This window comes from Medicago truncatula, chromosome 3, assembly GCF_003473485.1.
Source record: "Medicago truncatula cultivar Jemalong A17 chromosome 3, MtrunA17r5.0-ANR, whole genome shotgun sequence".
NCBI classification, from domain to species: domain Eukaryota; kingdom Viridiplantae; phylum Streptophyta; class Magnoliopsida; order Fabales; family Fabaceae; genus Medicago; species Medicago truncatula.
Genome location: NC_053044.1, coordinates 24,397,787 through 24,469,875, shown reverse-complemented (window position 1 = coordinate 24,469,875; position 72,089 = coordinate 24,397,787). Strand labels below are relative to the sequence as shown.

At 33.8% G+C, this 72,089-nt stretch overlaps 6 protein-coding genes across 12 annotated transcripts in view; 2 read left to right on the top strand and 4 right to left on the bottom strand.

Annotated features, from left to right (window-relative positions):
- Nucleotides 1-1,226, bottom strand: part of LOC25489007 (zinc finger protein ZAT8) — a 1,773-nt gene extending 547 nt beyond the window's left edge. The window contains exon 1 of the mRNA XM_013604408.2: nucleotides 1,056-1,226. Within this exon, the coding sequence (XP_013459862.2) occupies nucleotides 1,056-1,226 (171 nt within the window). The remainder of the gene's footprint in view (nucleotides 1-1,055) is intronic.
- Nucleotides 1,227-17,024: 15,798 nt separating this feature from the next.
- LOC25489002 (uncharacterized) lies at nucleotides 17,025-19,426 on the bottom strand. Its single transcript, XM_024778830.2, has 3 exons — nucleotides 19,355-19,426; nucleotides 18,757-19,038; nucleotides 17,025-18,697 (listed from the first exon to the last, which is right to left on the bottom strand). Exons 1-3 carry the CDS (start codon nucleotides 19,424-19,426, stop codon nucleotides 18,524-18,526), a joined length of 528 nt encoding a protein of 175 aa, XP_024634598.1. The 3' UTR covers nucleotides 17,025-18,523.
- Nucleotides 19,427-21,297: 1,871 nt separating this feature from the next.
- LOC25489000 (uncharacterized) lies at nucleotides 21,298-21,723 on the top strand. Its single transcript, XM_013604401.3, has one exon. The coding sequence runs from the start codon at nucleotides 21,298-21,300 to the stop codon at nucleotides 21,721-21,723; it is 426 nt and encodes a 141-aa protein (XP_013459855.1).
- Nucleotides 21,724-37,110: 15,387 nt separating this feature from the next.
- On the top strand, nucleotides 37,111-43,013 carry LOC25488998 (pentatricopeptide repeat-containing protein At5g02860). Its single transcript, XM_024779505.2, has 3 exons — nucleotides 37,111-37,347; nucleotides 38,375-41,621; nucleotides 42,652-43,013. The coding sequence occupies exons 1-2, from the start codon at nucleotides 37,150-37,152 to the stop codon at nucleotides 40,733-40,735; spliced, it is 2,559 nt and encodes an 852-aa protein (XP_024635273.1). The 5' UTR covers nucleotides 37,111-37,149; the 3' UTR covers nucleotides 40,736-41,621; nucleotides 42,652-43,013.
- A 1,782-nt stretch (nucleotides 43,014-44,795) lies between these two features.
- Nucleotides 44,796-52,535, bottom strand: LOC25488997 (zinc finger CCCH domain-containing protein 65). 7 transcript variants are annotated; one of them, XM_039831164.1, is made up of 10 exons: nucleotides 52,213-52,535; nucleotides 50,651-51,810; nucleotides 50,260-50,322; nucleotides 48,919-48,984; nucleotides 48,585-48,710; nucleotides 47,527-47,577; nucleotides 46,910-47,053; nucleotides 45,565-46,622; nucleotides 45,208-45,250; nucleotides 44,796-45,056 (listed from the first exon to the last, which is right to left on the bottom strand). In XM_039831164.1, exons 1-8 carry the CDS (start codon nucleotides 52,364-52,366, stop codon nucleotides 45,696-45,698), a joined length of 2,691 nt encoding a protein of 896 aa, XP_039687098.1. In that variant the 5' UTR covers nucleotides 52,367-52,535; the 3' UTR covers nucleotides 44,796-45,056; nucleotides 45,208-45,250; nucleotides 45,565-45,695. The 7 variants fall into 7 exon arrangements, with proteins under 7 accessions (XP_039687098.1, XP_039687100.1, XP_039687097.1 ...); XM_039831166.1 differs by having other exon boundaries at nucleotides 44,796-44,965; XM_039831163.1 differs by lacking the exon at nucleotides 45,208-45,250.
- A 2,390-nt stretch (nucleotides 52,536-54,925) lies between these two features.
- LOC25488996 (probable WRKY transcription factor 31) lies at nucleotides 54,926-58,732 on the bottom strand. Its single transcript, XM_013604397.3, has 6 exons — nucleotides 58,333-58,732; nucleotides 58,125-58,208; nucleotides 57,585-57,725; nucleotides 57,078-57,404; nucleotides 56,410-56,523; nucleotides 54,926-55,793 (listed from the first exon to the last, which is right to left on the bottom strand). Exons 1-6 carry the CDS (start codon nucleotides 58,525-58,527, stop codon nucleotides 55,248-55,250), a joined length of 1,407 nt encoding a protein of 468 aa, XP_013459851.1. The 5' UTR covers nucleotides 58,528-58,732; the 3' UTR covers nucleotides 54,926-55,247.
- Between the last annotated feature and the right edge of the window lie 13,357 nt (nucleotides 58,733-72,089).

Sequence of the window (72,089 nt, the reverse complement as noted above, 5' to 3'; positions counted from 1 at the left end):
GAAAAAGGTGAATTCTAGCCACTAGACTACCCGATAAAAAAAAAAGAGTACCTTTCTTCCTCGTGATTGACTAATCAAGTAGTAGCTTAGTGTTTATGATTGAGGGGCGTGGCTTATTAATAGGATTTCTATCTATTTGACCCAGTATTCAATTCATTAACAGGGTTTTTAATTAGAAGATAATTTTTTTAGAGTATTTATTATAAGATAATTCTCTTTGATTACAGGGTTTTTAGTTAGAAGATAATTTTTTTTAGAGGTAATTATTATAAGATGATTCTCTTTGATTAATAGACTTCTATTTCTTTGATTATACGTTCTCCTTTTTTTTTTCTTCTTCTCATAGTTACATTTCTAATTAGTTGATCTTGTTTTAAGCTTTCCATAATTAGAGTTACGGTTCCATTCATATAATCTTTTTTTATTGCTAATGGTTCCATCCATATATTCCTTAAAAAAAAATATAAAATAAACTAGCAACGAACATGTGCTAAGAACGAGCGCGTGCTCTTAACGGGCTGGGCGTCGAAATAGAGGCTATACGTCATTGCATTCCAATGTTGTATGCATTGAGAAAATAAGAACAAATTAATGATAAAACTGACTTTAATAATTTTTTTTTGGCTTAATTGATCATTTGGTCCCTTAATTTAATTCTTTATTTCGAATTGATCTCCTAACTATTAAACGTTTCAAAATGGTCCCTTATCTTTGTTTTAGTCATTATTTTGGTCCTATTTTATTAATTTTAAACCTCTTAAAAAGAAGACTGTTGGATTAAGGAGGTCCATCGGATCTAACGGTGTATCACCAACACATAATTTATATTGGTTTTTTCCTCTTCTTCCTTATCTTCCTCTTCTTCATATAAACATCATCATCAACATTCATGAACCATAAACCCATAAAAATCATGAATCAAACCAACAACTAACAAACACAATAAATCAAACCCAATCTTTTCCCTCTTTCAGATGCCAAAAGAGGAGCGAAAATGAGGAGCGTATTTCTTCAATCTCTCAAAATGGGTATGATTGAGTTTGATGCATAAGAACAGTTTTGGTCAAAAACTCAATACCAACTGTAGCTTTAGATTTCAAATGAAACTCATTTCTATCAAACCTATTCAAAAGCTGAGATTTTCTAACACCAGAGTCACCAATCATAACAACCTTGAACATACAATCAATACCCTCATGATCCAAATCACTATGAAACTGACCCATTATCTCTTTCTGTGATTTTCAATGACCCTTTTGAAAACTGAATGTGATAATGCAAAACCCACCTTGGATCTTAATTGTTTGATTCATAAAAATTGGGTTTTGTGTGCACGTCTTTTGTGTTCTATAGAAAGTGGTTTCGTAAGAGAAGAGAAAAAGTGTGGTTGATGAGGCAATTTGGGTGTGTGAATGTTATGCTTCTTTTGTGCAATGATGGAAACGATTGAGTTTGATTTTTTGTGTTTGTTAGTTGTTGGTTTGATTCATGATTTTTTTTGGGTTTATGGTTCATGAATGTTAATGATGGTTATACAAATAAGATGAAGAAGAGGAATAAAGCAGTATAAATTACGTGTTGGTGATACACCATTAGATTCGATGCATCTCCTTAATCCAACGGTCTTCTTTTTAAAGAGTTTAAAATTAATAAAATAGAACCAAAATTATGACTAAAACAAAGATAAGGGACCATTTTGAAACGTTTAATAGTTAGGGGACCAATTTGAAATAAAGAATTAAGTTAAGGGACCAAATGATCAATTAAGCATTTTTTTTTGTAAGGAAAAAAACTGACTTTAATAACAAAAGGGCAGATTACATTAATCTACCTTGAAATTTTCTAAAACACGGGCACCCCTTTAATTAATTTTTTAAACACGCTAATCTCCCATCATTTTATCTAATTTCATTTCAATTGTAAATACACAATTTAATGTCAGTCATTTTGGTTTCATATATATTGTTTATGTTTTTTCTTTTGGCGGTCAAGTTAAATGGGGATTTTTTTTTTCGAGCATTACTCACCTTCTTGTGAATAATCACATCGATAGCCTACATGTCCTCCCTAATTACCTGATCGCATTGTCTTTCTCTGTTCAAAATCGTTATTGTTGACATACCTTCAATGATCATGATCGAAAACCTTACCCAACCCTAATCCTCTTCGCCGCATAGAACCCTGAAGCTTGTCCTGTAATCACTAATAAGATTGCTTTACAACGTCTTGGTCTCACCTCAATCCCCCCCCCCCCCCCCCCCCCAAATACGGGTCTCCTGACATGAACCCCATCCCTCCCATGGTACCTCTCCTCCAACGAAAAAGATTGTCGGTGCGATTGTCCTAGGCGATCCCCAAGACCGCCACCTCTCTCTCTCATTTTTTAATCATGTATAATTATAATATTTATTAACACATAACTAGAGTGCGAAATTGACTTTTACATATGATAATAAACAACTTGAAACATTAATATATTTAATTATCTATTAACAAAAAGTATAATAAGTTGATATTTTAAACATATTGATTAAGAAAAATTGAACATCACACATATTAATATTTGTCTTTATATATTATTGTAATAAACAAATATATTCTATCATTTCAACCGTGAACATAGTCAAACTATGACACTTATTTTCATACGGTAATCTTTCTAATGATGCAACATTGAAAGAAATATTTTATCATTTCAATATTTAAAACTCAATACTTATTTTTAAAATAATTGGAAAAGATTTTTCTAAAGAAATTGATAACCATATCTAATCAATTTATTTAGGCACAACTTAACTTGTTTTTAAAATAATTGGAAATGTTTTTTCTAAAGAAATTGATAACCATATTTAATCGATTTTTTTAGGCACAACTTAAAAATGTAATCACTTAATATATGTTTAATTTTTTTTTTGTCAATATATGTTTAATTTTATTTATGAGTGAAAGTATGTTGAGCCTCACAAGACTTTGTTTAAATTCTTTCAAAAAAATAAAATAAGACTTTGTTTAAATAAATTTAATTTTGTTTTAAAATTGTACGGTATGTTTGACGTGTTACTTGTTATGGGTTTTTCTGGGTCTTTCTTTAATCAAGTGCTCCATCCGTTATAAATTATGTCTTTTTTTTTTTTTTTTTTGTGATGGTCGAGGTTTGAACCCCAGACCTTACATATATTATGCATTGTCCTTACCAACTAAGCTAAGCTCACGCAGATATAAATTATGTCTCTATAACAAAATATGTTTGTCCTAAATTATATATTATTTTATAATATTTATGAAATATTAGTTCTTCTTTTTCTTTTATATTCTTTACTATTTATTATTCTATATATTTTTGTTCAAAAAAAAAATTCTATATATTTATTATTTTATAAATTATGAAATATCCTTTACTAATTACATTTTTAATTTATATAACATTATGAAATTGACATAATTTGTTTTTCTTATAGACGAAAAGATAGGTCAGACATCAAGGTAACTCTGAAGAACAAAAACCCTCCTCTTATGTCGCAACCTCATAATATATTATTAAAAAAAGGAAAAATATATATATAAGAGGGTGCCAAATCAAAACCCTCAAAAGAGAAATACTTAGGTAGAAGCGAACCTAACACATCAAATTTATGAACATCCAATAAAAAAATGCCACGTTTTTTCATAAATAAAAATGAAATAAAATAAAAACAAATTTAGCAGTAATTTGTTCCTCTCTCTCAATCAACCGCCATGGATAAGAAGAAATGAGATGAAGGAAAAAACACAGTGCACAAAAACAAACTGCAGAAGGTTAAATTTTTTACAAAGCAAAGGATTAAAATTTGGAAAATGAAGAAATCAAAAATTAATTTTCTTAAGATTTTTATTACCTGCAATTTTCTTAAGATATCATGTTCATGCACACTAGAAACAAAAGCAAAGGCTTCAATGGTGGCGGTGCTAGGTTTCTTTTACAATTCTCTAGGTGCTTGTTGGATGGAAATGAGTTCCATGGATGCGGAGAAAATGGTTCGGTATGATGGTAGGAAGTATATTTTAATGATGATTTTTTAAATCAATATTTTAAGGATCATGAAGATGGCTTTTAAGCTTTATGTGAAACTTGAAATTTCACCATTGGTGTTGGAGTGGAATAATAGCAACATCGTGGAGGATGACGATGGTGGTTTTTCATTTTTATTTAAAATGTTTTAAAAACAATAATTACATTGTTGCACCAAAAAATGAAGTAAATGACATGTCTTATTTTTAATGGTTGTTTGCAAGGATGACGTGTTATGTACGATCCTATGCAAGAATTTCTCCCCTCAAAAATCAAAGAAAAACGAAATAAAAATAAAAACAAAAGGGAAAAATGGCCATAAAAAAGAAGGTGATGCACAATCGTCTTTGGGTTCACCCTTGAAACTAGTGTTGTAGGAATAGAGTTTACTTAGATTTTTCTTCCGCCTCTTCATCAGATAAGGTGTAAAGGGGACGTAGCATCGTGTTAGTGACATTCCCACTTTATTAGCATCTTGCTGTTAAGGAAGTGGTTTGCTTGATGGGTGAAGTAAGTCTCCGATGGTCTCTTCGGAGTTGAAGATTCTGATAGAGCCGGTGGTGGTCCTCTTCTATCCTTACTCGGCTTCTTGCCACTGCTTTCCCTAACAACGCTCTTTAGTGGTGTTATGGACAATGCTCTTTATCCTGTTTTGTTTCTTGATTACTTGAAACATTCTTTTACCTCTGCTCTTTTAGGGATCACATTTTCGCTTACTTACTTGAATTATATACGTCTTCATATTGTTGGTTTCTCTGCTGTTCTTTTAGCCACTTTTTCCCTTTCACCGTTTCTTGTTATCGCGATTCTTCTTTCCGAAAATCAGACCAAGACGATGGTTTGTTGTGGATTTTAAGAAGGTGAATTGGCGTGGTTACTTTAATAATATGTTTTGGAATTTGAATTATTTGGATAAGGCCAGTACTCTTGCTGGAGAGGTTGAGCATCCGAATAAAACATTCCCCGAAAGAACTTCTTGGAGGCAGGAACAGGTGCTTTGAGTTCCCCTCCAAGTGAATGGGCCGAGCTAATGATTATTTTGCTAAAGTCGGGATGTTGGCTTAAACTACGAATTCAAGCTGCGTCTGCCATGTCTAACCCCGGCTTGTTTGAAGCAGAAATGAGCAGTGATGCTTTTCAACTTCTAGGAATGTGCAAGATGGAATTGCTTCCTGCTGATTCTCATCAAGGTCGGTAATGTTTTATGTCATGCATCAATACCCTCTTTCTCTATCCTAAGCAGAAATAAAACTAAATTCTAGTATGATCAAACTGATGATACCCTCTTGTATAGTATCTTTCTTTTAATTAGATTGTATATAAGCAACAAGGTTATCTGTTTTGGAAAATAGATGAAGCTTTGAAAATTCTCCTTAAAGGAATTTGTAGTTTCTGTAGTACCTACAATTAGTCTTAATTGAGTGGTAGAAGAATACAATTTAGCCAAATAACATTATCTGGTACATAGTCACAGAATTCGTGTAATTGCCAGGGAACCGCGAACCAGTTCACGGTACTTACACGAACCGGTTCGTGAAAATTCGCATGGGAATTCTCATATAAGTACGAACCAGCGACACATATAAGGGAAACTCGAAAAATTAAAAAAAAACTTTAACTAATATAGAGAATGCCTAGGGAAGTGATCCGGCTCTTGATGAGCTGAACTATCCCTGCTCCCACCTGTGTAAAGGCATGGGATTCTCTTTGATAATCAATATGCTTTGCAGTAGAAAGCTTCTTTATTTATAACATAGCCTTGCACTCAATGTTTGCTAACTAGCCGAAGTGGGACAAACTTAACTAGTAATCATGCTTTTTTTTCGACAGAAACTAGTACTCATGCTTTAAAACCTCTATATCTCTAAATTTTTGTAATACTGATTATTATATTTAAACAAACAACGAACCCAAGCGTACTGACTCTGTATACCCCCTAGCGTACCGAATTCTTTGAAGATGACAAACCGTGTACCCGAATTCGTACCACGAGCCGAAGCGAACTACGAACCGTGTGACTATGATCTAGTATGCCAGGAATCAATCTAGATTCAAGAACAAGTGCATTACTTGGATAACTACAGTTAGCAATATTATCTCTAGTACTTCTTTATCTGGCAATTTAACTACAAAAGCTTCAAACAACTCAATCAGAGATTTCATAATCCTCAAGAAATTCAAGGTAACTATACATCATCCAAAGCCTCCTCAGATCAAAGGAGTGATATGGCATCCTCCTGTCCACTCTTGGTTGAAATGTAACATTGATGGAGCTTCAAAAGGTAATCCTGGTGTTTCAGGTTGTGGGGGAGTTTTCAGGAATGAGGAGGCTAAGGCAGTTATATGCTTTGCAGAGCCTCTTGGTATCAGAACATCCTATCAGGCAGAGCTATGTGGTTTCATGAGGGCAATTGAAATAGAAACCAGATGAATTGGAGCAATATTTGGTTTGAAACTGATTCAGCTTTAGTGGTTCTTGCTACTAAAAAACCAGATAAGGTTCCTTGGGAGGTAAGAAACAGATGGAGCAATGCTATGGCAATGGTTAGAAACATGAATTGCATTGTTACACATATATATAGGGAAGGGAACCAAGTAGCAGATATTCTTGTTAATCAAGCCGTCTCATTAGACTCTTACACTGTTTGGTATGATTCTCATGTGTTTATTAGAGAGCATTTTGTTAAGAACAAATTTGGATGGCCAAATTATAGATTTTGTTAGTTTTGGAGTTTGGTTTTTCCCCCTCCAGTTTGTTTTGCATCTTTATCATTATTAATAGATTTTCGGGTTGGTTAGAGCTTTCCTACCACCCTTTTTTTTAGAAAGAAAAAAAGAATACCATTTGTCAACTGTAACCTTGAGCAATTTATAACCTGTATCATTTTAATTTTCTCATACCAGTTGTTTGTAATGCGCTGGCCTAACAAAAATTGCACACATAAAATCTCCTCCTTGATTTAATTTGTTCAATTTGATACCTCACTTAGCTTTAGCCTTCAGGTTTCATCTTATCTTGGTAGCAAAGTACATTTTTATTAGATATTAGATGGGGTTGATGTTGGGGGTGAAAGCACTGCATATATGAAATAGTAATAGAAAACATAGGTTTGGGGGTGAAAGCACGGTGTTATTACTATTTAAACCTGAACTTCGTTCTAACTACAACACGCCTCCAAAAGTCCACCCAACACCCCAAAGACCTGCTCTGTTAAATCCCAAGGCATTCATTGGCCTGTACCATCCAATTAAATCCCTTCAATTAGCTCCTTAGCCATCTCCATGACAGGATTTGAACATCCTCTATCACTGATTCAGCAGCAACACTTAAAAAATATAATGATCTCTTGTGTTCCACAGCCTCCACATGCATGCAAATTCAACCACCTTTGCTTTGTCAATTAACTCTATTCCTCCACCCAATAGACCCGGGAACTGAGTGAAACTTTCCCATCCCTTGTCATGAAATGCAGTGGATACATATACCCACCCACTTCAAAATACTATTCCATACTTCAACACTTAAACAAGGTTAAAGAATAAGTGTGATGCATCTTCTTCCACCCCAACTCCGAAGACATGTTCAATCGATCATGTTGCAAAACACCTCTTTTTACTAAATTAACTTGTCTTGTGATAGTATCTAGTTTGGAATAATCTCCAAGCAGAGTAATTCCTATTCACCTCTTGCCTTGGTTTAGCTTTAAGAACTTAATATGCCTCTCTAATTGTGTCCAATTGTTATGCTTTTGTTTTACAAATTCCTTTCAGTTACAAAATTCTTGCCAGTATTTGGTTATTATGAATGTAAAGAAGTTGAGCCACATGGTCATTGATCACTATCAATAAGCACTTAGGAATTTGTGAATCTCTATAAACATCAGCACAAAGGAATGAAAAAGATGGCAGAACAATAAATTCGAATTTTGTTCAGTTAAGTTTTCTCTTTCCCTATGAGTGTTTCACCTTCCAAATACTATCAATTTTTTAAGACTATGTTTGGCAATGCCAATGTTCGAGCTTATAGCAGATAGTTTATACACTCATAAGACCAAAATAGACATGTTTGGTGACGTTCCACTATAAATTATCTATTATATTTATAAGCAACCCACTATCAGTATCAGCCGTAAACTTATCCGCTATTTTTTACCAAGCAAGACCTAAAGCTAAAGGTGACAAAACAAATATAAAATGTTGCAACAACAAGAAGAAGAGAAGTTATTATGAGCTGAACATACTTGTAAAATGTTGAACAACAAACTTTTTATTACCGAAAGTGACACTAATGATCATTTTACAACCGGGCAATCGAACTCAGCATCTCAAGTATAAAAAACAAAAGGTTACAAAGAAAGTAGAGAATTGCATCTGAGGCTATAGAATCAACACTAGTTACAAAATTGTTATAAATTTGAACTCATATACGCTACATAGGTAACAAATTGAAAGCAATACAATAAATGACATAGTGAATGAAGCTACTCTAGACGGCGCAGCGAATTCATCGAGGTTCAAGAATGAGGAGGAGGTGGTGGATTACCGCTACGGAGTTCTTCGATTAGATGAGAGAGTTCTTTGCGAGAGGATTCTCTGCCAAACATGAATCCATACCTAAAAGCGCGATTAGGTTTGTCAGAAATTATTATGAATTGAAATTGGATGAATAAGAGAGTGAGAAATAAGTTACTTACCAGAAAGAAATGGCGGAGAAGACGCTGGCGGTGGCAACGGTCTGAACAAGGGTGATCTTCTTCTCCATTGGTGGTAGTGAAAGTCCAAATTATTAACGGCTGTGTCAGAACAGAACAAGACAGTGGCGATTAAAAAAACTTGCGGAAAAAATACAAAGAGGTGCCGCCTAAATACGTAACACCAATTCACCGAGAAAACCCAAAACCAACAATGGCATCAAACAATGACGCCGAAGTATATACTAGCATAGAGCAAGCATCATTGAAAAGCAACCACCAAAGACAGAAAAACAGCTGCAAGCAGCGCTGATCTGCTACACCAGCAGCACCAAAAAACCAGTAAAAAACTGAAAACAGCAGAAAATAAACTGGCAGTAAGGCACAGACAGCTCCGAATACTAAACCATGATCTCTCCTATGGCTCTTGCTCTAGCTAGTTGTCAAACTCAAAGTTCTTTTCAAAGGTTTCATTTTATCATAAATAACTCTTCTTCTCTTCTCCAACATTAAGCTACAACCGCATAGCTATCTTCTTGCTCCAATTTATCTAACATTACATAAAAATATTCACAATTTCAAACAACCATCAAAAAAAAATTTGTAAAGAGAGTAAAGGTTATGCAATTATAAATTTATCAATTAACAAAGGACAGTAAATATGGTTACGACCAAAGGGGCAGCAGGTTTAACAATTAGAGTTGACAATCAACTAAAGAACATGTAATCATCAAATCATAATCAGAATTGAAGGAAATTACATTCAATTTCACATTACCTTACAAGTTACAACAATTAGGGTTTGTGGAGAGAGACGGAGATAGCTTTCTAAACTGAAGAAGAAGGAGAGTGATCGCGGCTCACCGGCGGTGGTGGATCGATTTGCTTTGGTTGGGAGAAGAAAAGGATCGCGTTTCTCACTTGTTCTCAGATGAAAGAGAAAAATAGGAGATTAATACATTTGGTCTGAAAATTGAAATACATAAATTTCATGATTTATTTACGAAATTATTACCGAATAATAAAACAAACTAATTTTAAAATCTGCTCCTGTGCTATAATTTTTTTCCAATAAACATGGTCAAAAAGTGAAAAGGAGGAGTAATAATTAATATCGAGAAATGATATTTGTACAACTATTTTATGATAATTTTTGAATAATTTTTTCTTTTATATTTATATGATGTTGTTATCATCGCTTTTCATTTTCTTTCTCTATTATTTTTTATCAATAAGAAGAGAGAAAAATGAGATTTTTATCAAATAGTTGTATAAATATCATTACTCTCTTCTCGTTTTAAATATAAGCAACCAAAAGTTATGTTCGATGCTCTATGATATAAGAAAATATCGACTACTTCTATCATATTTAATGTTGTTGTTCTTAAATTTACACTTCAATTAATTTATATTTCATTTTTTTATAACATAATATCCATTTTTTTCGATAGCATTTTTATCCTCGTGTAACAAGTTTGCATGAGTCACGATTTAGGAAATACATTTACTTTTTTTCACTCTGTTGGTTAAGGGTGTTTAAGATTGAACCAATTCAAATCAAAAATCTCATTTGATTTAGATGTATTCAAATCATTTTTTGACTCAATCGTGATTCAGTTTGGTTTGCGGTTTTTATTTTTGCAATTGAACCAAACCGTAAGATAAAAGAGACACTAATTATCTGTCAATCAACCTAATACTAAAAGAAATTCAATTAAAATTTTTATAGAATAACATGTTTTTTCTTTCTCTTTGTTTTTATTGACTAAGATATGCTTTTGCTTTTATTAAGTTTCTTCTATGCTTTTGATTTTAAAAATGTATTTATGTGTTTTGATTTAATTCTATTTGCATTTTTGCATATATGTTTATGTTAGATATATCTTGAATCATAGAAATCCTATAAGAACTTTTAGAGAATGATAAAATTTTAGTCATTTGCATTTCTTACCAAAGAGAATTGTTTTTTGATCCATGTTTTTAATTTGGTATATGTTGATGGAAACATTGATGGATGAAACTAAAATTGTAATGTTAGATCAAATTTGAGACGTTGAAAATAAGTTGTTTTTAGCTTTTAACTTGATCTTAATGTTAGAAACAAAAAATTATATTGTCTCACAAAAAACCGCAACAATCGAACCACTCTAAACCGCATTGATTTGATTTGGTTTTCATTTTAAAAGTCAAATAAACCAAACCAAACCGATTTTTTTTTATCTTGCGGTTTGGATGACTTTAATAAAATTCATGAATTTTTTGAAGGCCGTAAAATACTTTTGTTTAGAAAGAGTAATAATTAGTATTATATATAATTGAGTTGCTTACATTGTGTTAGTCTTTTTATACTGCATACTCCAATGAACCAATGTATAAAATATATTTGTACATTCTTTATTTTAAAGTAACATCTCATAATAAAACCTAATAATCATGCACAAATAGTATACTTAAATTGTACACATAATCATAGTTTATCATAAATGGAAGGACCCTTCATAAGATTAGCTAACTCAAATTCATTTTTCTTTTCTCCTGCATTAAATGTCAACTTACCATGTTTGACATCAATTATGGCCCATGCAGTATCAAGGAAATGCCTTCCTAAAAGAACCGGTACTTGAAGGTCTTCCTTCATTTCCATCACAACAAAAATAGCTGGGATAAAAATCCCTCCTACTTTAATAGGAATATCCTCAAGAATTTTGGCTGGGTGTTTAACGGAACGGTCAGCTAATTGCAAGGTTATTTTGGTAGGTTTCAACTCTCCTATTCCTAACCTCTCACATAAGGACAATGGCATCAAGCTCACACTAGCTCCTAAGTCACACATGACTCTTTCTATAGTCTTAGATCCAATTACACAAGTGATGGAAAAATTTCAAGGATCTTTTCTTTGATAAAATTTCTTTCAATTTTTTTGCATAGGATAGCATTTGAGACAGGGCATTTGTGAACGGAATGTTAATGTAGAGTTTTTTCAACAATATTTCAACAAACTTCCTATATTGCTAATCTAGTTTTGACTTGGAAAATCTTTGTGGAAATGCTATTTTTGGCTTGTATGGTGGTGGTGTACTAGGTTTTTCACTTTCTCCCCCAGCCTTCTCACTGTGTGGTTCCTCAGTCCTTTTCCCACGATCTCATTGGTCTCACTATTCCCCTTGGATTTCTCTATTTGTTTATCATTCCTAAGGATGGCAATGTTCATTTAGGATTTTGCATTTGGTTCAGGTTCTCCCGGAAATACTCCGAAGGATCTAGAGGAAGAAACTACTTGGAAAATTTGAGTTTTTGGCATTTTGTTAAGAGTAGAGATGGAGTCCACTTTTGAAGTCAAGTTAATAAGAGTATTACTCAAAAATTCAGTTTGGTTTTAAAATTCTTGATTTTATTTTGTTTGAGTCATCACAAAATTTTCTAGCAAAATTCCTGAAGTGGCGGGAAAAATGCGCGAGCAAAAAGAGCTCGCTAAACAGTAGAGTCGCCATCGAAGTTTTATTTTTGAAAAGGGGAACATCGATAAAGCCCTTCAAGAACGAGAACAAGGTCATTGCGATCAAATTTCAGGTTTGGGAATCGGTTATGCAAGGGAAAGGTATTAGCACCCCTCACATAACTGATTCTCGAACCCGAAATTTGGTCACAATGACCTTGTTATTGTTCTCGAAGAGGTTTATCGATGTTCCCCTTTTCAAAAATAAAACTTTGGTGACGACTTTATTGTTTAGCGAGCGCTTTCAGCCCGCGCATTTTTCCCGCCACTTCAGATGGCGACTATGCTGGGGATATTTAGAGAATCAAGCCTAATTAGTTAGTTTAGCTTTTAGTGTTAGTTCCTTTTCCTTCCATGTTTGTTTATCGTTGATCTTATTTGCTTTATTTTATTTCTGCTTTATTTATTTTTCGCCTTTATATTATTGTGCTATTGTATTAGGGTTGTGCTGTTCAAAACACTTTTGAGTGGAGCTCTTCACCCGAGCTTGAAAAACCTAGGTTTAGGATGGTGGTTTGCATAATATTGATTTTCGAGAAAGACATCTCATTTAGTCAATTTGAAGACCCCACCTAGAGATGGTCCTCTTCGTTGAAAGGTCGTCCATATAAATGGTTATCCCGTTATTATGACGAAATTTCAAATTGGACCCCTAACTCTAAGGACCTTCTTCTTGGAACCTCTTCAAATTTTGGTGTTTGTATTGGATTTCGAGGTAGATGTCTCATTTTGGTTGGTACAAACTCCGCCTAAAAAATATGTAATTGTGAAAGGTTATCGTATAATGGTTAACCTGTTATTATGAAAAAATTCCAAGATGCCTCCATGACTCTAGGTGCTCCTAACAAAAAACCACCTTAGAACTATCCTTGGTGAGAACCTTGATATAAAAAGCACGTAGAACTAAGCCCTCATAGGGAGCCTTCCCTTTAAGTTTTTTCTCTCAATTATTTGTACCCACACAAAGCATACATGCATTGAATCCACATGCATAAAATTATTTTCTTAATATACAAGTTTGTTTCAGGGAATTGCAAAGGCGAAAAATGTGTTGCAAGTGTCTAACAAATTGAACACGGGCTCCGAGAAAAGAATAACTCTGTCATTGAAAGTCGAGCTCCTAGATTTGGAAAGTCTTAGAGATTTGAGCACCGAGTTAACAACAATTCAGAAGGGTGCATTTGAGCACCGAGTTAACAACAATTCAGAAGGGTGCTTTTGTCTTGAAGTATGGTGACATCCTTGACCTCTTGTTCACCAATGTCCAGGATAACGATGTCACAACATTAGCACAATTCTACGACCCCCCTGATGAGATGTTTTCTATTCCAAGAATTCCAACTAGCATCCTCTAAAAGGCAAGGGTTCATATGTGAAAATTGGTCATCCTCTAAAAGTTGAAAAATTGGTTGAAGCTCTAAACATTGAAGTCTCCAGATTTGCTGGCAATGTGAAAACTTGAGGGAACGCTCCCGGCTTCCTCCAAAGTTTTTTAGAGAAAAAAGCTCGTGAGTTTTCCACGTCCCGAGATATGATGTCCTTCAATAACGTGTTATCCCTTCTTGTTTATGGTTTGGTATTGTACCCATCAACCGAAAACTTTGTTGATTTTGCCGCAATTAGTGTCTTTTGGGCTGTCCTTAAGAAAGACAAAGATCTAGTTCCCGCACTCTTGGCCAATGTGTACTACACTCCTCACATACATCACGAGAAGCGAGGTGGCAATATTATATGTTGTTTCCCTTTACTCTATCGTTGGTTCATATCTCACATGTGCAAGGACCAATCACATATGAACAAGATGGATAAGGATACTGAAAGCGTGATCCGTTGGTATCCAAGGCAGCTCGACCTCAAAGAAATCGTCAATAGTTGTGGGGAATTCCCGAACGTGCCACTCATAGGATCCAAAGCACGCATAAACTACAATCCAATTTTGGCTCTAAGACAGTTAGGACGTCCTTTGTGGGAGAAGCCCGAAATGAAATCCTTGGAATGTCTAGTGTTACATGACATAGGTGCCAATGAACCTATGATTTTACAAAAGATTATTTGATATTGGGGAAAAGTTAACAAGAAGGGAAATGATTGGAAACGCAAGGTTGGCTCCAGCAAAGAGACTTATTAACAGTGGGTCAAAGAAAGAGTCGAACAGGTGAAACTACCATTCATTGTCAAAGCCCCTATTCCACCCAGGTCCCCCGAGCCTATCCCTATATCAATAGAGGAAGCAGATGAGCTTAAAGCAACCATTGCACAACTCAACAAAGAAAAAGAAGAGTTGCAAGCTATTCTACTCAAATCTACTAAAGAAAACTGAGATCAACAATGGAAAGGAGTCTGAAAGGACAAAATCATTGAGAGTAGCAACAAACGAATAAGGCTTGAGGAGGATGAAAGACGCAACATTCAAGTATGTTTGGGAGGAGAAAATTCTTAGCTCAAGCATAAAAACCAAGAGCGAGATGAACTATTAGATAAAACCCACGAGTTGAAAGAGTTATGGAAAAGATCTCAGGTTGAGGGAAATAAGCTTAAAATAAGAGCTCGAAGATGCAAAACAAAAGCTCAATAGCATGGCGAATAAGTATGAGGGATATATGTTTTCTGAGAGGCTACAAAATGAAGTAGTGGGAAGAGCACTTGTGAGGAGTCAACTTGAGTTTAAAAAGGAACAAGAGAATTTGGAAGAATTCAAGAAATTCAATGACCGTCAAGGAGAAGCTTGTGAAGACCTCAAAAGAGAAAATGAAGGGAGGGAGTATCACTATATGAACTTGGTTAACTTGGTTGAAAGCATAACTCTTTTCTGAGTACTCTGTGACGAGGGTGTGCATTGGAAGAATATGTTTTCAAGACTAGCAAAGTTGGCCAATGATGCGATTGAAACCATCCCTACGAAGTTGCAAGCAGCTGACGCAGCAAGGCATCCCTTGAATACTCCTTCCGAAGTCATTGCTTTTGTTGAATTCTGTAAGACTATGATAAGAGACTTTAAGGAGAAGATTGAGGCAATCTAAAAAGTTTGTAACCTGCATGTTTGTATAACTCTTTGATTATTAATGAAAAATCCTTATTGCTTTTCGGTTACTTATGTTTCTCTTTATTTCAATACCTTTACAATTGGTAGATACTTGCGGTAGCATCAAAAGTCTTGTAGTTCCCTAAAACTAATCTTAAAAATAAAGGAAAAAAAAAACTTTTCATGCATTTGTTTTAACGTCATCTATAACATGCATACATTCGTTTTCATACCCAAAACTCATTCCCCTTCTTATTACTAGGAATTCCTACAACATAAACTGATTTATTGGTATTCGCATTGACACACTGAATGGGAAGTTGGATCGACTGATGGATACTCTCCAAAAACGTGCAAAGAGAGAGCAGAACTCACAGCCTCGAGCGATGGAGAATGTTACCCCCAAGCCACCTCCAACCTCTCCAACAGTTGTGTTGGAACAAAATGTGTTTAACATTACCCTTTAAGAGTTTTGATGATAACATGTTGTTGGAACAATTTTATGAGATTTTACGTTGAGGCCTGTGTGTCAAAGTTGTTAAATGTTGTATAATTTTCGCTGCGATGTAATAAATGATATGTTGTTGAAGTTGATTAATAAATAGTAATTTTTATTCTATTTACGAATTTATGAAAAGCAGTGTGACATTCTGTATATGTTGAAATACGCTGATTTTATGTATGATTTACATTGTTAGGAATACGGGGTGTTACAGTTTGAAATTACAAATTCTACAATTGATATGTTAGGTTATATACATAAATTTCAATACAAATATGGTGGTTCTTTGCATAACGTTGGTTCTTTCCTGAATCCAAACTTTTTCACTATAAAAAAAAGGGGTTAATAGGCTTTTACCCCCCTGTAATATGAGACCGAATCCAAGAAAAAATATATGAGAATTCTCTTTGGTTTAAAAAGAAAAATCTGCCTCTCATGAGTCATAATTGGCAAAAAAATAAATAAGAATTCTCTTTGGTTTAAATAGAAGATTTGGATTCTCTCTATTTACAATAGGGCAGCAATGGATGTTTTGGAAATGAGGAATGCTAGCAACACCCTCTTTTGAGCACTTTCTTTAGCACTCATTTTTTTATTGGGTGAAATCAATGTATGTTCCACCACTTTATGTGGGTTCCATTTATTTTGAATTTCGAAACGAATCTGCAGCTATATATAAATTCAATCTAGTTTTAATATCATAACTACAACTCAATCGGACAATCACTTAGCTCCCCTAAAAAAAAAAATCTATCACTCAACTTTAAATCCACCAAGATCTAAAACCATGAATAGTACACTTAAGCCTGATAATTACAAGATAATGCATATAATGCTTACCGCTATTGCCAATGATCGACAGCGAAACCCGCTTTTGTTAGACCATTTACAATGGTTTCAACACTCAACACATTTTTTCTTTTCCCAATACTCCATGTCATTTTCTCTCTTCCACCTAATAATTGATCACTCATTCAACTTTTATATGCTCTCCAATGATTTTTTTTTAAAACATTCAATACTCTACCCCATCACTTTATATTTCATATTCTTATTTAATTTTATATTTTTTTTTATGATTACATAAAATTAAAATTATCGATTATAATTAAATTAAAAAAACAAACACTTAACAATTTATCTTTTAGATTTTTGTAAAAACGAAATTTATTTAAATAATTTATTTTTATTTTCTTATCATATTTATTAATAAAAAGGTTCATTTTTCAATTAAATAAACTCTAGAAATATCAATAGTCATTATCAAAACAAACATTACCAATAACTTTAAATGGAATACAATAAACTAAGAACGCGGCACACAAATACCTTAAAATGTAAGACAACAAACTAAGCACACAACACACAAGTAACTTAATTAGTACGATACAAATCATCTTCAATCACGAAACATTCCAAATTGTGTCCATATATTCTTCACTAGATCTGCTTGCAATTCATGATGAACAGTTGGATAACGCAACTCAGATCTAGCACACACATGATTTGCAAAAGCGGCTAACACCTCATTTATCGGGTTCCCTTTGAGGAAGTCTAATTGATCTGACGAATGTTGGATTAGAAGGGTACATACCATCAGCTAGATAATATGCCATATTATAGGGACGTTGATTCACAAAGAAATTCACACTTAGAGCCTTTCCCTGTTCCCCATCATCAAACACCGGTGACCGATCTAGAACGTTTATATTGTTCAACATTCACGATCATCCAAAAAAGGCATGTCAAATACATAGATCATGAGATGCAACCGCTTCAAGATAATTGTGGTGGTTCCTTATCCCCCTAGTAAATTGAGATTCCCATGCTTTAGGACAATTTTTCCACTCCTAGTGCATGCAGTCAATACTCTCGATCATCCCTGGGAACCCCGCATTTCACTAACATGTAGTATTATATGCAGGTCATCTTGGGTTGGTGCTCTCAGGTACACTTGCTCATACAATCGTATGATTCCTTTACATAATCTACGTAAGCATTTCAATGTTGTAGTACCTCCTATTTTGATGTACTCATCGACCGCATCTGCTGCCACACCATATGCTAACATTCGCATTTTGATGTACATTTTGCTAAGGGTGATATACCTTCTTTATTGGCTGCATCGACCACTTCACTACTTGAAAGGTCCCCAACGATTTGAAGGAAAACATGTTTTTACATCCGGTACTGACGATGAAACATTGCATCGTCATATGTAGGCTCATTGGCAAAGTAGTCGTCAATTAGTCTTTGGTTCGCCGCTGCATAATATCTATTGAGATATTTTCTACTACGACATGCACTATCTTCCAATATTTTGTTTCGACGCTCTCTGAATTGGTTGACCATATAAGTATAAGTTTCTTCAATTTCACATTTTCGATTGTAGGCTGCAATATCAAAAGGATATTTTGATGGATCCATTAATAATTTTTTGTGATATTGGAAGTAGATTAAATGAGATTTGGGATATTGGTACATCAATGGATCTATGAGTCCCTATATATAAGTACATTGAATGGTGGACACTAACAGATTCGAAATAAGTTATTGTATAGAGTTAATTATCAGATAAGGACTAGATTTGAATTGGGTGGTACATATTCAAACACAATAACCCATACATTAAAGCCAAAAGTCACAGACAATTATTAAAGCAAATAATACAGACTTGACATCACTGACAATTATTAAAGCAAACACTGGGGACTTGACAGCACTGCCAAGTTTGGTCGGAACTCAGTCAAATAATTGATTAAAATTAATTTCCAAATAGTTCTTGGCCCAACTTTTCCAACATATCTTTCTTCTGGTCATCGAGATGCTCTTTGGAACTTATCTTTATATACATTTTCATTTTCTTAGTATGAGTCATTTCTTTCATCAATTGGTTAGCCTCCAGTTGCATCAAGGCTATCTTGTCCAATCGTTCAAGCTTTTTGTCCTTGAATTGTATGAATTCAGCCCACTAGTAGTCCACCACCTCCAAGGCACTTCCCTGCTTTTCTTTTTACCCTTTTTTTTAGCTGCCTCCCTACCCATTGGACGAGCACTAGATCCTACAAAGTTTGAGCCACATGCATCACTCTCGTGAGATCTTTTAGATCCACTACTTCCTGAGCCAGTATTTCCTCCTGCTTGACTACCATATATGTGGTTGATGACGGAGAGCGTGCCATTAAATTGAATTGAACATTCTTCCCACTTGCGTATAATTCTTGTGCTTTTGGTAAAATAACATTCTCCGACCAACTGCTTGCTTGCAAATGCATAGCACTATCATAAGCGCCAATCCATTTACCCAGTATTTTGTTCATATAATTATAACAGTTTCGACATGCAACTCCATCGCACAGAGGATCGCTCATTACAATACTCATAAATTCTACCCCAATATGTTTCACCTTTCTGGTTTCTCCCGACAACACTGTTTGTTTCATATTTAGTCCACCCACTAATTAGCACCAAATTTTGTTCAGTGGTCCATGTTGGTTGCTGGTTTTTCTTGCGATTAGGAGTTGAATTCTCTGGATTTGGAGTGACACCAAGAGTTATTTTGTGTTGAAAATTCGGGAAATTCAGGTGCACCAACACTCAGAACATTTTCATTCCCCATTGGCATATAAGCATTAAACGGGGGTGTTTGAGATGGATAACCCACCATAGATCCATAATATGGATTAAAGTTTAGAACAGAGGATAAATTGTTGAAATTTGGTGCAAAACCAAAATTAGGTATGTTTTGAGGAAGTTGGTTGGAAAATTGATTTCGATTTTTATAATTGTTGCGATTTTGATAGCTAAATGGGTAATTAGAAGAATTTTGGGTGTTGAAAGGATTATTATTGGGATTCATTTCACTAAAAAGAAGATTAAAACTTCGAAAGAAAAACTAATACAAAGATAATAATATTAAGATAGTGAAAAGCTTCGGTTTTTTTTTTTCTCCGTGTCCAAAGAAAATGAAACAAGATTCTAATTATAGACAAAAAAAATCATGAATTTTGGTAAAATAAAAATAAAATCATTTGCAATGAAATAATTGAGTCCAAATAATTAAGATGAGATAAATCCAGCCAACAAGCAAGCGTCACGTGTTCCTTTTTATCCACCCATCTCTTCTCTCTCCGCATCTAGCCCACGCTCACTCGCGCATGTCTGGCGCGTGGGCAGCACGCGCTCTTTCAACCAGTCTTTGCGCGCCGCGTTGCCTGCTATTGCTTGAACTTTGTAGCATTCAAGTTGTTGAGTACTTTCATCATCTCTCTCTTCCACATCAGTTTTCAACACGCTTCAACATACCATTAAACAATTATTAAGTGTTGAAATTGACATTCAACACTAATGTCAACTTCAACACTTAATAATTGTGCAATGGTGTGTTGAAGCGTGTTGAAAAATGATGTGGAAGAGAGAGAGATGATGAAAGTACTCAACAACTTGAATGCTACAAAGTTCCAGCAATAGCAGGTCACGCGGAGCGCAAAGACTGGATGAAAGAGCGCATGTTGCCCACGCGCCAGACACACGCTAGTGGACGTGGGCCAGTGGAGAGAGAAGAGGTGGGTGGATAAGAAGGAACACGTGGTGCTTGCTTGTTGGTTGGCTGGATTTATCTTATCTTAATTATTTGGACTCAATTATTTCATTGAAAATGAATTTTTTTTAATTTTTTTTTTACCAAAATTCATGATTTTTTTTGTCTATAAATAGAATCTTGTTTCATTTTATTTGGACATAGGAAAAAAAAACGAAGCTTTTCACTATCTTAATATTATTATTTTTTTATTAACTTTTCTTTTAAAATTTTAATCTTCTTTTTAGTGAAATGGATCCCAATAATAATTTTTTCAACACCCATAATTCTTCTAATTACGCATTTAGCTACCAAAATCCCAACAATTATCAAAATCCAAATCAATTTTCCAACCAACGTCCTCAAAACATACCTAATTTTGGTTTTGCACCAAATTTCAACTAGCCATCCTCTGGTCCAAGCTTTAATCCATATTATGGATCTATAATGAGATATACATCTCAAACACCCCCGTTTAATGCTTATATGTCAATGGGGAATGAAAATGTTCCGAGTGTTGGTGCGCCTGAATTTCCCGAACTTTCAACACAAATAACTCTTGGTGGCATGACAGACGCTAATGAAGTCACTTCAAATCCAGAGGATTCAACTCCAAATCGCAAGAAAAACTAGCAATCAGCATGGACCACTGAACAAAATTTGGTGCTAATTAGTGGGTGGATTAAATATGGAACTAGCAGTGTTGTCAAGAGAAACCAGAAAGGTGAAACATATTGGGGTAGAATTGTTGATTATTGTAATGAGAATTGCTCATTTGATCCTCCGCACGATGGAGTTGCATGTCGAAACCGTTATAATTATATGAACAAAATACTAGGTAAATGGATTGGCGCTTATGATAGCATTAATCGTTTTCAAGGAAGCGGTTGGTCGGAGATGATATTTTTGCAAAAGCGCAGGAATTATACGCAAATGGGAAGAATGTTCAATTCAATTTAATGGTAGAATGGCACACTCTCAGTGATCAACCAAGTTATGGTAGTCAAATAGGAGGAAATACTGGCTCGAGAAGTAGTGGATCTAAGAGATCTCACAAGAGTGATGCATGTGGCTCAAACTATGTAGGATCTAGTGCTCGTCCAATGGGTAGGGAGGCGGCTAAAAATAAGGGTAAAAAGAAAAGCAAGGAAGCTGCCTTGGAGGTGGTGGACAATGAGTGGGTTGAATTCAAACAATTCAAGGAGAAAGAGCTTGAACGATTGGACAAGATAGCATTGATGCAACTAGAGATTAACCAATTGATGAAAGAAAGGACTCATACTAAGAAAATGAAAATGTATCTAAAGCTAAGTTCTAAAGAGCATCTCGATGACCGGAAGAAAGAGATGTTGGGAAAGTTGGGCCAAGAACTGTTTGGAAATTAATTTCAATCAATTATTTGTTTGTATTCGGTCAAACTTGGCAGTGTTGTCAAGTCCCCGGTGTTTGCTTTAATAATTGTCAATGGTGTCAAGTATGTAGTGTTTGCTTTAATAATTGTCCGTGACTTTTGGATTTAATGTATAGGTTATTGTGTTTAAATATGTACCATCCCATTCGAATCTAGTCCTTATCTAATAAATAACTCTATACAATAACTTATTTCGAATCCGTCAGTGTTCACCACTTAATGTACTTATATATATGGACTCATAGATCTATTGATGTACCAATATCCCAAATCTCATTCAATCTACTTCCAATATCACAAAAAAACTATTAATGGATCCATCAGAATATCCTTTTCGTATCATAGCCTACAATGGAAAATGTGAAATTGAAGAAACTTATATGGTCAACCGATTTAGAGAGCGTCGAAACAAAATATTGGAAGATAGTGCACCTCATAGTAGAAAATATCTCAATAGAGATCATGCAGCGGCAAACCAAAGACTAATTAACGACTACTTTGCCAATAAGCCTACATATGACGATGCAATGTTTCGTCGTCGGTACCAAATGCAAAAACATGTTTTCCTTCGAATCGTTGGGGACATTTCAAGAAGTGATGCGGTCGATAAAGAAGGTATATCACCCTTAGCAAAATGTACCACAACAATGTGAACGTTAGTATATGGTGTGGCAGCAAATGCGGTCGATGAATACATCAAAATAGGAGGTACTACAACATTGGAGTGCTTACGTAGATTTTGTAAAGAAATCATACGATTGTATGAACAAGTGTACCTGAGAGCACCAACCCAAGATGACCTGCAAATAATACTACATGTTAGTGAAATGCGGGGGTTCTCAGGGATGATCGGGAGTATTGACTGCATGCACTGAGAGTGGAAAAATTGTCCTAAAGCATGGGAAGGTCAATTTACTAAGGGGGATAAGGGAACCATCACAGTTATTCTTGAAGCAGTTTCATCTCATGATCTATGGATTTGGCATGCCTTTTTTGGATGTCCGTGAATGTTTAACAATATAAACGTTCTAGACCGGTCACCAGTGTTTGATGATGTGGAACAGGGAAAGGCTCCAAGTATGAATTTCTTTGTGAATAAACGTCCCGATAATATGGCATACTATTTAGCTGATGGTATTTCCCCTTCTTATCCAACTTTCGTCAAATAAATTAGACTTCCTCGAAGTGAACCCGATAAATTATTTGCAAAATATTAGGAGGGATGTCGGAAGGACATCGAACATGCATTTGGAGTGCTTCAAGCTCGATTTAAAATCATCCGTGAACCAGCTCGTTTTGGGACATAGCCGATTTGGGTATCATCATGAGATCATGCATCATATTGCATAATATGATTTGTTAAGGATGAACGAGATACTTATGCTCAACATTGGACCGATTTTGAGCAATCTGAGGAAAATGGATCTAGTACACCGCAACCATACTCAACCGAGGTGTTACCCGCTTTTACAAATCATGTACGTGCTAGATCTGAGTTACGTGATCCAAATGTTCATCACGAATTGCAAGCAGATCTAGTGAAGCTCATATGGACAAAGTTTGGAATGTTTCGTGATTGAAGATGATTTGTATCGTACTAATTAAGTTACTTGTGTGTTGTGTTATAAGTTTGGAATGTTTATTGTCTTGCATTATAAGTTATTCATGTGTCGCATGCTTAGTTTATTGTATTTCATTTTAAGTTATTTGTAATGTTTGTTTGTTTTGATAATGATTAATGATATTTTTAGAGTTTATTTAATTGAAAGATGAACCTTTTTATTAATAATATGAGATAAGAAAATAAAAATAAATTATTTAAATAAATTTTGTTTTTACAAAAATCTAAAAGAAAATTTGGTAAGTGTTTGTTATTTTAATTTAATTATAATCGATAATTGTAATTTGATGTAATCATAAAAAAAATATATAAAATCAAATAAGAATATGAAATAAAAAGTGGTGGGGTAGAGTGTTGAATTTTTTTAAAAAAAAAAAAAACCATTGAAGAATGTTAAAGTTGAATGAGTGTTATTAGGTGGAAAAGAGAGAAAAAGATGTGAAGTGTTGGGAAAAGAAAAAGAGTGTGTTGAGTGTTGAAACCATTGTAAATGGTTTTAATGTGTGTTTGGTTTAGCGGCGGCGAGAATTGATCTCTATAGAATTGAGTTTGAGAGAATTGATTTTGGTTAAAAGTGAGTTTGATGTAAATTGATATATGTTTGGATACACTTTCTTAAAAGCGATTCTTACGAGTTGATGTCGTTTTGATAGTTTGAATCAAAATTGATTATGAGTGTATAATGACCAAATTATATAATACTCCAAACCCAATAGTAAAAAAAATTCCTGCCAACTATAGCAACTAATTTTTTTAATTTATTTACTAAAAAAATAAAAATAAATAATGCTGCAACCCAATTGTAGAAAAACAATAAAAATAAAGATTAAATCGTGTCCTCAGTCCTCACTACCCACTCTCCATTTCTACATTGCTGAACCTTCAATTGATTTTACAATATCTCCCTCTACAATCTCAAAATTCTTCTCCCTTCTATCATTCCTTCCTCATTCTCTTATTTCTCAATTTTCTTCTTCCATTCTATTAATTCTTGTTACCCATCTCTCACACTTTCTATCCATTTTTGTTCATCAAATAAATTTCCTTCCTCGTTCAACAACTACAGAGGTAGATCTGGATGATTTGGTTTTGGTTCAGATTAGTGATTGATTTGTAGATTACTAAAATGTCTTCAGGGTGATTTGGTACATGAATTACAACAACAGGTGTAGATCTGGGTGATTTGGTGATGATAGTTGTTAAGGACAATAAAGGAATAAAATCTATTTTGTAACTGTAACTCAGGCCCGTTTGTTTTAGATTCTAAAAAAATAGATTTTCCTTTGTATTTGTTAAAATGGAAGAAAAAAAAATTTAAATTTACTCAAAAATAGTAAAAGTTATTTCAAACTCATTTGATATAAGTTAAAAAAGATATTTTGAAATTCACTAATTTAAATGTTTATTGTTCGAGATTTTACATGATAAAAATTACATATATTTTCAAAATGATATCTTTCAAAAATGATTTTTATGAAAATCTATTTGAAATAGCTTTTTTTTTTGTTTAGAGATTTTTTCAAAATTTTAGTATAAAAAAAAATTATAATCAGATGATGAAATACTTAGAATGATATTTTAAGATAAACTATTCAAACAGAATTTTCATTTGAAGTTTTCCTTGAAAATTTCTTTATTAAAAAAATTATAACAAAATTACATTACACTACAAAATCTATTTTGAAAAAACCTATAACAAACGGGGCCTCAATAGCAAATTGAGAATCAATTTTGATTCACCGGAGAAGCTAGGATTCCTGGCTTTTGGCAGAATGGAGTTTGGGAGACAGAATCAATTCTTGGTGAAATAACCAAACATGTTTACAAGGGACAAAAACCACGTTTACCGGTAAAAACACCTGTTAGAGGTGGCTAAACGCGTAATCAAACATACGCTTAATGGTAGAGGTGCATTCCAAGTAATCACTTTCTATCACAATTCCTTCCACCTCACTTTCTCTTATCGCGAAATAAATGATTAAATAATTATTTAAATGTTCTTTTTTATTGAATTGAATGCGGTAAATAATTGAAGAGATCTTAGATGAGATGATACAAGTTAACCAAGATTCTGGATTCAAATTCAGTCTTAGACATGCAGTAGTGTTAAAATTTTTAGGGAGAGCTTGTCGCCTATTTAGATCCCACAATGCTCAAGAAATTAGTCTCTGCAACACGCGGAGGATACCCCCGATTTAAAAAAATAAAATAAAATAAATTAAAAATTAATGCGGTTAAGTACCTTATGGACATTGCTTCAACATTTATCTTTGATTTCTTTGGAGGAGGAGCTGTATATCCAGGTTCATATTGCTGCAAAAACAATTATCAATATGAGCCTAGCAAATTACATACCCATCTTTTTATATTTATCATGCATGTTCACTGAATACATAAGAAAAAAAAAAAAAACTAAACCTTATTTTATATTTCTTACATATCACAATATCATGAAGATAGAACAACTAAAGGACCATAATTGGTTGAGACATTTTAGTATGAAAAAATATAAATACAAAATCACTTATTGATGAAAATTAAGAAAACTCTGAAATGAGTTAATTAAAAGATGATGTGTTTTTTCTTACCTTAACATTTCCAGAACAAGAACAAGGTGCTTTCAAACTCTTCTTCATCGATTAGCAACACAACCTCTTCCATATTTTTCAAACGGTAACACTCAATGATCACTTTTTTCTTAAAAGTTTCAGACTTTGTTTTCAAATTATCTATATTGCTCTGTTTTCCTCTGCTTTTTTGGTTTTCTACCTTTCTCTGTCTTTCTCAATAACAGGACTTTATATACGAAAGAAAGAAAGAACCAAGTTCCAGTTTTGCCCTTGTATGATATTTTAGGAAAATAAATAAATGAGTTTTAACCATACCACCTGTACTGTATGTTTAATTCTATAATGGTAAAATCGTTTTAGTAAAATTAACTTTGGAATTGAAGATAAAATATAGGGGAAATTATATTTTATCTTCTTTATACATGTAAAAGAGTTATCTAGGTTAATTAATGTAATTGCTAAATTATATTTTTTGAGGAAGAAATACTATTTATCTAGGGGAGAGGGGAAGACACTTAGCCAGACAATCTTCATCAAATGTATTTTTATGATTAGAATCTCCATCAAAGATTTAATGTCTCTTTAGATTATAAAATTAAACAAAAGTATTTAATAATAGAAAGAGTTTCGGATGAAATTTTTTTAGGAAAAACTTTTAGGATCATGGCCAATTTTTCAATTTAATTAATTATTTATTAATTTGTGATTTAGTTTTGAGGGAAATTATAGTAAGATAATTTGTAGGATTATAATTGTAAATGAGTAAACAATCACAGTTACTAGTCCACGATATATATATATATATATATATATATATATATATATATATATATATATATATATATATATATATCAAAAACTTGATAACGATTTTCGCAAGTGTACGAAATCGTTCAAGTAGTAAATTTAAAACGGTAAGATCGAGTGTCGAACTCAAGGATCGCGTTATACTGTCGAATAATACTTGTTACTTAATTGAACAAAAAGGTACCAGATTTGTGTGATTGCAATAATGAAAATTAAGTAAAGTAAAATTGGATTGAACTATAATAATAAGATTGTCAGGGATGAGTTTCACCAGATGACTATCTTGAGTTAACAACTTGAATATGACCATTGAATAGACTTATTGTATCATTATCGAATTCTCTAATAAATTCTTGCCTTTGTAATCTAGGAATAGATGCAAACCCTTGAAACCAATTATATATATATATATATATATATATATATATATATATATTGCTTATATATATATATATATATATATTGCAAAATAAATATGTCATTCAGTTTTACTTGATTTGCCAATAACCAAAAGTATTTAGGTGGACGTTGAAAATTTTTGTTAAAATGTATCTGATCGAGTATTCTAACCTAACAACATAATTACAAATTGTTGTAAAAAAAATATAATTAGAAATGAAAAATAAGTTATACTATAAATTACTAGAATTTATACACGCATGAAAAAGATTCTGATAAGATTCTGATGTGTTTGGTTTGCAATACAGCAAGTACTAGACAGAACAGTACAAGATAGAACAGTACAACATAAGGCAGAACAGCACAAGACAAATTTTTTATGGCATTGAGTAATTTTTTGTTTTATACAATTTTTGAGGGACAAAATGCTATTTTGGTATTTTAGACAACTTGTACGTGAGACAAAAAGTTGTGTTGTGGTTTGGTGAGGGACAAAAATATGAGTTTTTGTCCTGTCCCTTGCCTCCAGTTGTCCTGTACCTGAAACAGTTTTACAAATCAAATATTGGACAACTAGAGTTGTTCTGTCCTGTCCTTTATTTTTTAGCAAATCAAACGCACCCGATAAGAGGAAACATCATATTCATGTGTACATATATTTATTTATTGGTTAGGAAGAGAGGGGCACAATTGTAAATTATTGCACCTATCTATCGAAATTTTATGAGACTGAGATGCCTTTTTCAAACGGTTCAAAATTTGCAGGTTTAAGTCTGGGACCTATGTATGATTCTTCACCAACGGTAACAAACGTTTCAAAAATACTGAAATTTTAAATCATGGGCCCCACTTGTGACAGAAAGCTGATGCTCAAGCTACAGTTTGTCGTTCAAGAAGTGCCCACATTTGAAACAAGACAACAAGTCAGCCACACATTCCTAATCAAAATCAAAACATGGAACTGTTCAGATTTAAGCCTCAAGGATTGAAGTTGATTATTATAATCAAAATGAAATTTGTATAGGGAGTGTCCTATTACCAAGGCTATAGTTGTAGCATTTATCGGTAGGAGAAGAAAAGGTAGAGAGATGAAATAAGGATAAAGAAAGATATAAAATACTACTTGATAAAAAAAGAAAATACAAAATGTATTTACACTAAATTTTTTGAACAAAATTATTAAGAACATGAGAAAATTGCTCAAACAAGGCGCCGTTTTCGGTAGGAGACCTATTAGATTATAAAAAACTATGGTAGGAGACATTATAAAAAACTGATTTTTATTTTTATAAACAAAAATAACATGTGTTAACATTAGATTGATGAAGAACGCTGATCTTATTGTAATCCCTCCACACTAGAATTTTTTACACTTTCTTCAACCTCTCAACCAAATAACCCAAAAAAAAAAAACAAACACACGCACTTTCTTCCTCTTTTCGTTCTCTTCTCTCTTCCGCCGCCGGCAACATCCTCCGTCACTTTCTTCCACCTCTCCATCCCTCATCTCCGTCCCTTTTCAAAGATAACAAAAATGTAATTTTTTTTTTTAACAAGCACAAAAAGTAATAAATGAACCATAAGGTGATACCAATGGTATATGATTGGACACATAATAATCATCAAACTGTAAGATATAAAAAACCTTTATATTGATATGAATAGCAGGAAAGTTAAATTAGAAGATTATTTGGTGGTAAAAGTGGACACGAGAACATAATCAAACAAAACAACTTTGGTCTTACACGTTGTACATAAACATGATGATTTTTCTCAATCAGAGAGTGAAGACTTGGTTTTTAAACGGTACAAGAGGTTTTTCTTTATAGAACTTGGTGTTGTCAATGGTAAGCACAACTTTACCAGGTTCATTAGTTTTAAAACTGTTGCAAAGGAAAGGGACGGCGGCGGCAGATCTGTTACTCACAAGTCACAAGTGAGATACAAAGAGAGAAGAGAGGGTGAAAAGAAAAACTTGCAGTTGCTGTTGGTGGTGGTGGTGGGCGAGTAAGACATGGAGGAGGAAGAGAGAAGGATGATGGAAATCTAGTGTTGAGAGAGTATAGTAATAGTATGGTCTTCAAAAAATTTCAAATACATCCAATGGTTAATATCTATTTTACATACCAAAAAAAAAAAATGTTAACTCTCCTACGGTAGGAGACCTAAAGAGGTTGCCTACCGTAGCCTTTGCCGCTCAAACAATATTGGCATATTGTGGGGGGAGATGTGACATACTCTTGTGACTCAAGCATTTGCTACAAGTACTTTTGATTCAATTATTATAGAAACTCTGGCTCCATTTCTGGTGGGAGACTTTAATAGGTCTCCTATGGTAGGAGACATAGTTTTTTTTTGTTTTTTTGGTAAAAATGAATATGAACCATTAGATAAGGATTGATTAACCTTTGGATTATAAAAGTCTATAGTCTTACTATATCCTATCAACACTCAATAATTTCTTTTATTTCATCATCATTGTCTCTCTCCTATCATCTCTTGCATTTTATCTTTTTCTCTATTGACAATTCAGATCTGCAGCAACCACCAACAAAGGAGCTTGGATCATTGATTGTCTAGTGGCAAGAAACATGCTTGAATGGAGAGGATGTTGAAAAATCTGCACCAAACAATGTGCGATGAAAAATGCTCTCTTTAATTGTTGAAAGATTTGCTTTTTGGTAGTAATTTTTATGGGGTGTGTTCTTGATTGCAGATGTAATATTTTCTCTTGAGTGTATACAAAAGTGTGAATCTTTTTATTGCTTTGTTCTTTATTGGATATCAAAGATTTGTTCTTGTATTTTTTAATTTATTTATGAAAGTGTGAATCCTTCTTTAAGTTCATGCCATATCTTGGGACTAATTTTTCAGACACATGGACAATTAGTTTAATATAATGTTAGATTGAACTAGAACAGTGAAGGCCAATATTGGATTTTACATGACTGATAAATGTGTAGTGAATATTATTGATATTGTGGAGGAAAAAAACAGAGGTGGAGAATGAGATTGGAAGGGGTGAATGAACAGTGATCTGAGATGGATTGGAATGAAAGGACCGATGTTGTGGCTGTCTCATATAACTCAACTAGTGGGAGACAAAAATAATCAAGTGCATTTTGCTTATAGTATAATCTAGTGGGCTTGATGAATCTAATGGTTTTAAAAGGTCATGTACCGGTAGGAGATCTATTAAGGTCTCTCACCCTAGACAGAGCCAGAAACTCTTATAGCTCTTATCCTCCCAAAGTTTTAAGGAGTTTAGACCAATTAGTCTATGCAACACCGGCCAAGGCTACGGTAGGTGACCTCCTTAGGTCTCCTACCGTAGGAGACTTGTTTTTTTTTTTTTTTTTTAAATAGATATCAATCATTGAATATAGGATGAAGCTTTTGAATGGCTGAGATTTCAGGTAATGTGATTCACTAGAATTCTATTTTTTAAACATATAGAATGATTTAAAAAATTCAATTGATTTTGGAATCACATTTAATAAAGGGTGTTTTTGACATTGTTGGAAAAATTATATGACCCAACATGTCAATTTTTTCTTCTTCTAAGGACTAAAAACAATATTCGGTATATTTATTGGGACTAAAACTTATTCAACCTTCCTCTCTATTGACCATTCAACTAATAATATTTGGATTGTGTTGAACGAACACAATGGTATACTCATTGTTATTAGAAAAAATATTGTTTACAAATTTAGAAAATACCATTCCACAGTTATTAGAAAAAGTAAAGTATTTATTGTTATTGTGGCTTAAAGTTAATAAGGTCAATTTTGTTTATGGCTCGTGGTTGAACCCGTTTAGGTGCTTGGGTATCGATTAACCTTTTTGTGTATTCCTGGATTGACAGCTTGTAATTATATGCGGTTTCCTTTATACACTTTGTGCTAAGGAGATTACCCTGTCATTGCTAATATAATTTATTGTTAAAAAACCTAATAATATTCAATCATTTAAAAAAAAAACTCACATTCAATCTACAGGAAAAACGTTAATATATTTTCAACTACCACTCATTATATAAAGTCATTATATTAATGTCTTATTGTTGAACGAGTTGGAAAATATTGTCTATATACTCTAGGTGGAAAAATATTATTTTATTTAAGAAGGAAATCACAAAATTGACTCTAGAATTATTTAAGAGTTGTGTTATTTGAACATCCATTTATATGACAACTTTTGAGACAACCAAAATTTTATAAAGAAAATGAGGTATTGACACAAAAACAAAAGAGAGAGAAAATAAAAAATTAATGTAAACATGAGAGAGAAAATTGTCACAATAATTATCAAAAAATAGTTGTTTAAATATTATTTCTCATTACTTAAATACAACTAACATGCAGGTAACTCCCTAAAAAAAAATAGTGATATTTGAACATCCATTTGAGACAAACAACTTATTTTCTCTCTCTTTTCATTAGTAAAAATAATGGAGAGAAAAAGAAAGAGTGAGAATAAGAGTATAACGTGAGTATGAGAGATAAGGTTGTCAAAAAGTTATCATAAAGTGGTTGTACAAATACATCATCTGGTCACTATTATAAGCAAAAATCAACGTTTTAGATATATTCATTAAATGATGTATGTAGTCTGTATTATAAACCGCATACATCATTTAATGAATGAATCTAAAATGTAGATTTTTGCTTATAATAGTGACCGGAGGATGCATCATTTCTAAAAAATAAAATAAAAAATGCAACACTAGTATCTATTGCCAACCACCAACAAACACATGTCAATTTAGTTGTAAAAAAAAAAAAAAAACTTTTATATGATCTCCTACGGTAGGGGACCTATTGCCCTCTCCTACCATATACAAACTTATCACTATGGTGAATAGATTGATGTCGTTCCTAGACCAAATAGTTGGGTTGTATCATACTCCCTCCGTCCCAAATTGTATGTCACTTTAGAAAAAATATTTGTCCCAAATTGTATGTCACTTTAGAATACCAATGAAACATTAATGTTATTTTTTCTATTATATCCTTAACTATTTATTACTCTTTCTTTTTTCAATTCTTTCATTTAACTTTCCCATATCATTTATTAAGGATAATTTTGTAAAACAACTCATAATATCTATTTCCCATACAATATTAATTACATTTCTTAATATGTGTGAAATGCCCAAAACGTCATACAATTTGGGACGGAGGGAGTAGTAGTTTTCTTCCTGATAGAGGTACAGCGGATAATGTTATTATTTTGCAAGAAGTTATTCAATTGATGAGTAAATCGAAGAAGAATAAAAAGGGAGATGTGGTGTATAAAATTGATTTGGAGAAAGCTTATGATCATGTGAGCTGAACTTTTTTACGGAACTATCTTCAATAATTTGATTTTCCATCTATTACTATTGATTTAATTATGCATTGTGAGACTGTTTCAAGTCTCTCACTCATTTTGAATGGCACAAGGTTACTTGCTTTTACTCCTACTCGTGGCCAACGTTAAGGGGATCCTCTCTCGCCTAATCTTTTTGTAATTTATAAGGAGTTTTTGTCCCATGATATTTTGAAGGCAGTGAAGTTGAATCATTGGAAGTCGGTGAACATATCTCGCAATGGGCTGACTCTATCCCATTTATTTTTTATGAATGATGTTCTTTTGTTTACTAAGGCTACGAGATCTTTGGCTATTATGGTGGAAGAGATTTTGACAAATTTTGCAAATATGTTGGGGTTGAAAGTTAATATTTCAAAATCGAGAGATTTCTTCTCAACTATCACCATAAGAAGTTAAGATTGAATCGATGGTTGCAACAACTAGAATTCGGCAAACTTTTTCGCTGGAAAAGTATTTTGGCTTCCCTATGGTTCATAGGTGGTTAACTAAGAGTGACTCTGAGTTTTTGATTGATAAAATTAAAAGGAGATTAGCCTCCAGAATAAAATTAAGTTGCTTTTCTTTTGGTGGTTGAATGCAAAATATGTTAATTTTGCTTTTGGCTATCATAGTTGGTGGATTTCTCCTTTTGTTTGTTTTGGCATTGATTAATTTTTCCTTGTGTTTTTTGTCGGTCTCTTTATTTGACTGTCATTGTTGTTTAAACTTTGATATTCTTCTCATTTGTTCAACTTTGGCGCTCTTCCATTTTGCCTTGTTAAAAAAAAACTATTGACCAATTTGTATTTCTATAAATATAAAGTGAAGAACAGTAACTTCAAAGTGATTTTTTTAAAGAACTTGAAAGTGGCGTTGATAATATTGATTAGAGGAAATAAAATATGGTTCGAAATTAAAACTATAATTTTTTTTTTACATATAATTTTTGGAATTGACATATGTTGAGCGACTAATGGAGTATTTATTTAAATATTCAATTATTGTGTGGTATCACTATATCGTATCTTATATGTCTTAGTTTGACATTCTATATCTTTGATTGTATAGAATGTCTTAAATATAGACACATTTGCATTTATACATTACAAGTATGTTGCATCGTTGTCTCAATCTCAAGTCCGTTGCTTTGTATCTTCGGTCTTTCATCTATGTTTGCATATGAATTTACAATCTTCAAATGATTATCTTTTAGGGCATAACATATATTTAAGACCAAGAATTTACAAGAAAATAAAATCTACATTTCAAGCCTGAAATTCATATCAATACATAGGTGAAGGATCAACATGACGTGAAAAAATGATAAAAGATAAAATTGTTATCTATAATTAAGTTAAAGGACCACAAGAGTACTTCAGCCTTTATAATTTAAGTTTATACCATTTATTTTTGTCTATCTTATTCCTTTCTTCCTTAATTGTAATTGTTCTATTTCACCCTCTCTGATTCATTCTTACACATTCTACATTTTTGTGTTATTTGAGGGATAAATATATAGTCATGTGTCGGAAACCCCATTGAAGGAAGGACACATTTTTTTGGGTCTTGACAAGTTTAATGCAATTGTGATTTGTTGTGATTTATCATTTCATGTGACTAATTGACTATTGTTAATGAAAGACATATCTTTAAAATCAGCAAAAATAATTTATATCACTGTGTATATAATTGATTTGTTATTGTGACGTTGAAATTAAACTCGAATTAGTTTTGCATTTGTAATCAAACCAATGTAATTGATAATATAATCTTAATTGTGTGTTGCACGAGTTAGATCATTATTAACTAGTTAGATAAAGTGGTGCAATAACACATTACAATGTCAAATTAATTAAATGTCAAAAGGAGAACTAGAATACTCATTATGTTTTGCCACCACACTTCCAGCTCACAGAAAGAAACTTGATTCTAGATTAAGAAAATGCATTCATATTGGTTTTAAAGATGGTGTCAAAGGTTACATACAATTTGATTTGCATTCCAAAGAAATTTTTCTCTCTAGAGATGTTATATATTTTGAACCGTATACTCCCTCCGTCCCATATTATAAGCAAAAAAAAAAATAAAATCACACTTATTAAGAAAATTAAAACATAGTAGTAGTTTGTAACATAGTTTTTTGTGTTATTTTTGAAATAAGTTTTATAGAAAGATGTAAAAACAATTTTCATTGGTAGTTGATTATTGAGAAAATAAAAAAGAGAGCAAATTGAATGCACTTTGCATTTAATTTTCATTTGGAAAAGATAATATTTTGAAAAAACATAATTAAATGTGATAAAAGTTGATCTTTTTTGCTTATAATTTGGGACAAAGAAAATGAGTTTTTTTTGCTTATAATTTAAGACGGAGGGAGTATTTCCTTAGAACTCAATTATGGTCAATGACAGTGTAACTTCCACAACTGGACATGCTCAAGTTTCTTATAATAATTTGTCTACTACACACAAACACTACATCCTCAACCTCTCTACTATTCATGAACCTTCATCCTATGAGGAGGCAATGGGTGATGAAAATTGTAGGTTAGCTATTCAAGTTGAGTTAGTTGCTCTAGTTATAAACAATACTTGGAGTCTTGCAAAGCTACTTGCACAGAAGAAAGCTATAGGATGTAAATGAGTATTCAAGGTGAAATTACATGCTAATGGCTCTGTGGAAAGGTATAAGGCCATATTACTGGCTAAAGGCTTCACTGTTATTTCTGTATATGTAGATGATTTGGTATTGGGAGGGACAGGTGCTGATGATTTTAGAATATCAAGACCTTACCTTGATGATAAATTTAGCATCAAGGACCTGAGAACTCTCGAATATTTCCTTGGTTTTGAAGTTGCTAGAACACAAAATGAAATCTCTTTATGCCAAAGGAAATGTATATTGGGTCTTCTTCAAGATGCAGGCCTTCTTGGTGCTAAACCTTGTTCTACTCCAATGAAACCTCAACTTCAATTGCATAAATCTTCTGGTGAACTATTGTCTAAACCTACAACATAAAGAAGGTTAATTGGAGGATTACTATATCTGACTCATTCAACGCCTGAGATATCTTATGCAGTAAGCAAGCTTTGTCGGTTTTTGGATGCTCCAAGGACTAAACATGTGTTGGTTTCATTACATGTCCTAAAGTTTCTTAAGAATAGCCCTGGAAAAGGTATTTTCTTTAGTGCATCTTCTTCTTTAACTCTTAAAGGTTTCTCTGACTCATATTGTGGAGCTTCTCCTGATGCAAGAAGATTCGCTACACGATTTTGTTTCTTCTTAGGAACATCTCTTATCAGTTGGAAAAGTAAGAAACAAATTGTTGTCTCCATATCATCCTCTGAAGCTGAGTATATGGCATTAGCACAAGCAAATTGTGAAGGTCAATGGTTGCTATATCTTCTGCAATATTTCCTTGTTCCTCATCCTCCACCTATTATCATTTATTGTGATAATCAACCAACATTACATATAGCCGCTAACCATGTATTACATGAAAGGACAAAACATATTAATATAGATTGGCATGTGGTAAGAGACAAGATCCAAACAGGCATGCTTCACTTGCTACCATTTTCTTCCAAAGAACAAGTGGCATATATTTTGACTAAATCAGTTGACCCCAAACCTTTCAACATTCTACATCACAAGCTTGACATGATTCACATTCATTCATTCCAACTTGAAGGGGGATGATAAAGTTAGTGTAGACAAAGTTAGTTAGTTAACTTGCACTAGGTTCTTAACTCCTTATAACTGTTTTCGAATCATAGTTAGTTATAAAAGTAATTAGGGTTAGTCGTTAGTTACAGAGATACAAGTGCTATATATACTCTTCCTACACTACTTGTAAAGTTAGTTTTTGTGTGAGATATTATAATGAGAATGAAGTTTTCTTCTCCTTCAAGCTCTCTCTCTCTCTCTCTCTCTATATATATATATATATATATATATATATATATATATATATATATATATATATATATATATATATTTATTTATTAATGGAGTTTATGTTTCATTTTTCACACTAACATCGTTTCCAAAAGATATTTTTACAGTTTTAAGACCTTCTATGGATAACCTTGAATATATTTTCTTTTTCAACTTATAGAGATATTGATGGGTCAAAAAAGCAACTCCCAATAATGATGGATACGAGTGACAAAACGGGGATGATCCCTCGGGTCAGTCGGTTTACCTCGTCATCTTAGGCTAGATGGGCCGAGGTTTTGAACCTACCCGTTATAGTTGCCTTGTACCATTTAGTCCCCTGAAGAAGCGGGCCATGGTAGGTGCTTATTAAAAACTATTTTTTTAATGTTTATTGTACTAATTTAATAAGTGACTTATTATTAAAAGAGTTAATTAAGTTTTTAGTCCCTATAAATATTCACAGTTTTGTTTTTAGTCCCTACAAAATAAAATTATATTTTTTAGTTCATGTGAGTTTAGAGTATGATTTTATTTTGTAAGGTTTAAAAACAAAATTCTAAATATTTAATCGGACCATTTACATAATTAACCCTTATTAAAATAAAATAAAAAGTGATAAATTTTAAAAAATTTCCCGTGACAAAGGTTATCCATCCGAATATATTATTCATAGTTGGTTTTTGTTGGTTGTTCGTTCAGAAGAAAAAACATGGAGGTTTCAATGGTGGCAACGGGACTATTATTCTCTACTACTACTACATCATCCACTCTAACCCTCAGACCTCAACAACCACCAAGGTTTCCCGCGTTTCCCACGCCTTCCAGATACAACCCACTCCGAACAACAGTCTTTGTTACTTCTGCCACCGTGTCTCCCACCGGTGGCAAAATCGAGCACAATCTTCAGGTTCATTCAATATACCCATTCTCTCCTTTTTCAATCTTTCATTCGTGTGTGTTCTGGATAAGGTTTTTCTTTTTTAAATTGTTAAACTGCATAGATTAATGTTCATTTCATTGTTTATTATCTTTATGAGGGCCAGGCTAGGGAATAGGGATGAAGTATTAGTATTGACTATTGAGATTGAACCCAACAAATATTGCTTCTTAACTTAAGCCCTACCTATGACTATGAAGCACAAACACTCCTCGGATTAGGAGTGTCCCAGTGTCGGACACGCGTCGGTGTCGAACACCGACACGACACCCATAATTACACTGAACTATGTAATTTTCTCAAATTATTATCCGTGTTGTATCCGATGTCTGTGTCTGTGTCCATGCTTCATAGAGCCGTACACTACAGTACAGGACCATTCTTCATGTTTTATTTTGAGTTAAGACCCAATTTGGTCTCATAATTTAGTTTTTGATAATAACCAATATCCAAATTAGTCTCTAATGTTTTTATTTTTACATTGTAGATACATCAGTCCTTGACTCATAATAACAGGGACTAAGTTCTCCTCAATATGAAAATGTTAGGGTTTGGGGTATTATTTATGTCTCAACTTTTCCAAACACATTTTGACTGTGATATATCCACCACTCTTTATCTATCAATCTTATTGGCACTTGTTCTAAAAACACCACATAATTAACCTGTCCGGCCTTCAACTACTAACTCTGCTATTCTGCATTTCAATTGCTTCATCCGCACAATATGTTTGGATTTCGTTGTATGTGCAGCTTATATGATAATGGATGATGCAGATTGGTTCTATTGTCAATTTTGGAGCCATCTTATCTAAAGTGTTTATTATCGTCTAGCTTTCTACAACTACTCTTATACAGTACCCTAGTACAATGTTGATTATTTCCAAATCATCCTTGAATTAGATGTTTTCTGGGATAACAATCCATTAATCTAATGCTGTCTTGCATTCACAAATACGTTTTGTAACTGAATTTTTGCTTTGTTTCTTATTACACAGGACCCTGAAAACAAGAGGCCTATTCGCTTTGATGAGAACCTCAAGAAGGTCTTTGCAGGGAGAGATGAATTTGGTATGCTTGAGATTGCTGAGTTGACAAGTCCTCGCTCCCGTACTCGTACCTCCATCTCCAAATCCTCCTCTGACCCCAACTCCGGTAAACCCTGGTCCAACCACCACCTCTCTCCTCCAGGTCAGCGTATTCTTAACACCTTACTCGACACACCCCCTGATACCCCCCTTCACCTCAACAATATTCTCTCTCCCCTTTTCACCCAACCTCATCCACACCCCACTCGTTTATCTCGTGATATTCTTGCTATTCTCAAAGCTTTAGGCTTTCGCAAAAAAACTCAACTTGCCTTCTCCGTTTTCGATTGGGTTCGCAACCATCAAGATTCTTCTAATCTTTTAACTGGTTCTGCTATTGCTGTTATTGTTAACATTCTCGGCAAAGCGGGCCGGGTTTCATCCGCTGCATCCTTGCTTAAAACACTCGAAAACGATGGGTTTGAGATTGATGTTTATGCTTATACTTGTTTGATAACTGCTTATGCTAGTAAAGGTCGGTATAATGATGCTGTTTCTGTGTTCAACAAAATGCAACGTGACGGTTGTACCCCTACTCTTGTTACTTACAATTCCATTTTGAATGTTTATGGCAAAATGGGTATGTCTTGGTCTCGTGTTACTGCCATTTTTGATTCTATGAAAACAAATGGAGTTGTTCCGGATTTGTATACTTATAATACACTTATCACTTGTTGTCGCCGAGGTTCGTTATATGAGGAAGTTGTTAATGTGTTTGATCAGATTAAGTCTGCGGGTTTTGTTCCTGATAGGGTTACTTATAATGCGTTGTTAGATGTTTTTGCGAAGGCTAGACGACCCAAAGAGGCTTTGCAGGTTCTTAAAGATATGGAAAGTAATGGCTTTTCTCCAACTATTATTACTTACAATTCGTTGATATCTGCTCATGTTAGAGGTGGTTGGTTGGAGGAAGCATCCCGGCTTAAAGTTCAGATGGTGGAGAAAGGGATTAAGCCGGATGTTTTTACTTACACCACACTTTTGTCGGGGTTTGAGAAGGCCGGGAAAGATGAGTTTGCTTTTGAAGTTTACGACGAAATGAAAGCGGCGGGATGCAAACCGAATATTTGTACCTTTAATGCTCTTATCAAGATGCATGGTAATCGTGGGATGTTTGTGGAAATGATGAAAGTTTTTGAGGAGATTAAGGAATGTGGGTGTTCTCCTGATATTGTTACTTGGAACACACTTTTGGCTGTGTTTGGACATAATCAAATGGACTCTGAAGTGGCAGGAGTATTTAAAGAGATGAAGAGATCCGGGTTTGTGCCAGAGAGGGACACTTTCAACACTTTAATTAGTGCATACAGCAGATGCGGTTCGTTTGATCAAGCAATGGCTGTTTATAAAAGCATGCTGGAATCTGGAGTGTCTCCTGATCTCTCTACTTATAATGCTGTCTTAGCTGCCTTGGCTCGAGGAGGTTTCTGGGAACAGTCTGAGAAAATTATTGCTGAAATGAAGGATGGTCGGTGTAGACCGAATGAGCTAACATACTCTTCTCTACTTCATGCCTATGCCAATGGTAAGGAGATTGAAAGGATGAAAGCACTTGGTGAGGAGATTTACTCTGGCTCTATTGAAACACATCCTGTTCTGTTGAAGACCCTTGTTCTAGTAAGTAGCAAGAGTGATCTCCTGATGGAAACAGAGCGTGCTTTTTTTGAATTAAAGGAAAGAGGAATTACACCCGGCCTAACTACTCTGAATGCAATGATTTCAATATATGGGAGGAAGCAGGTGGTGTCCAAGGCCAATGAGATTTTGAATTTCATGTATGAGAATGGTTTTACTCCAAGTTTGACTACATATAATAGCTTGATGTATATGTACAGCCGTTCTGATAAGTTCCAAAAATCAGAAGAAATCTTAAGGGAAGTTCTGAAGAAAGGTATGAAACCGGATAAAGTTTCATATAATACTGTTATTTACGCATATTGCAGAAATGGCAGGATGAAGGAGGCTTTGAGGATGTTTTCTGAAATGAAAGATTCTGCACTTGTTCCAAATGTTGTAACTTACAACACATTTGTTGCAACTTATGCTGCTGACTCAATGTTTGTTGAGGCTATCGATGTTATTCGATACATGATCAAGCAAGGATGTAGGCCTGACCAAAATACTTATAACTCCATCATTGATTGGTATTGTAAGCACAACCGGCAAGATGAAGCAAACAGTTTCGTGAAAAACCTTGGTAATATCGACCCACATGTTTCCAAGGAAGAGAAAAGTAGGTTACTAAAGAGAATGGCAAGGGAATTGCCATGAGTTTGTGGATGACTTGTTCATGGTTTACGAGAATTCAAAATATTAAATATAGTATCTGGGTATGGAATTCGGTGTAAAGGGGGTGGTGTTCCTTCACTGCAGCTTATTTGGAGAAAAAGGTAGCAGTATGTCTGCTCATTGATGCTTGCTGGTTGGGTTGTATATAAAGATGGGAAATTAAATAATAGAAAGAGGAGGGAGATGGGTTGGTGTTAATATCAATACCGTGTAGATAGTAAACTATGTAGTCATGCTATCAAGAAAAATACATGTGAAGTGAAGGCTATTTTTATTTGTCATGTAGTGTATCTGTAACAACACATGAATTATTAGGTATTTGTTTTAGGAGCTTTATTAAAGATGATTCCTGCAGGTATGACTGAATTTCATGCTTGTCTAATCAAACTGAAGTTTCAAAATTTAAAAGGGAAGTTTGGTAATTGAAAAGAGAGGGCAGGGGATGAGAATGGGATAACGGTTGGAGCAGAGTGGGGATAGTGTTATTGAGTAAGTTAACATTTCTTTTCGAAGAGAGAGATACTAACTAAGATTATCCGAATCTATTCATCATTCGTTTGTTGTGAGTGAAAGAAGAAAGAACGTGGCGGTTTCAATGGCAACGAGACTATTACTCACTCTACTACATCATCCCCACTCTAATCCTCAGGCCTCAGCAACCACCAAGGTTTGTTGCGTTTCCCACACCTGCGAGATGCAACCCACTCCGAACAACAGTTGTTACCACTGTCTCTCCCAGCGGCTGGAAAATTCGCGGTATCATGAAGACCAAAAATATCTTATACAAGACCTTGTCGGCCTTCCCGAGATTTCACGAACCCAAGCACTCAAGCACATTTGGGCCTACATTAAGTAACACAATCTTCAGGTTCGTTTAATTCATTCATTTCTCTTCTGGATAACCTTTTGACAAAAAAAAAATTAAAAAATTCACACAAACCTTAAATAACCTTAAACCGCATTGATTAAGTTCATTCAGAATGGTTGGTGAGTTATTAATTATATAATAATGTTCATTTGATTGTTTATTCTTTTCATTATCTTATGAGGGGGGTTTCAAGACATTATGATGAAGTATTAGTATTGGTTGTTGAGACTTACTCTTGATTGAGTCCAACAAATGGTGCTTCTTAACTTAAACCCTAATAAGCTAGTGCCACTACAACACAACACCATTCTTCATATTTTATTTTTAGTGAAGACCCAATTTGGTCTCACAATTTTCTTGCTTCCCGGCATAATTTAGTTTATAACAATAACCAATACCCGAATTAGTCCCTAATATTTTTATATTGTAGACAAAATCAGGCACTAAGTTGTCCTCAATATGAAAATGTTAGGGTTTGGGTATTATTTATTGTCATGCATTAAATTGGGCCACGGGAAAACTGTGAAGGACTAAATTGAGTCTTCACTCTTCAATTTGTACAACAACTTTTCCAAAAAAAATTGACTGTGATATCCGCCACTCTTTATTTTTAAGCTTATTTGCACTTGTTCTACAAACACTAGATTATTAACCTGTCTGGCCATGAACTACTAACTCCGCTATTCTGCATTTCAATTGTTTAATCTGCACAATATGTCTGAATTTTGCTTTATATGCAATTCTATGCAGCTTATATGATTGATAATGGAAGATGCAGATGGGTCTATTGTTAATTTTGGAGCCATCAATCATCATATCTAAAGTTCCATGTTTGATATAATTACAAATAAAGTGTTTATTATCATCTAGCTTTCTACAACTACTCTTGTACAGTACACTAGTACAATGTTGATTACTTCTGAGTCATCCTTAAATTAAATGTTTTCTGGGATAACAATCCATTAATCTAATGCTATCTTGCATTCACAAATACGTTTTATAACTGAATTTTTGCTTTGTGTCTACACAGGACCCTGAAAACAAGATGCTTATTCGTTGTGATGAGAAGCTGAAGGAGGTCTTTGCAGGGAGAGATGAAGTTGGTTGGTATGCTTGATATTGTTGGGTTGATAAGCCTCACTTCCTTAAATGATTGCAAGTTTACAGATTTTCGCCAGCGTTTAGTTTTTATATGAAGGCCACATTTTGGTGTATGGAACTATTATATTTGGAAGAATCGTGTCCTACAACATAGTAGTAGCCTTAGTTTTTTTGTTGGGTACAGAACAAGACTAAATTGAAGATTTTGTTTTGAATGATGTAATTTCTTCAACATGGATAGTGGTGTGTGTACTCCTTTTAATTATTAGGTTTTATTGGGCATGTTAAATATGTTGCTGCTGTGCTCTCCTTATAATTATTATTATTATTATTCTGTGCATGATGGTTGGTCCAAAGGTTCAAAATATAGGGATGGTATAATAGGAACTTCTTCATTTGGTAGCTTCTCTAATTAGTACTAACAAAGGTTCAATAAAGCAACATAAGAAAGAATAATCACCAATCCCTTGGTTGGTGAATGATGAACCATGTGTTTGGGTCTTGAAGTGAGCTTAAACCACTGGGGAGGCATTACATTGGGTTAAGAGTAATGGTGTAGATGATTTAGACACTACTTTTTCATTTAAAATCTTAAGATATTAGCTATATGAATCTTATTTACTCCGTTCGTTTTAAAATGAGTGTCGTTTAAGATTTTTACACATATTAAGAAATGCAATGATGTTGTAAATAGACATGACACTTTTACCCAACTAACCTTATTAACAAGGGGATGATGAGTTTTCGCCCTTCTTTGTCACTGCTTCACGAGTAAAGCTTGCCTCTCCTGCCCCTTCTTATGTTCTTTTCATATGCTTGTTTTTGTGTTGAATAAAGTCTACCTTGGTAGTTAGTAATGTTGCATTATGTTGCATTAATTCTACCTTAGATTTTTCATGAATATGCAGAAACTTTTTCTCTTGTCAGGCCTGTTTATCACAATGCCTTGGAGATTAAGCAGGAACTTTGGAAACCAAGGGAGCTATTGTCACTACCATCTAGCTGTTGATGAAAATCAGGGAAATAGAAACTCAGTTTCTTTGTTTGTCCAGAAAGTTATTATCGTAAGCGACCTATGAAGCTTGCGCACGTTAAAAAGTGCCATTGTTTCTTGGGTCTATCTTTAATACTTATTGGTGCCTTTAATTTGCATTATCGGAACACAAGCTGAAAGAGACATGAAAAGTCCCTTTGAATGTCTCACAAATTACATTTTTTTTAGTGAACAATTCAACTCAACTGATAAGAGAAGTATCATATGCTTTTCTATAAGCAACTTAAAAATTTTCATAATCTCAACTACTAAACTCCCTACTTCAACGATTTGTATATTCATTGTTTCATTCTATGCTTTATTCATGAGCCAGTTCAGTCAGTGAATTTCCAAAAGACTGATAACCATTGATCACAAATTGCTTTATGGTGTGAAATTATGTGAATCCTCTATTTGTACTACTACTACTACTTTATTTCATTTACTTTTTATGTTTACTTTATTTATTCCTGTTTAGTGGGGAAGGTTGAGGCTAAGGAGGAGCCAGCGAAGGGAATTAGATTTTCTTGAGTTCAAAAATTCTAAATATGCTGAATTATTAACATGTGCTGTCTGATTTTTAATTAATTGTTTGTTTAGTTAAGAGGTGATAAAAATAAATTGTGAAATAGATTTTGGTTAAAAATGAGTTTATTGCAAATTGATTTGTATTTAAGTACATATCCAATCTAAAATGCATGCACAGATATTTCTGTTACAAAATCAGGACAAAGTCTCCAGGAACTAATTTGGCCACTCATATTTTATTTTTTGGTACAGGGGTATTCATTCATATTTTTATCAGTGACTAATATGTCCTGAATTGATAATTTCCAAAGATTATTATAAAAACAAAATTGAATGTCAATTTTTTTGCAAGGACTAAAATGAATCTTTGCTCATATATAGTCTCGGAACTTTACCCTTTATATAACTCAACTCATTTCGACTCATTAGGATATCAAGGATCAAGACATAAAGTTAAAAACTAAAATGGATGAACAAAGATTGTAAACTAGAAATGATAGCAAAATGAAACGTGGAAAAAAATTGTAATATTGTATATCACAATTTACATTAAGACGATGCAGCAAAAAAGACAGATCATTCAGCCATATATTGCTCCAAACTTTTTTTTTTCTTCAGAATTTCTCTCAAAATATTTAGAAATCAGAAGTTTCTAGTACTGTTAAATACAAAATATATACACCTGCAGAATTATAAGAAACTAAGATCAAACAACTGGTTTCAGCAGCTTTTCCTGCAAAATCTTAAAAGACAGCCAATTTGCTCAAAGTTACCTGCACAAGCAAACACCAGACCAAGTTTAATAGGTACATGAATCATAGAACCAAAATTTTAAAACCAATTAACCACTTCAAAACTCAAGTCATTTCCAGAAGCAAGAATATTGCTGGTGTAAGTGACTGAAAGGTAGATGGAGAAATCCACCTTTGCAAATCTGTTGTGATAAAGAACAGCATGAGTGCATTACCTACAACGTCCGCAATAAAGTTGAGTTGTAACAAGATAAGCCAATTTACATTGTCGAGTTATGAAGAACATAACACAAGGACTATTGAAATTGAAACTGCTATATTAAAATAAATATGCTCTAAAATAACAATTGAACTAAGGATTTACGTATAATCATGTTGAATGCAATCAAATTCCAATTGTTCATTTGGTCTAAACCCATTTAACTTCAAATATAGAATGAGAAATAACCGTTATTGATAGTAAGTGCTACTGTACCTGCAATCATACCACGAGAGAAATGGAAACATAATAAACTAAACAACCCCCTACCTGGTTATCATCCAATAAGCTAGGAAGTGCCTTGATTCAAATCACCAAGAGCTTCATGGATTGAAAACAATTTTAGCAATGCTATTCTTTTTGAACTCCAAGCTGCAATTGTTTTACTTATTTTCCACTGATCATACAGGTAAAGCACCAGTAGGGCATTTCATCTTAATATTTGATTCATGCTCCGCTGCAAAAGCTAAAGTTGAAATGAGTGCCCTTTGGCCTAAGTTTGATGCTTGTTTATGACATCCAGATACTAGGCCTTCTGAGGATTGAAGTGAAACGAAGGGACTAGCAAGAAGCGTAGCTGAGGTCACAGTTGAAGCCTGAGAATTATCAGATGCCTTATTTACCTCTTGAACTGATTTACAATGGTTGTGATCCCTCAAAGAATCATCGGTTGAATCTTTCCCCAGAAACCTTGATTTCATTCGTTCTGCCATGGATTGGTTTTTGTCTGAAATCTCATGTGAGAATAGCGCAGTCTGTGGTAAATTTTGTGCAGTTATGTCAATAGCTTTTCCATGATCATCCTTATTCAGCAGTGAAACTGAATGTTCAGAGAAACCAAAATTGACTGACTGAGGCAACTTCAATATCATTTCTTGTGCAGTGGATTGAATAGAACGTTTAAAACTGCAAACAGAACCTTTGCCGAAAGAAAGAAAGTTGACTCCCTTAGGCATGACAGCTGGAATCTTTTTAGAAATTTCCGCACTATTTTGACCTTTATCTTCACATGTTCCACCGTGGACAAGATTTCCCTTGTTTGGTTGTACCGTGCCTTGTTTTGGTGTACTAGGTGATAAGTTAGCAACATTTATAAATCTAATTCCTTTGGGTGCTGATGTAGGCTTTGTCTTTGAAACGTCTGTCACCTTATGTTCTACATTGGTGTGTGAATAAATTCCCTTAGAATTGGAGTTGCTTTGTTGGACAGAACCAGTGCCATGATTATTCAGTAGTGTACTGAAATTTGTATTTCCTGACGAAAGAGAAGACTTTAACTCTGGTTTGCAAGCATTTGTAGCCGTAGGTATATCTTGGCTGGTTTGCACCTAAATGAGAAAGAGCTCATTTTAATCCAAGAGAGAATAAATATACAATGCAAATCCGTTATTTACAGTGTTGTCAATTGTGGATCGCAGAAAAAGAAGTTTGTTCAAATTCCAATATGCTACTATTTAACAACAATTTGTACAAATAGTATCACCGAACAATATTGGTTTTTCAAATTTACTATGCTATAGCGTCAGTGTAGCCGCTATATGACAACATTGATTATTTATTACGTTCGTTGACATTAAGTCATTTACAACAAGTAAAGTTGAATAGGATGTCGTACCTGGTGTGAAAACAGACAAGCATCGCCTCTATAACAGGAGCCTTTAGAGACAAAATTGGAACAAGGATAATTGAAAAGGTCATGATCATATGGACAATCATTCCCTTTCATACAAGAGCGATGATGGGCATAGTGAACACATGGCTGCAATTTCCAAATCAACAAGGTTCTGTAAATTTCTCTTGGTATTGTTACAACTTGATGAAAAGAAAGCTTAAATGTTTTTGGTCCCTGGAAAAGTTTTGTTTTTTATCCTTACGAAGATACAGCGATGAACAGCCTTTTATATTTTGATTTTTGATTCTGTTTTAGTTTCTTAAAAATTTGTTCATGTTGGAATTAGTCCCGTAATATGCAAAGTATTTGATTTTAGGCCCTCTAATACAGACAACATAAGGACTAAAACGAATATCAGACACATATTACAGGGACTAATTCCAACAAGAACAAATTTTACAGAGATTAAAACAAAAAGGAAAAAAGTGGTATATTTACAAGGATAAAAAACAAAAATTTACCGGGACTAAAACCAAAAGGTGGCATATATTTGCAGGGACCATAGACATATTTAAACATGAAAAGAATAATAGGGAGTAATATTTTAAAAAGACCAATACCTTGGACTTTGTTAAAGGAATAGCATCATGTGAGAAATTGCACTCGTCCCCCTGTCAAATTTATTTTGATCAAAGCAATAGAAAGTAAGAATTGATAGTTTTCAATAGATAGATTACACACACACACACAAAAAAAAACAAATATTGCACGAATTGCAAAAATATACTACTCTTACATTAATGATCATGATGAGGTAACCAGGGTCGGCCCAAGGGTAAGGCAAGCAATGCAATCACAAACTTAATTTTTTTTTTAAAAAAATTACTTGATAAAAAGGCCTTATATGCGTTGGTTCAGCCCTGGAGGTAACTTTCAGTTACCACAAAAACTTTCCAGGGTTCAGATAAATTCAAATGTCAAATTATATTAACTGAAAAAGAAGAACGTTTACAAAAATTTTATTCAAGTCATGAATAAGGAAATCTTCTAACATGACAAGCAAAATATCAACATGAAATTTATCTTGTTATTTAAAGACATGGCTCATTAATCCCATATATAAATGAATATTCATGCAAGTTCTATGTTCCAATTAACAAATATATAATTTTACCTTCTTATGAATCAAAAAGTTAAATGAAGCATCAATACTAGAATAACAAATTCTCGTATGCATCGTGTAATGGTACAATACAACAACAAGAACCAAGCCTTATCCCACTAAACATGCATCAAACGACGCCATAATGCTCTATAATACCATATTTCTATCCAACTCATTAATATCTAGATCTTTCTAAATAGTTTGTCTAATAGTTTTTCTAGGTCTTCCTCTCCCCCTAGTGATTTGACTACTCTCCATGTGATCTACTCTCCTTACTGCAGAATCTACATGTCTTCTCTCTACATGCCCAAACCACCTAAGTCTAGTTTCCACCATCTTTTCTACTAGGTGCTACCCCAATTCTCTCTGTAATGTCGTCATTTCTAATCCTATCCCGTCTAGTGTAACAGTATAATGAAGAATAATAAAAAGAAATTTAAAACAAGCATAAAGGTGTCATCATATAAAGTGAAGAATAAGTCGGGGTTTAATATAACTGAGTTTATAAACAACCTTATGGCATCTTCCATTCATATAATGGCGACATTGTTTAGGTTTTGGTTTTTGTTCTGGATCCAATTTTGGCCTTTTAACACCTAGCTCTCTGTTCTTTTCTGCTCTGTTCTTTCGATACTTCTTCTGCAGAGCAAATTTTATCAAATAAAGAAATCATCAGTAATACGAAATCATAGAAATAGGGATTATTCTCATAACTAGCAGAAACTTAATAAACCAATGTTGAAATGACTTCAAAGGATGTGAAATTAATTGGCTTCAAAATATATCTACAAGTTAAGGGCATTAATACATCATAAAGGAAGGTATATTGATAAAATCAGAATAATACCCTCTTTCTAGTTTTCTTCTCCTGAGAACCAGGACCACGTTTGCTCCCACTGGCATCAACCATCTGCTGCAAATGATCAATAATTCACCAAAACTATAAGCATCACTTGCATTAAAATTATTACATTTTGTCTCCCATTATGAAACTCTAAAATAATTGCCATAAGGAATTGGTTGACCGTAAAATAACTTGTCAATTATTCTGATCTTTAGTTCATTTCACCCAAAAATTGAAATAGGGCAAATAAATTGGCAAACTTAATGGAAAGAGAAAGCAATATGAAGACATACCTAGAAAATAAATCTTACCAAATGAAGTAAACAGTTACATGTTGGAAACACACAGATTTACGGGTTATTAATTTATTATTGTTCACAAATAATAGATAATCAACTGCAGTTGAAATTACCTCAAAGAAGGTTGAGTTCAGTAGCATGAGAATCCATATTAAAAGTTAGGAACAATGACACAACATCTAGAGTGAAATTGAACTTACTGAAAAACTCGAATAAGGTAACTCCGAACATGAATTAAGCTTTCAGAAAAACTCGAATAAGGGAAAGAATTGGCAACAAAAAAAAAAGTGAACAAAAACTATGTGAAGACTTATCTACAACCAAATAAATAATGAGTCACGTGTTGCAAACATGTATAGATTATAGATTTGTTGATTATTCTTCAAAGCAGAGTGCTAGCCTCACACTTTCTTTCCAATACACTCTCTTATCGTTGAAATTCAAATGAGTCTCACTATTTTGTCCATGCAATCTAATAGAAAACTATAGTGTGTAAAACTTAGAGAGCTTTTAGCTTCTCTGCTATAACTGTTTTTGTGAATTCTGTTAGATTGATTTCTTAGTCTTAGTTAGTTACATGAGGTTGAAAAAAAGTCTATTTATAGACATAAACTAACTGCCTCTAGCTGACTGACAAGCGTCATTCGGCACCTCCTAGATGATTGGCAGTTGCCAGATAACACAGTTAGACAGTTACACACGGAGAGTAATCTAGTGTGACATTCCTACTGTGGTCATTCTTATCGCAATCTATCTATACTAAGCTATTCCTTCAATACATTTTAATAAATGATGTGGGTCCCACATAAACACAGTAGAACCTATATTAATTTCAACAAATGGAAGAAAGTGTGTTGAAAAGAGTGTTAAGAGAGTGTTTTGCTAGCAATTCTCTTCATAAATAGTAGATAATGTACCAACTGATGTTGGGGTGACTTTCCGAGGAGGAAAAATCAGCTAGCCTCAAAACCCATATCACAAGGTTAGAACTTGAATGCAACATTAAGAAAGAAAATATAACAAGCCAACAATATCAGAAGAACACCTTTTTGTTTTTCTTCTTAGGATCAGGACCACCTTGTTCCTTTCTGCTGGCATCAACAATCTGCTGCATATGAACAATAATTAATCAAAGAAAAGTAAACATCACCAAGTTTTAACATTGTTGAATAGTTGTCTATATTATGGAACTCTAAATAGGATACCGAAGGATATGGTTGATGATAAAGTATTTCAGAACATTATTCCGACCTTAAATAAATTTTCCCAAACAAACTCAAAAAGGGCGATATATTAAAAATTACAAAACGAAGGATCATCATCGAATATCTTCCATTCATCATTGGTGGTGAGTACAGAACATAATGTAAAGGTAACTAAAATAAAAGGTAGGTTATCATTGCATATTGTGCTAAAATACTGGGTGAAATCCATACCTGTACTACAGACAAGTTCCCGTGAGAGGTTTCTTCCATGAATCCTTTGCGCAAGACTTGATTTTTGGTTAAAATTGGTGTATCTTGAATTGCATTTTCCATAAAGAGATTAGATGGAAAGCATTGAAAGGAGATACCCGTATTGAAAGGAGAAGACGTGTTTTCAAATGAACTCCCGGGTTTCTCAATCTCATCCAATTTCCTCTGTTCTGAAACTATAGCATCTGCAGAAGACACATCAAATGTGTTTCCATCCATTGAAATTTCTCCAGAAATTTCTCCCTCTTCTAGATCTCCTTCGTCGAGCAGAATATCGGAAGAATTTGTTGTATTTTTCACATAAATTAACGTCTCTGATTTCTCTTGATTTTGTGTTTCACATTTATCTTTCATAATTGTAGAATCCAGCAATCCACCATCTTCTGTCATATTCAACGCTTCAATATTCGTATCAAGATCTAAAGAACTATGAGTTGCTTCATCAACCTTATGACCATACTGTTCTTCCTTCTCAAATTCACCCTCTTGAATAGTAGGAAGAGATCCCACTAGAGGAAAAACCAGTGTTACCGATTCTGTTTCCTTTTGTTGTCTTTCATTGTTTATACTAGATGTACTATTAATCACGGAGTCAGAAGCTTGTTCCTTTCTTGACTCGGACACATGAAAGCCTTCCGAGTCAAGTTGATTAAGCTCCCCTTGTACTTGCGACTGCACCTCACTTACACTTTCAGACGTGTTTGTACCAGAACACAGATGTTCAACATGTTCTACTCGGTAATCCATCAAATCAACTTCACTGCCGCTATTCTGTTTCTCGCAGTTCAGGGGGATTAAACTATCATCACAAACAGGATCTTCAGCCCCTTTCACAACAAGCTCCAACTCGTCCATTATCATCTGTTCCAAATGAAAACCATATGTTTGTGTAGATGGTTCATCTACTCCCATAAGAAATTCTGCTGCATCATCTAGGACCATAGCATTGGCACTCAAATCCCTGCCCATGTCTCCAACACTTTCAATGGTCTCATGGACATCATGTATTTCCTTCAAGGGTATTGGACCCTTGGGATCCTTGACATCAGCACCAACTTTTAACTCAGAGTTCTCAGTCTCCTTTTCCTGGTTTTCTTGCCCCATTCCAACATTGCAATTATCTTGAAAGAGGAAGAAAAATTATTAAATGTTTTAACAAAGAGTGTAGCAAAAAAATATGAAAAGTGCAGCAATTAAATAGGACCTATCATCAATTTGATCCATAATAACAACCAAACAAATAGGCTTTAATTCAAAATCCAACAGGAAACTTCACAAAAAAGTTTTTACACTGAAACTACTTTCCCTCACTTTCTCTAGCAATTTCTATTCTTTTTGTCAAGTAGCCTGATGGCTAGAAATTCACCTCCTCCTAAAGCAAAAAAAAGTGGGGAGTATGGGGTTCGAACCCTGACCCATGCATATATCATTTGAGACAAGCACAAACACATATACAATACATAAAAGAAAAGGCAAAAGTAGAAGCAATAAGAATAAGGAAAATAGGGTATTCAAGAATGTACCAGGAACGTTGAGGGGTTGTTGTTGAGTTGAAACGGTGGAAGAAGAAAGGTGGGTGAGAATACGGAGAAGGGTGGTGTAAGTATGGCTGCGGAAGTGAGATCGACGGTAAGGAGGGAAAGGCATAGGGATGATTTCAGAGTCTACTTTCTCCATAACAATTCTCGATTCTAAAACCCTAAAACAAACAATTGATGAAAGAATGAGAAATTAGAGAATCATCAATTGGCTTAGAGTGAGTGAGAACCGAGATTCTGGGTTTGAAGAAGAGGGTGGCACATTGTTGGGGTTCGAGCGAGTGCGACAATGAACCACGAAAGTGAACATTTATTTTCTTCTAAATCTAAATGTTAGTTTAGCTTAACCAAGTTGTTTGGGTTCTAGTTGCAAGAAGCTCATTCCAAGAACGTATTCGGGGATTCGATTCCAGGAAAAAATACCCTCTGAAGTTTTGCACTTATGTTATTTTGATGTATATATGTATGTAGTTTTTCCAAATTCCAAAATTAATAATTAGTTTTAATATTTAACTATTAATTGTTTGTTTTTAAGAAAAAAATAATATAAATTTTTAAGTTTGGGGTGCATTTTGCACAAGTGCAAAACTTCACGAGGGGGAGAAATTGACTATTTCCTCGTTATACATTTGTTTTTTGTTTTTACAATTTAATTTTTAAATTAAGAGAATCAACTAAAAAGTCTATAAATTATGAAAAGTAGGTCAATTTAATCTCTAAATTATTATTACTCAAAAATAATATCTCTAAATTATTATGAAAAATAATAAATTTTGTTAACTTAGAGACTAAATAGTTAGATGAAAGAGTAGTAAAGATTATCCTCGTGAGTTTAACTCAATCGATAGATTAATGAATAATATATGAAGGTCCCTGATTCAAACTCCGAACACAAAAATAAAAATAGTAAAGACTTATTTTTCTTGATTTTAATATGGGCTAAATTGATGATAGAGTGATAGTTTAAGTTAATTTTTTTTTTTTTAGTTTTACATTTTTATGTTGGTTTATATGGGCTATCTATGATAAATCTAAGGAAAAATTGCTTTTTTGACATAGAATACTTCCTATTGACACAAGTAAATGACCAAATTACCCCCACGCGGTAGTTAACTGTCTTTGGCATATGCGCCGGCAGTTAACATAAGTCCATATGCCAGAGGCAGTTAACTGTCGGCGCATATGTCAGAGGCAGTTAACTACCGCTATGGATAATTTTGTCATTTACTTGTGTCAATAGGAAATATTCTATGTCAGAAAAGCAATTTTCAATCTAAGGGATGGTCTGGATTGTTGAGTTTCAAGTCTCATACCATATATTTTATAGAACTTGCGTAGAACAATTTATATAAATTTGCTCCTTCTACTCATTTAACATTGAGAAGTGTTATTTGAACAACCATTTGATTGACAATTTATGGGATAATCATAATTTACAAAGAAAAAATATGTATTTGCACGAAAATCAAAGTAATAGAGAGATAAAGTAAAAAATAATGTAAGTATGAGAGAGAAAGTTGTCACAGAAGTTGTCACAAAATGGATGTTCAAATATCATTTCTCTTTAACATTTAAGCAAATGATTCATTTTTCTACAATTGAGCTACAATAAATTTTCTTGGTAGAAAGAGTTGGAATGTGTATAGTTGTAGGGTCTTGTTAACATTTGGGAGTTAGAGGTGTCAATGCTTACTTTGATAGTCATAATGTGTTAGTTTGGATAAGAAAAATGATATTTGAGCATCCATTTGGTGACAACTTTTGTGACAACTTTCTCTCTCATACACATATTATATTTTTACTTTATCTCTCTATTGCTATGATTTCCGTGTCAATACTACTTTTCCTTTATAAATTATAGTTGTCAAATAAATTGTTATCAAATTGATTGTTCAAATAATACTCCTCTTTAGATAAGAGTCTAATCTACCATGAAAGATCAAATCATATTGACATTGGATTCAATATTATGAGATGTTTTACGTATAAAAGATAGCCACTCTAAACAACCAATGTATATGTTGACCAATCAAAAAGTCACTATAAAGTTCAAACATAGTTTGTCTTGTTCTTTGGTCCAATTTTTCTTTGATATTTTTTGTATTGTTTTATATTCCCTTATTACCATAATAACAAGACCAATCTTTGCTTTTGAAATTGAGATTATCCCTCTTGCACAAAGTGTTCTTGAGTATGATATTATATTATATTATTTTTAATGAAAAATCTAGTTTTGAGGATAAAATATGGTCTTGTTAACCAGTGTTCTAAGAGCACTATTTAAGAAAATCAAAAATATAATTTTTTATTGGAAATAACAATTTTTTAACTTTTAAAAAGTTGAATTCACCACTTTTCATCACTTTCCAACAAGATATTTCTATTTTTGTTCCTTTAACCAATGTCTCAAGGATTCTATTTAGCATTTCCCATAGAACATAAATGGCATTCCAACCAAATACAAACTCATTAATATAAAGTGAGCTAATACATGGAGAACGATCCAACTTTTTTTGACATGAAGAGGATAATTAACTTTCAAACAAATTTAGTTTATTAAATATTTGAATGCATTTTCTCACAATTTTCAGTTTCATTTTTTTTTTAAATAAAAGTGCATTTAACTATTATCTAATTGGTTTGGAAATTACAGTACTATGCCAAATTTTGCATGTCTAATTCTAGATCACAAACATAGTTCAAATGAATAGTAAAGGCAACAATTAATCAATGTGAGATCATTATAATCCTAAAGAATGACTGGAAATAAGTTCTCCATCTATCCAAGAGGATAGGAAAAATAAAAAAACTACCCATTCCCAACACAGTCTTAAATTGTGGTTGCAACCGCAGTTGCAGTTATGCTGTTAACCTTTATAGTAAAAATACCGACACATACAGCCAAAATTTTAGTTGCGATGCCAATAAAGAGAGCTCAGAAATCTTTATACGGCTGCCAAAATTGCGGTCGCGGACTGCAATTTAAAACCATGCTTAATATTGCAAGTGAAGTCTTTAAATTATGATTTATTGCAATTCTGGTCTCCACTTGTACCATTGGTAGTACCATTATTATTTGGATTTGAATTACTTCCAACGATGGAAGTTATGGCAGCAACTAAAGCAGAAGTGAATTTCGGGTCAGAAGTCATAGCAGCTGTTGCAGCACTAACTGTATCAACAAATGAAGCATTTTCCATTCCAAAAATATTTGAACCTGACATAAATTTCTGAGCCAAAAAGGGATGAAGGAGGTTAAACTGTCCTTGTTGTAGTTGTTTTTGTGAGGAATTATTGATAGCTTCTTCAGTTAGATCTAACGTGATAGTTGGAAATGGAGCTGAAGCTGAGAGTGTTGCCATGGTGTGTGAACAAGGGAGTGATCCACTTTCTAATATTGTTGGATTTATTAAACCATCTACACTTGTCATTGGTCCTGAAAGTAGCATTGATGCTGCTGATGTTGTTGTTGATGCCATTGCTTTTGCTGTTGGTGGTAGAGCATGGTTATGTTGTCCTTCATATGTTGTTACCAAAACACTTCTATCTTCAGCACATCTTTGAACCTATATTTAATAAAGAATCATAATTAAAATGTATAAGTTAATTTGTGTAAATTCATCTAAAGTACTTTAAAAGCCACCCTCGAAGAGTTTATTTTATGGGAGCTTCTACGGTGCAGTCATGAAACTGACTTTTTTGAAAAAGTTAATTTTAATCTTAATGTTTGATTCATTTTTAAATTGTTGATTACTGATTAATAATCAATAGTAATTCATTTAGTAATGGTTGCAACATCTTGAACTTACGGCTACTATTTTATCGTGAGAATCTTTAACATGCAAACAGAGTTGCTGATATCATATGATAGTCTTTAAGTGTTATCCTTTATGGAGTGTTACACTTAAAACAAGGTAGGATAAAATTAGATTAAATGTATTCTTGTTAATCTGATGAATTAATGATACCATGGGGACTGAACTTTTGATGTCACTCTACAAACAGTGGGGTGTTACTCACAACACTTTTGATTCAACAGTGTTAACTTCACCAGAAAAGTCATTCTCATGACTTTACCATAGAATTTTCCTTATTTTTATACATGAAAATATAAGGGTCGAATTTAAACTTCTATAAAAGTATGTAATCAAATTTCATAAAAGGTAGAGAGATTGTATATACTTGCTTCCGAACTGGACAAGCAGTCCCCATTGTGCAACGATAATAAGCTCTTGGACATGGGTTTCCCTTTGCCATCTTCTGTCCATATTTTCTCCATTGACATCCATCTGAAATCTGTGATACATTATTCGATCAAAAAGAAAATTAGTCTAGCAGCAATTGCAATTCATATACCACACAATATTGTTGCATTCTCCGATATGTATATATAGACACACACAATATACACTAGTATATAGACAAGTTTTATGGCGGACTAGTTCGATAAATGTTGTGTGGACTGGTGTTTGAAAATTGTTCAAAACTTGTCCAAAACATTAATGACGCCGTCCTCTAGAAGCAGAGGCTCAATATCCTTTTGTCCGCACAACTTAAAAGAGACTTGGTTGCCATCAATTTGAAAATCTCGAGAGAATCACCAAATTTGAAATAATGACCAGAAATTTGAGACAAAAAATAAAATTGCTCACTGAATTTAACACTTAGGGACCAAGTTAGAGACATATTTTTCCTTTTTCCGTCGCTATTTCAACTTTTTCTATTAGTTAGAATTCACCAACTATCCATCTATGCTAAAATTTGTTAATTAATTAGATGTGAGATATCATTAATTGAAAAGTTTTGAAAGATATAAACAAGCATGATTAGCTAATTAATTTGATACTAACCATATTAGCTTCCGATCTTGCTCTAACCGAGACACGAGCTTTCTTGATCATTGATTCTGATGCTTGATCATCAACACCATTGAAAGAATTCAGTCTTGGAACTTGGTTTGATAATGCTTTATTAGATGGTGAATTCTCATGATGATCTTCTTCCCTTTCAGTCTTCTCTTGTATAACTCCATTGTTGCATAACTTTTGAGTACTCTTTTTATCGCACTCCATCAAGTCAACCATGTTTTTTCTCTCTTGTGAAGGTTCACCCATGTTCAAGAATGGCCTTAGAATCATATTCATACCATTCTTTTCTTCAGTTGCTTCATCATTAGTCTATACAAAACCAACGATGAGTGGTCGATTTGTAAGAACAAAATCTTATAATAAATTATACTTTAAACTTTAAATCCAATATAATTAAATTATTTTCAATATGATTATAATTAATTATTTTTCCTGTAATTAAATCCGGCAGAACTAGTTGATTTAATTTAAAAGAAAGAATAGAACTACCTCATGTTTATTCTGTTTCTGCTTCAGCTGCATAATATGCTCTTCTAGGGCATTGTGATCAATTCTAAGCCTATCAATTAGCTCTCTTAAACGTTGATTTTCAGCATTCGTTTCGTGCAATTTAGCTACCACAACAGCATACTGTATACACAAAAGGAAAAATATATTCTTAATGAATAAGAAATGACCTTGTTGCCATAGAGAGATACTATTTAAACATCTAAAAGATGACAACGTATTTGATGCATATACAAATACATCATTTATAATTATCTGACAACATGTCCTCTTTTTTATTACAAAGAGGGCCGAAGCCAAGTTCGTCCATGGTGTAGAACTCATATCACATATACAATCCAATATGAGATTGTAAAGCTCAATGCAAAAGAAGAATGATCATGTGATGGATGATAGAAAAAATATAGAAAGATGTATGTTGTGATAATGTGAAAGAAAATAAAAACCATTCTTAACATGTATATTCATATTTCTTCAAAAAATCAAAACAATATCTATAGATGAACACCAAGAAAAACATACCTCATTTTCGTTCCTTGCATTGGAATATTCTCTATCATCCAGTTTGTTGCTAGGAGAAATCTTTGTGAGAAGATCTAAACTAGTCTACAAAATCAAAGTGGAAGATCTAAATTAGTAAAAAAAAATATATTGCAAAGTGGAATATCTAATGAAATTAATCAAATAATTATGGGTTCAATTTATTTTTGCCAAAATATACATTACATACATCTACGTGATGATGCTCCATTTGGTGTAGTGTTAGGTCATTAACTGGACTCATTTTCTTCTCTGCAAAGAAATCAACCTCATCCATAATTAGTCGTTTTCCATTAAAAGACATGACTCGAGAAGAAGAAGAATGTGGAACTTCAACAACCCTAGAATTTCCTATAGCATCATTGCAAATGACTTCTTCTTCCATATTGTGATATAAATAATAATAATAAATTAAGGAGAAAGTGTTTGAGAGATAAAGAAAGTGGTTAGATGAGTATCAAAGGAGAGTCCTCTATAGCTCTAACAATAGTATTCATGCCCACAAATTTGTTTTAAAGAAAAAGAAAGGTGTGTGGAGATTATAAGAGAGAGGGTTTGATTCTTATTAAGTTGAAGTCATAGTTTGTGAGATGCAATGGACTCGGCAACAAAAATGGTTAGCTTGGACTAAGACCAAATATTAATTTACTCCAAACAAAAATGATGAATATTGAAAATAATATTAAAGATTTGGGAAATGAGGTAAGATGATGCGTATTACTTTCCACATGGCACTCTTTCATAGGTTTTCTAAGTAAACAAGGAGAAAATTGTTGGAGGGAGGACATGTGTTTGAGACAGTACTATTTATTTTTTAAGGGAGGCAGTACTATTATATAGTCAACAAAACCTTATATATATATATATATATATATATATATATATATGGATTTGTGATATTAATTTAGTTTTTTTTCCAAAACACATTTAGATCGATGGTAAGGAATCTCTTTCAACTTAACGTTATGACTTAAATTCAACATTGAGAATGCAACACTGGTAAAATCTTTTAGAGAGAATGGTAAAAGATATATGGTTCACACTAAAAATTAAAAAATAAATAGATTAGGGGAATACACAACCTATCAATTGTGGAATTTAGACTTGAATCCAAATCATAGTGGGTGTGGGTGGAATGTTCAACTATATAGGACAACCACATTGTTTATGAGATTAATTTATATTTTTCTAGCACATTGTTTTATTGATCGAAATTCACATGAGTTCCACTGAATTTATATAAGAGCAACATTATTTGGCGGGAGTCAGACTCATGTGAATCTATATTATATATATAAAGAGAATAGATGGTTTTGGGGTAGTTTTTTCACTTACAATTATATTCTTAAATAAATTTGTCTATAAGAATGTTACATTGTTCTTGTCAATCAAAACAGTAAAAATTTATATTGTAGCAATATTCTTGGTGTTATCGAAAAAGTTCTTTATAGTTTGTCACAATAAGAAAATGTAAAATATCTATACCTAAAATTTTAATTAAAATCAAAATTTTGTAAATATTGTCGTTCATAATTTGTTCGACTAGCACAACAAAAAGAGAGAAAAGACGTGCACAAAGTGTCAGTCTGAACGCTAGTTTTAAATGATGAGAGTGTGCGTTAGAAAATGCGTGATAGAGTGTGATACTAGTGTTGATGGGACAAATTTATTCATAAGTTAGAAGCTTCTTGGGTTTAGCAGGTTATTATCCGAGATTTATCATGAAATTTTCTAAAATTGCTTTACCTTTTACACGTCTTACCAGGAAGGATGTGCCTTTTATTTGGGATGAAGAATGTGAAAATAGTTTCAGAAATTTTTAAGTTGCATGGTGTTTCAGTCAGTATTGTATCGGGTAGAGATCCAATTTTCGCTTCTCACTTTTGGAAGGCTTTTTAGAAAGCTTTGGAAACTCGATTGAAAATGAGTATGTCACATCATCCTCAGACGGATGGTCATTCAGAAAGGACTATCCAGACTTTAGAGGATATGTTACGTGCGTTTATCCTTGAAGATGGAGGAATTTGGAGTAATCATCTACCTCTAATTGAGTTTTCCTAGAACAATAGTTACCATTCCAGTATATGGATGACACCTTATGAGTCATTATATGGTACGAAATGCATAACTCTCTTGTGTTGGGAAGAGGTCGGAGACAAATATATCTTGGGGCCAAAGATTGTTCAAGAGATTACTATGAAAATTAAGTCTATTTAGGAGAAGATAAAAATGGCACAAAGTCGTCAGAAAAATTATGCAGATAAGAGGCGAAGGCCTTTGGAATTCAGTGAAGGAGATCATATGTTCCTGAAGGTTACGCCTAAGTTGGGATTGCGAGGAGTATTCATAACTAAGAAACTTAGCCCGGGATATATTGGACCATTTCATATACTCAGAAGTATCGGTTTAGCAAATTATTAGTTAGCCTTGCCCCCAACTATGTGAGGATTGCATGATGTACATGTGTTACATGTTTATCAACTAATGAAGTTTATTCCAGATATATTCTTTTCATCCAGTATAAATGGAAACCATAGATTTGGAGTCAGATTTGACATTTTAGCCAGAACTAGATCAAATAGTTGATCATGATGTCAGATCCTTAAGGAGCAAAGAGATTCCTATAGTGAAAGTTTTTTGGAGAGGTTTGCCCATTGGTGAAGCTACGTGGGAGCTGGAATCAGATATGTTGAAGAGCTATCGCAGTTATTTTTAGGTAATTTGTAGATTTCGAGGATGAAATTTTATTAGAGGGGGTAGAATGTAACATGTAACACCCTCAAATTTCACATGCAATATTTAATAATAAATGAACAGATAAATACAAGGTTCAAGATGCTACGCCTTCAATAATTAAAATCATGCATAATTAATTTTCATAAAACAGTCGCAACGGATTCATAAAGTAAAACAACATGAAATCATTGTCTCGACATCTCAAAATACGTCATAATAAAACATCAGGATTTCTAAAAATTAATCCAACAGATGAGATAAACAAAATCCCGACAAGATCCTAATCAGAGCCAACAACTAGACTTCAAGCGCAAAAACATAAAAGCGAGGAAGCCTGAAGCTATTATCGGGTCCTCACGCCGATCACGCGTCCTCAATCATGCATGTCTACACGACGACATATATGGCATAGGTTGAAACCTGAAAAAGGGTGAGAAATACTCAACAAAGAAAATCATGAACATAAGAATAGTTTTAAGGCAACAACAACATACATATGATACAATTCAATAATCAAGATTTATTCTCATGTATATCCTTTAGTTAAACAAACATATTTAATTCTCAATCATGGACATAAGATATTAGAAGTTAATGCACCATCATTTGATCACCTTTCTCATCATAAACACACAATATTCACATGTATTCTCATCTAATTATTTCAAATTGGTACTAGTAAATTCAAGTATAAACAAGAAAGTCATCATCATCAAATAAATCGTTAAGTTGAATGCACCTCATTCAAACATATTCACCATTTAAGAGTTCACCAAGAACACACAACATTCACATCATAGTCACCAATCACGAATTACATAGATTCACATAGTCAAGTACATATTGTTTACACTTCAGCACCATCACCAAAACAACAATCGTCAAATGAACACAAATAGTCATATGTGCAACATCACACAAATTCATCAAACATAAAACTCTCAAGTAGACACATATGCATGCTACGTACTAGACATGATTCTAGATGCATGCGGTATCATTCTTTAGATGTCGGAGTTCTGTTACCGATTGATCCCATCATCACTTAGATATTTAATATCTCACACATCTTGGATATTAATTATCTTATCATCTTCACTTAGACTTGACCATGTATGCATGAACATGTGACTCAACAATGCATATATCCATACAATACAACACACGTCATTAACATCATCACTTGATACACACACACACACACACACACACACACACACACACACACACACACACACACACATATATATATATATATATATATATATATATATATATATATATATTCATCATCTATATACATCAACAACAATTTCATCATTATTATAACATCATCAATCAAAACATATAATTATATCAACATTTGTTTTCATTATCTCATAAGAAAATTTACCATCATCAAGTGTATTTTTGTCTCAAGTGTATTTTTGTCCTTTCAAGCCATAACAATTTTGGATGTTAAATCAATTAAGCATTTAATTGTCATGTGTTGTTCTTGCGAAATCGGAATCGATTCGGTTGATGATTGACGTTCTGGATAAATCCAGTAATTGTTGTTGTTGATTCGTGAAAATGGAGTTCACGTTTATGAGTTTCTGGTGAATTAGTGGTTGTTGAAATCAAAATCGAAAATGATGGGTGATTTGTGAGATGGAATGGATTCGGTTTGATGTATGAGTTAGGAAATTGTTTACGAGACTGGATTTTGTTCATCCGTGTTCTTCATTTTCTTGCAATTTTGCTGTTTGATTCGAAAATTAGGGAAAAGGGAGAGAATTAGGGTTTGTGATGATTGATAGCGGTTGCTGCTGTCAGTCTCTGTACAGTGATTGGTCCCTCAACAATGTAATAAATGCAGGCTACTTATAGTACTCTAAATTAGGGTTTTGAAATGAAAGACCAATAGATTTTGGACACCTGGACAAGGATTAAAGAAAGGACCTAAAGACTTTAAAGGACATTTTGACCTTGCAGTAAAATAAATCCTCTTAAAAACAAAACTAAATACGCGACCAAAGGAAAAAAGATAATAAAAATGGAAACAAATAAAAATAGGAAAAAACATGAAGTAAAAAAAGAAAACTAAAATAAAGAGAATTAATAATAATAAAGATAAAATAAATGAATTAAAAAAAATGTAAAAATGTCCCTTTCATCAACCAAAATGAGGTATTTCAAAATACCTCCCTGCCGAAATTTCGTTTGAAACAACGAAAATTCTCGGCTTTAAAAGTACGAATAAAATGGATAAAAACAGATAAAAGTGGTCAAAATTTGGGGTATGACAAGATGCATCCATGCTGCATGTGGTTTTAGACTTGCTCATCGATCTAAACATATAGCTTGCAAAAAGTGGGTTGTGCGGATTATGGAAATTGAGAGCAATTTTTTCATAGAAATTGAAGAATATTTACTCAAAAGGGGAAAAGGAGCAACAACGATTGTTGTAAGGATTAAAGTTTGTATCACCCTATTTGTGAAAAGAGAGAATATATATAGGAGCAGCAGCGACTGCTGTAAGGGTTTGAGTTTGTACACGTGATTGACCATAGTGAATGAGTTGGCCACGGTTCAGAAGAAGCATCTAGAATTCTAGATCTAGGTTTTTCAATTTTTTTTTTGGTGGTGTATGACTCAATTCCACCTAATATTATATTATATAAAATGTATTAATAAATTACTTGACTAATTTGGGCTTTGAATATTTTTGTTTAAATAACAATTTTTTAAAGTTTTTTTTACCAACTTACATACTTCTTAGCGTCTTTTAAATTGACCATTTTATCTCGTTTGACTTTGTAATATATGAAGTGTAACTGACGTTTTCGCACTATACAATCCAAATTGTATTTACTCAGATTTTTTATTACTTGACATAGTTATTAAAATGACATATATTAAAATAACATAGGCTTTAATATGTGTTTTGTCCATGCAATTAGGGGTCATTTAAAAATTGGTACATGTAATCGTTAATCCTGGCAAATTACCCTTGCAAACCTTAATCATTTAAAATTTCGTCCCTTGACCCACTTAATCACCGCCACGTCAGTAATATGGCTTGAAATGACAAAAATACCCTTGAGACTATCAAATGAACGTGAAATTACCATACTATCAATTTGAATTTCTTGTAATTAAAATTTGATCAACCTCATCTTATTTTTTTCTCATGCCTTGAGGCCTCTTATCTCTTCTTAAAACCATTTTCAAAAAATTTAAAATCAATCCAACTCACCAAAGAAATTCTTTAGGGGAACTGCATTGGTTTTGATCCCAAATCTTTTGGATATGTAGGCAAAGGAGTTAATCCTTCCAAATCAAATAAAAACAACAAAAAACATACTTCTTCTCCCTTCATTCTTTCACTTAGACCTTTAGGCAATAATTTTCAAATAAGCAAATTAATTTAACACAAGATAAATTAGGCAAGAGGTTCCTACGAAGTACCGTAGACGCTTAGGATGCCAGCACCTTCCCTTCGCGTAATCAACCCCTGAATCCAAAGTCTTAAGGGTTTTTACTCACTTTTTTCCCTTCCCACGAATAAAAGTTGAGAGTTCAAATATTGAAGGTTCAAAATCAATTAATGGTTTGATACCCGAATTTCATGAGCACACATCTTATGTTGGAGATCTGTTGTTACAAAGTTTGTGGAGGGTGACTTTTGTTTCCTTGTCATCTCCTACATGGTTTAATGAATCCATAGACAATAATTTTATTATTTCATCGAGTGTGATTTCCTTGATTAATTATGTCACAAGGTTTGTGCCTTAACGATACTTTTATTTATACTTATAAAAGTCACCGTGATTCTAAAAGTTATAGAATCACGGTGAATTTTATAAGTATAAATAAAAGCATGTCGGTGTTAAGACACAAACCTTATGACATAATTAATCAAAGAAATTACACTTGATGAAATAATAAATTTTTTGTTTAAGGATCCATTAAACCATGTAGGAGATGACAAGGAAACAAAAGTCACCCTCCACAAACTTTGTAACAACAGATCTCCAACATAAGATGTGTGCTCATGAAATTCGGGTATCAAACCATTCATTGGTTTTGAACCAATGATATTGCTACAACACATTGCATGCATGGTGTAAACTAGGACATGGTTTTGGTTTTGTCTATAACACTACTCATGTTCATATCAAGAGAAACCAAAGCAAAATTACAACACTACAAATTGAAGCTTTTTAGTCGTAAAAGAAAATTGGTCAGCTTGCAACTTGCATACACACACACGCGGAACCACGGGCGCATGATTCAAAATGATACACACGTTAGAGAACAAAGATTCAATTGAGCACTTCTTTGCCTATAAATACCAAGCATACTACAAGGTAGAAGGCACCGAATTTTTGAGAAAGCAGCAAGCGTACAACATAATTTTTTTTTTTCTGACCCTTTTTTTAAAAAAAAAATTCAGGTCTGACCCCCTTTTGAATTTTTTTTCCAAATTGACCCACTTTTGGTTTTTTTTTTGTCTTATTCGCCGTTCCCGCCATCTGAAACGGCGGGACTGGCCAGCGGTCTGACAGCCGTCGCGTCAGGCGGTGCGTTTTCTTTTATAATTTTTTTTTCATTCCCGCCATTTGGACTGGCGGGACCCAATTTATATATATTTTTTTTCGTTTTTTCTTTTTTCTGGCAGCATTGTTTTACTTTTTTTTTTTTGAACAAATATCATTTTTTTACATTAAAACACAACAAATAATAATGATAGATAAAAATATATTAATTTATTTGAACACATAATACATAACGTTATTAACTACCGATTATTTAAACTCGGACAATTTCTCCTAATATGACCGGTATGCCGACACAACCCACACCGTCTCGGTGTCGGAGTCCTCTCCACCACCTCCTCGTCCATTTCAGTCCTTATGCGGGTACTATTGGGTCGACCTTTCTTTAGTCTTTGCATGTTTGGATTATGGCAAAGCACGAGACCGTCGTATGGAAGCCAATAACTCTTGTCGTGGACTACTTTGAAGGCTGTGTTGTAGATGGAGTAAACACTCTCGTTTTTGAACACAGGTGGAATAAGGGTTGTGTAGTCATGGCGAAATGAAGAACACGCGGCTATGACATGAGAACATGGCAAATGTAAAGCTTGAAATTTCCCACAATCACACCACCCCGCTCGTAGGTCCACTTTGAAAGTTCTCATTGGCCTTCCCTCCCTGTAGTTGACGGTCTCACAAACTGAGAAGGTATACCTTTCTCGGTCAAACTGTTCGACATGATGGGTGTTGGACTTAACAATGTCATCTTGAATCGCATTTTGGCAATATTCACTGAACAAATCTCCGGAACCTACCCTTGCAAACGCTTTTTGAGGCATATCAGCAAAGAGACATGCCAGCCTATAGTAGGTTGATTGAACTATAGGTGTAACAGGTAGGTTGCGTGTTCCCTTAAACACGGAGTTCCACGACTCAACGATGTTGCTTGTCATGTGGCCCCATCGTCGACCCTCATCATATGCTTGAGTCCACTTTTCTTTCGGAATATTGTCCACCCAATCTAATGCACGCTGATTTGCCTCATGGATTACACCACGATAGTAATCGAACAAGGGTACGTTTAGGGCATATCTTGCATGTTAAGAAAAAACAATTAGTTAGATAGTGAACTTATTTAATAATAGCACGATATAAAAAAAACTGTAACATAATATTCTTACCCATATTATTGACAACATCCTTAAGATCTCCATCCTTGATTGTCCTCATGAAATTCTGCTTAATGTGTCGAATGCAGTACACATGAGCTGAACCAGTTGCTTGCCAACCATTCCTTGGGTCATTGAATGCGCTTTTAATTGATTCATGTCTGTCGGAGACCATGCAGACAGATATTCCCTTTGTGACGTGCCTTCTTAGATTTTTCAAAAAAAAACTCCAGCCCTCCTTTGTCTCACCTTCGACAAGCGCAAAGGTGATTGGAATCGTTTTGTTGTTTCCATCTTGTGCTACCGCAAGCAACAATGTTCCTTTGTACTTGCCATACAACCACGTCCCGTCGACATGGACAACTGGTTTGCAATACTTAAACCCATGGATGCATGGATAGAAGGCCCAAAATAGACGATGAAATTGTGTCTCTCCATTCTCGCCAATTTGCGTTTTTAAATCGAAGACGGTCCCTGGCATTGTCTCCTTCATCACATTCAACCATTGCGGAAGATCATTTTATGATTCCTCCCATTTCCCATAAATAGATTCGATGGCAGTGTTCTTTGCTAACCAAGCCTTTCGATACGTGGTTGTGTAGTTAAAATTTTCTTTGATGTGCGCAATGATCAATTTTGGCATTACCGAGGCATCCGCATGCACAAGTGTTTTGATGCTTTGGCTTATAATCTTGTAGTTGAGCTTGCGATGATCCTGCGACATTAAAGTCGATGTGCAATTGTGTGGACCCATCATGGTCCCAATCTTCCATTTGCCAGTCTTTTTTCTAAAGGAAGCTCTCAACTTAAATTGACAAGTCTCGAGGGTACATTGAATGACATATCTTGTTGGATCTGAGTGTATAACATCGTAATCCAGCGATTGTTGAATGCGGAAAGACTTGATTGCATGCAAATAATCTTCTTTGTTGTGAAATGTCATTCCTTGCTGAATAGCCCCATCGACAGGAACATTCGTATTCCAGTGATCGTCGGTAGGCAGAGCATGATATGCATCAACGTCAACGTTACACATATGCAGCGGGGGACAGTAAGCGGCTGTGATCGGCACTGCCTGTAGCGGTGGTTGTGGTTGTGTGCCAGCCATAATGCTCCTCCAAATATCTTCTTCTTCATTTCTGTTTTCATGTTCGTCTTCTTCATCTGCATCATGTTGAAGTGTCTCGTCTTCTTCACTTTCACTACTAGCTTCTTCTTCTTCATCTTGAATGGTGTCTGGGATGTCTTCAAATTGACGAGTGAAAAGATCTTCTAGGCGGGTTTGTGTTTGTGGTTGCGTTTGCGTTTGCGGTGGTGGTTGTGAAGATGAGGGTTCAAATTCATATTGTGTTTGTGAGAACGGTTGGGTGTACGGTAATTGTTGTGATGAAGATGGGTGTTCAAACTCGTATTGGGTTTGTGAAAACAATTGAGGTGTTTGACGCGGTTGAGGTGGTGTTTGATGATGTTGTGAAATCTCCCGGTTTTCAATCGTAACCGATAACTCAATGGAACCGACCGCATTAAAATATTTGTGATCGGCAAACATATCTGCAATGTCATCGTTGTCGTATATTTCGGTGTCATTATACTGGATATGACCTTGAACAAAGGTTTGTGGTGCTCGATATATAATTTTAGATATCACCTGAGATTCAGTTAGATGTAGCTTCTGCTCTATTCTTTTTTTCAAATGATCAATGGTGCTTTTGATGCTAACATAAAAACATTTTATTTGCTCACTTTCAAAAAATGAACCAAATTGATTTCTTGAAACTTTTCCATTGTAGTGGACAATGAAAAATACATTCTCTGGTGTGTGTGCCATTATTGTTATGTTTCTTGAATAATTTTGCATGTTTCTAAGTGTTAAGAAGAGCCCATAATATAGAGGAATGCATGCATGCCAACTGATACGCCATGCCACATGTCAATTTTTTACTGGGCCAAACCATTCCCGCCATTTGGACTGACGGTACCAACATTAAAGCCTGCACGCGCTACAGTAGAAATTCAGCTTTGCAGGCGCGTGAACAGTGCAAAGCAGGCGCGTGATAGCCTTAACTGACGCAAAAGGACACGTGTTGCGATTTCACTGGCCAGGACTGGTCATTCCCGCCGTTTGGAATGGCGGTAATGGAAGGGAATCCGGTTTTCTGCAAAAACCTGCTGAAAAGACCATACTACATGCTAGAAACGATGGATGCATCAATGAAAAGACGATACTGAATTATTGGCGAAAGTTGTTGTGGACATTAATTCACAAGATGAAAATTTTCTTCTATAAAATCAGTGTTCTAGTTTCACACTACTACACACCAGTTTTAAAATTCCTCTCAATCTAACTTTTCTTTCCTTTTCAAAAAAGCCATACCGTAAAGCTTTTCTTACCTTCTAATTTAAAATTCCCCTCAATCTAACCTTTCTTTCCTCTCAATCTAACCTTACTAGCGAAATGCCTGGATGCACAATTCTCCTACAAGCATGGGCGTACTCAAGAATGTCATGCTTAGCTCCCGTGCCAAGGATACCACCACAAGCTCATACACAACTTCCGTTGGCAAATATGTAAGTAAAATAAATGTTATTTTTTTATTAATTTTTAAATACATTTATCCAGACTTTACTAATTATAACATTTTCAAAATTAACTAGATGGCTAGAACATGGTAATAAATTCGTGGAAAATCCTCGGCATAATCTCGTATGTACGCGTTTAAAAATCGATACCATGACATATGATCAGTTATTACACTTATTTTTTAGTGATTGCTTTTTAGTCAACAATTGAAGACTAATATTCATTCTTTTTAAACAGTTCTCCTGGAGGCCTTATGTCAACTTCAATTACATCAACGAAGAAGAAAGCCAGATATGGTCTGCAAACACATATCTCATCTGTTTTCAGATTGTCGAGAGACATCAGACAGACAGAGTAAGGCTTCAATTTGGCTTACAGCAACACCCACCTTCCTTACCAGAAAATTTGAAAGATTTCCACAAAATTAATTTGACAAAAGATAGAATTAAAGGCTCGTGGGAAGATAAGCATCATCGTCAAGTCCAAAACTGGAACCAACGTCATCAATTAGCACTTCACGGCGTTCGGTATAACCATGAGGTTTATCCAAATCGTCAATATTTTGCATGGTATTGGAATTTTTCGGAGATCATTTGTGGCTTTCTAGAGAAGTATTATTGTCAAATCCAAGGCAAGCATGTGCAAGAATTTTATCAGGATTGTCACGTGACTATCCTGCAGTGCCAGTATCTTATACGGTGCCAGATGAAAATATGTGGTCAAATACACCTCCACCCTATAACCAATTCATGACACCTCCACCCACTAACTTTGACCAAACCTTTAACCCATCCACCAACTACAACTACAACCAAACTTATCAATCACCGCCACAACCCACAAACCAAATCTTACATAACACCCCAATCCCATATCCAACCTATTCTCAACAAAGTATTCATGGAGAAAGCTCTCGAACATCAAACTATTCATTTGATGACTTCAATCCAACTCAACACACCACACAAACCAGTTATCCAGACTAATCACAATACTCCTCGTTCAACCTACCAACCCCTCCACACTTTGTAAACTATCCCCAAACAAGCTACGCACCTCAATGGCCAAATTCACAAACTAATACCATAGAAAGTCTGGCAGCAGGGTTTAATGACGATGACTTCGTTAATGAAATCTGGACCAACTCAGCTTCACAAGTGCAAAATGAAGTCACTATGGAAACTAATGATGATGTTGAAATTCTTGACGAGGATGTGGAACAGGAAGAACACGAGGAAGAGCAAGAGCAAAACCAACGACCCGTACGAAATAAAAAAGATAAATTATGTGCTACGGGAGGTCATAGTTTACATTGGCGTAATTGGTTTCCGCGGAGAAAGTAGTTTTTTTTTTATTTCTTATGAATAAAATAATTAGTGTTTTTAAATATATCATCATTATCATTACTATATTTTTATTTATAATTATTATTTATCATTACTATAATTTAAAAAAAAGAAAAAACGAAAAAATATATATATAAATTGGGTCCCGCCAGTCCAAATGGCGGGAATGAAAAAAAACAAAAAAAAAAACGCACCGCCTGACGCGACGGTTGTCAGACCGCCGGCCAGTCCCGCCGTTTCAGATGGCGGAAACGGCGAATAAGACAAAAAAAAAAAAACCAAAAGTGGGTCATTTTGAAATTGTTTTTCAAAAGAGGGTCAGACCTGAATTTTTTTTTAAATAAAGGGTCAGAAAAAAAAATTCCACAAATATCAAATGCTTCAAAAGCACTCTCTTTTTGTTCTTAATTTAAGATACTAAAAATTGTTCTTTTGTTTTGAGATCCTTTAGCACAACACAAATATTTCATTTTGTCCAAGTAAGAATTTATTTTTTGTTGGATTGTTAAAGAAACAATTTAGCTTGTTGAAAACAAGTGTGTAAAAGCAAGGGTAAAATTACTCGTTTGTGTAACAAATATGTCAAATCTTATAAAGGTCTGAGCATAATCAAATCGTATGAATGCTTAATCACACCAATAAACCTACTACTAAATAATCCAATTTTACGAAGGTCTAAGTTTATACAGAAAACTTCAACAACAACAATAATGGAAGATATATTATTTATGAAAAGGTCAACTTGACGGGCTTGTTAGGTTTTTTTTTTTTTTGTTTGTAAATCTTAGCTTGAACTATTTGATTAAATAAGCTTAATTGAAAGCTTGAGCCTAACCTTTTTATTAAGCAGGTCGGATCATACTAGACTTTTAATAGGCTAGGGCGTAGACCTCTATCAACAACTTTGACTGTTCGCACCCCTACTTTTAACAATCAATTAAAAGAGTTTAAAAGATAGAGGAGATGGCACAAAAAAGTTATAATGGGTCACCTTAACTGGCCTAGTCCCAACAATATTACCCATGTCTTCTTATTTCCCTTTTAGATGCATAATTCATTTCATAAACAAACAACCATTTATCTCTACTTAAAATTATAATAATCGTTGAAAGATACTAGTATTGCACGAGTCCCTTTAGATACGACAATTGAAAGATACTTATTGCTTATGCCACAAAAAGTGACTCATTTACGACGTAGATGAAGCAGTCTTTCCATCTTTTGGATTAATGCGACAAAAAACATTTTTAGGCTGGTTGTGCTAAATATTAGCCATCTTCACGTGTTTTCTTTGGATTTTCTTGAAAAGTTTTGATCTTAAGGAAAAATGATGAGGAAACTCAAATTTCCACAAACGGTGTCCATGGTCTAGAGTAATCAGATTGATAGCCTTTGTCGAGCAGCAATCATCGAGATGCAGTTGAGGAGTACCTGCAAACATTTCGACGTACAAGTCGGTAAAAAAGCCCCTTCAAAAAAAAAAAAAAAGTCAGTAAAAAAGCAACAATGATACATATGTTGAAAGGTTATAATTCATGTAGCCTGCATTTGTGATGAAGAATGTCGTTAATGTGCATAGTTTTGGAGTCGTGTAT

What these genes read in the sequence shown, in the direction of transcription:
- LOC25488996 (XM_013604397.3), bottom strand. Translation starts at nt 58,527, where the DNA reads ATGGAAGAAGAAGTCATTTGCAATGATGCTATAGGAAATTCTAGGGTT. An exon ending in TGGAGCATCATCACGTAGAT is followed by an intron (nt 58,209 to 58,332) that starts GTATGTAATGTA and finishes TTGATTTTGTAG; the next exon opens with ACTAGTTTAGATCTTCTCAC. An exon ending in CAAGATCGGAAGCTAATATG is followed by an intron (nt 56,524 to 57,077) that starts GTTAGTATCAAA and finishes AATGTATCACAG; the next exon opens with ATTTCAGATGGATGTCAATG.
- LOC25488997 (XM_039831164.1), bottom strand. Translation starts at nt 52,366, where the DNA reads ATGGAGAAAGTAGACTCTGAAATCATCCCTATGCCTTTCCCTCCTTAC. An exon ending in CTAAGAAGAAAAACAAAAAG is followed by an intron (nt 48,985 to 50,259) that starts GTGTTCTTCTGA and finishes GATCATTTGCAG; the next exon opens with CAGATGGTTGATGCCAGTGG. An exon ending in TGAATGGAAGATGCCATAAG is followed by an intron (nt 47,578 to 48,584) that starts GTTGTTTATAAA and finishes TAAATTTGACAG; the next exon opens with GGGGACGAGTGCAATTTCTC.
- LOC25489000 (XM_013604401.3), top strand. Translation starts at nt 21,298, where the DNA reads ATGGTAGAATGGCACACTCTCAGTGATCAACCAAGTTATGGTAGTCAA.
- LOC25488998 (XM_024779505.2), top strand. Translation starts at nt 37,150, where the DNA reads ATGGAGGTTTCAATGGTGGCAACGGGACTATTATTCTCTACTACTACT. An exon ending in AAATCGAGCACAATCTTCAG is followed by an intron (nt 37,348 to 38,374) that starts GTTCATTCAATA and finishes CTTATTACACAG; the next exon opens with GACCCTGAAAACAAGAGGCC.
- LOC25489002 (XM_024778830.2), bottom strand. Translation starts at nt 19,426, where the DNA reads ATGGTGGGTTATCCATCTCAAACACCCCCGTTTAATGCTTATATGCCA. An exon ending in GGAATGAAAATGTTCTGAGT is followed by an intron (nt 19,039 to 19,354) that starts GTTGGTGCACCT and finishes CGCTTATGATAG; the next exon opens with TGCTATGCATTTGCAAGCAA. An exon ending in GTAAAAAGAAAAGCAGGGAA is followed by an intron (nt 18,698 to 18,756) that starts GTGCCTTGGAGG and finishes AAGGACAAAAAG; the next exon opens with CTTGAACGATTGGACAAGAT.